This window comes from Nicotiana tabacum, chromosome 14 (genome assembly GCF_000715075.1).
Source record: "Nicotiana tabacum cultivar K326 chromosome 14, ASM71507v2, whole genome shotgun sequence".
NCBI classification, from domain to species: domain Eukaryota; kingdom Viridiplantae; phylum Streptophyta; class Magnoliopsida; order Solanales; family Solanaceae; genus Nicotiana; species Nicotiana tabacum.
This window is the reverse complement of record NC_134093.1, coordinates 5,792,342-5,864,430: the sequence shown is the minus strand read 5'-3', so window position 1 is coordinate 5,864,430 and position 72,089 is coordinate 5,792,342. Positions and strand designations below refer to the sequence as shown.

Genomic DNA, 72,089 nt, shown 5'->3' with positions numbered 1-72,089 from the left:
ATTGGAATCATCAAAATTAAATTCCGAGGTCGTTTACACATAAGTCGACATCCAGTCACTATTTTAACTTAAGCTTTAAACCTTAGAACTAAGTGTTCCAATTCATTCCAAAACCTCACCGGACCCAAACCAATTGCCCCGGCAATTCACACAACAACTGTAAAGTACAATTTGAGCAGTAAATGGGGAAACGAGGTTGTAATACTCAAAATGACCGGCCGGGTCATTACATTCTCCCCTACTTAAACATACGTTCGTCCTCGAACGTGCCAAGAGTTGTTTCCAAGCCATCAAATCATTGTTCCATCTTACCACACACGTACCCAGGGGTAAACCCACGTCACCCTATTCCACATAGGCTTGACTACACAATACAACTGAAAATCATTAATTTAACCTTAGCCCATAACCTTGGAGTTTAATTTCCTACCTTTAGAATTTCTTTTAAGATACAAATCTTACATTTACACACTGTATAAGTCCGAACAAGTTGCATCGAGATATAACTATAACCCCGAATATAATCAACCAACATATTACACAACTCTCATGCTCGTAGCACCATTCCTGATCGCAGTGACTACTCCAAAACCAACCACATACTAGTATTAAACCCATATCGAACCAAACCTCATCCCAAACCCTTCGTACACTGTTGATGATAAGAGAAACACACAGAATCTCATAACCCCTTATCAAACCAACAAGTCATAGAGATCTCTCGCTCCAACCGGAACCATAATCTCTTTTTGATCCGACTTTCAATATTATACTTCCGAATATACCAAAATTAAACCTGATAGTACCCATTTCAGGTCCAATGACCTTATATTACTAAACATAACTGTTCCACAGACATACTGTACCAATATAACTCGGTGCTACAACCCGTGCCATCTGTGCACCAATACACAACATTCAAATGTACCCAGTCATGGAAAATGACTCAAATGAGAGAACAGTCCCACCAAATTAACAAGTACCACCACAACGAAACGCTGAAAATTCATCATACACCGTAGAACCATCACCCGATTCTAACACGAGGTTCATATTATATACTCCGAGCCACCCTGCTCCAAATTAATAATGACGGTGAGGCAAATGACAAAAATACCACACAAAACCTGAAAGGACATAACCATTATGCTATCGATCATGCAATACCTAAATACTCATCACACTCAAATTCCGCTATAAAGCTCAAATAGAACTGCACCATCTGTGCACATAACCAATGAATCACAACTCCTCGTAGCATAAAGGAGTAACTCACAGATCATTTGAGAACATGAATAAGTTCAACATCAACCAAATGACACATCCCTCAATAATAGCAGTATGGAGCCAACCATTCCGGCTCGGTGTAAAATAAACATCTTAATTGGGCCTACCTATGGACCCCTAAATCAACTCAGGTTATCCATAAATAGATAAAAATCCCTACGATAATCCATAATGACTGAATCATAATATTTTATCATCTGGCTAGCTCCGGCCACAACTTCACAGTCCACAAACATGAAACAATCTGCTCCTAGGAACTCCCAATCTCCAAGTCCATAGAACACGCGAATCACCATATTTGATTCCATCTCCACCGCCTGAATGCCTAACACCTCTCTCATACACGATCATCCCACGAGAAATACTTTTAAAGTTCTTCCGTGCCACTTGACAAAATTTGAATATCAGCAGTCTATCAACCATGCGAGTATCGCAATACTAATTTATACATCCGTAAGTCAAAATACAATGCGCCTTCTGAAGTCCGCCCCTTTCTCATACAATACCAAGTAGTAATAGTATTCATCTAGTTATTTGAAACCGTCCATGTTGTCCAACATTCATTACCTTCTCCTCAAGACTGTACTGCCACCTTGTACATGAAAATCTAGCTTTCGTACAACATATAACATCTATCTTGCCATCATGTGAAAAGCACAAGAATCTTATTATCAACTTTGTGTCACCAATAATTTATATACCATTTTAGTTAGAAACCTTTCTCTTGCTTTTTTCCAGGAGGAAATCACAATACACAACACGTTCTCCACACCGATAGAAACCATCAAGAATACTTTGGAATCCATTTGCACATAATCAAGCCCTTTAAACTAAATTCCTCTAACTCGACCAAGACACACAGGTCACCAAGTCCAGGTGTATTGCCATAAAGCACCTTTAAAAAAACCCCACATCATAAGCACCCAAAGAACCGATCATATCCATTACCATATTGATACAACCTACTACCCAGTTGTCTTATTTTCTCCGAGTCCCTTCCGAATTTGTCTTCAGATTGATCCTTCTTCTTGCTAAAATACCATGATCTTTAACCACAACTCACCCTACAAACCTTAGCATAGAACCATAAAGCCCTACGGCCCATAAGCAACTGTATTCTTTTTAAGTACCTTCAAAAATACCACAACTATAACACTCACTTTGAGAATATCGTATGTGAATTTGAAATTGTTCTTCTTACCTTCCTTACACAAAAATGTAGAATCCATAGTCATACAGAATTTTCGCAAGTCCAGGCACCATCAAACGCAAATCTCGGATTTTATCCATACACAAGTCCAGAAACATTCTCAATTGCTATATATAATTCTCAAACCCACTGAAATTTTCTCGGGAGTCACCCATTTTGCTCACATCTAATTGCACCACCCAAATGGGCCAAAAGACACGTTCCCCATTACCACCACAACACTCAAAGAAGTAACTCTACTTTAACACCACATATCAAATTCATACTCTGTGCGCACTACATCATTCACCAATAACAACTCACTCATCCCACAATTTTTCATATACACATCCGTGCAATATAATCCATAACCAGGAAGTATCCTTATTCGAGTCATTTTCAAACTCAACCTCTGCAAGTCATCACTGATTCCCAAGTATACTTTAGACCCAAACAAAATTTTGACACATACCCATGAATTGATTTGTCTATAGCAGGCTCCCCCACTTGGCTCAAAGTCATAGATTAAAACACTCCATAATTCCCAATACCCATACCCTATTACTGTCATAATACCATAGTTAGTGCCACAAAATTCTTCTCAAGCTCATGCAATGCCAACCATAAAAATACCCCAAATCATCCGCTAAGATCACAATCATTCTCTTGATAATCTAGTCGACTTTCTCAGCCAAATTCGAATTCAAATCTCCACACATATGCCCCACTGGCAGAAAAGAAACCCTCCACTCATATTACAAGGAACACACCTACGTAGGTTACTCTCCAGGAGATAACCCACCTCCCTAGCCTCAAATTGGCATCTTGTTATATCTTTTCGCAGCCACAATTTCCACGCAATCACTAAATCTTTCTGAGTCCAAACTCATTAACCAGACTTGAGAGTTTAATTTGTCCTAGAATTTAAACACGTGAAAGATCTTTCAAAACATTCACACTCGAGACTGTACGTCACATCAAATCAAAAATCAAGCATCCAATGGCCTCCTTTACATATGAAGAAAACACTTCTCGTTATGTTCAAATCGCCTTAACACATCCCGCGGTCACATCATACTGCCATTTCACCACTCATCGAGCCACAAATTTCACTGTAGGGTCATCACCGGACATATGAGTCCAATTGTACAAATTACAACTAAAGCTACCGAGCTTAAGCTGCAATCTAAACTTGGCCTCAAGTCCCCCAGACTTGCCCATCACCAAAATATAGAATACTCATCTCGAACTTCATTCATGGAATCACAAGCCAGCGATGCACAGCTGATACTGAGCGCTCATGTGCGCATACGAATACGTGGAAGGAATTCAAAGAGTTTATGTCTCAAGTTGAATCAATCTCGCACGGTAAGGAAAGAAAAATAGGAAGTATATATCCTAAATGCCCTATAGCCTCTCGAAGATAAGTATGGACGTCATCATACCGATCCGCACGACTTTACTAGACACTTGCTCATGACTTGTAGAACCTATGAACCTAGAGCTCTGATACCAACTTGTCACGACCCAAAATCCAACTAGTCGCGATGGCACCTAACCTAACCCGCTAGATAAGCCAACTTTCAATTATCCAATTCCAATAATAGTTATTAAAGCAATTTAAGTGAATAAAGATCTTAATCTTATACAATCCCCAAGAACTGGTAGTACAAATCATGAGCTTCTAAGAATAGAGTATACAAAGCGAAAATGAAATAAATACATAGTTTGTTTGAATAATACATAAACAAAGCTTTTATAAATCTAAGGCTACCCTGAACAAGAGGCAGCTACAACAGGAACACAGGTACTTCTTCAAATCTCGGAACCATCGAGCATAACAATAACAGTAGCCAACATGTGCACGAAATGTGCAGAAGTGTAGTATCAATACAACCGACCCCATGTACTGAGTAAGTAACAAACCTAGCCATAGGTGGAAAGTAGTGACGAGCTTCCACCAAGGTCGGGTCCAAAACCAATAGTCCACAACAATCCATAACAACATAAAGCAAATAATACCAGAAGTAACTCAGGGATAAAATACTCAGCCAAATAATGATTTCAAAAGTAGTAGTTCTTTCTTTCAAATACATCAGTGAAAACCCAAATCGTTTACCGAAGTTGCCAATAATATGAATAGTTTGAAAACAATAAATTTCTCCAAAAATCTTTTCAATAATAAATAATATGTTTCATTTTCCTTCCGGATAACCCATGTAAAATAAATGCATCAATATTCCCATATGTCAAAATGTGTGAGAAATCATGAATGATGTGATATTGTACAGCATGAGGAAAAATACATCTCTATACCTGTATATCATGTGTGCATGCCAATGCGATGCAACTCAGTGATAAAATCATAAACAGCCCCTCGGGCAGAACACCACTCATATACAGCCCCTCGGGCAAACCTTACAGTCACTCGTGCCACTCGGGCATACCTCACAATAACTCTTGCCACTCGGGCATACCTCACAATCACTCATGCCTCCCAGTCACTCAGCACCCGCACTCAGTAGGTACCTGCGCTCACTAGGGGTATGTACACACTCCGGAGGGGCTCCTACAGCCCAAGCATTATAATCTGCACGGAAAACTCACGGGCTGCACGGACAACTCACGTGCTATAATATCATATCAGAATCCGCACGAACAACTCACGTACCATAATAAGCTAATAAGGCCTGCTGCAGGCGGGCAACCCCGATCCATATATTAGTAATAATATATATAAAGCCAACAAGGCATGCTGCAACGTGCAGCCCAATCCCAAAATATCCTCACAATCAGGCCCTCGGCCTCCCTCAGTCATCATTCTCTCTAGTCTCTCTCTCATGGGCTCACAATGTCATGAGAATAGCTCAAAAATGATGATATGATACATCAATAAATAACAACAGAGAGTGAGATATGATATGCAATGAAATGAATATGACTGAGTATGAATTTTTAATTTAAACAAACAATTCACAGCAATATGACCTCTGTGGGTCCCAATAATACTGGCACATAGCCTCAACATGATTTTTAATATGCTTTTCAGCTCAATTTCTTTAACTCATAAAACGCATGGAAAATGCCAAGATCATTTAACTACAAAATTTTACAGAAATAATTATGTCACAATTTCTATAGTGCATGCCCACACGCCAGTCACCTAACATGTGTGTCACCTCCCAACAATTCACGAAATACTTATATTCAGGGTTCATACCCTCAACTCCAAGATTAGAAGAGTTACTTACCTCGAACAAGCCAAATCCAATGCCGAGCAAGCTAAACAATGCTCCAGAAATCCCATTATGCGCGTATCAACTCCCGAATGGTTCGAATCTACCACAATTAATTTGATTCAGTCCATATAATTTATAAGAATTAATTCCATATCAAAATACTAATATTTTCCAAAAATCTGAAATTGCGCTCCAAAAATCACCTATGGGGCCCACATTTCGAAATCTGACGAAACTCACAAAATACGACAACCCATCCAATTACAAGTTCAACCATACTAATTTCACTCAAATCCGACTCCAAATCGGTATTCAAACTTGAAAAATTCATTTTGTGACATTATAAATATTTTCTTCTATTTCTCTTGAAGATTCAATAATCTTACACCAAAAATGAAGATTAATTCATGGAATATAATCACAAGGGAGTTAAGAACACTTAACCCAAGTTGTGTGGAAAATTTTCTCTCCAAAATCGCCCAACCAAAGCTCCAAAATCTGAAAAATGGGTGAAAATGTCGAGCCCTCGAATTTAAGGTTCTGCCCCAGCGATTTCTGCATCTGCGGACAAAATTTGCGCACCTGCGCCTCCGCTTGTGTGAGCAAAACGTCGCATTTGCGGACTCCACTCACCTGCCCAGTTTTCGCTTCTACGCAAATCCCTCCGCATATGCGCTAACGCAGGTGCCGAATATTCCCTCGCACCTGCGATCAATGCCTCACAGCCCTCTGCCCGCATCTGCGCTCCTTCTCGCGCAGGTGCGATTGCGCAACTGCGAAGCTCCTTCCGCACCTGTGCGCCTCGCTTCAGCGCACCCCTGCTCGCACTTCCGAGCTCGCACCAGAAGGCTTCAGTTCCAGCAGTCTTCCAAATTCAAAAATCAATCTATTAACCATCCGAAACTCACCCGAGGCCCCCGTGACCTCAACCAACTATATCAACAAGTCCCATAACATAACACGCACCTACTCAAGGCCTCAAATCATACCTAACAACCTCAAAAATACAAACTACACACGGATTCAAGCCTAATAAATTTTCAAATTTCTAAATTCTACAAACGACGCCGAAACCTATCAAATCACGTGCGATTGACCTTAAATTTTACACACAGGTCATATTTCACATTACGGACCTATTCAAATTTCCAGAATCAGATTTCGACCTCGATATCAAAAAGTCAACCTCCCGGTCAAACTTCCCAAAAGTTCATCTTTCGGTATTTCAAGCCTAATTCCACTACGGACCTCCAAATAATTTTTCCGGACACGCTCCTAAGTCCAAAATCACCATATAGAGCTATTGGAATCATCAAAATTAAATTCCGAGGTCGTTTACACATAAATCAATATCCGGTCACTATTTTAACTTAAGCTTTAAACATTGGAACTAAGTATTCCAATTCATTCCAAAACCTCACCGGACCCGAACTAATTGCCCCGGCAATTCACACAATAATTGTAAAGTACAATTTGAGCAGTAAATGGAGAAACGTGGTTGTAATACTCAAAACGACCGGCTGGGTCGTTACACATTGACTTGCTCGGATTTCAGGTATTTAGAGGAGACTTGAGGTATAACTGCACAGCGTCCGCAGTTCTGAAGTCTCCATCTACTTAATTTTAGCTGTGTGTTTATTTTCGGAAAGCTTTATTTTATTCAAACCTTTATTTGTATTATTCTAGAAACTCGTGTACTTGTGACACCAAATTCTGAGATGGTATTTAGACACCGTATTTTTATGGATTATTCACTACATTTTAGACTTTACTTCCGCATTGGTTCCTTTGTTGTTAATTATTTAAAATTATTTTAAAATGGCTAATATTATTCTAATGTTGGCTTGCCTAGTAAGTGAAATGTTACGCGCCATCACGGTCCCGAAGGTGGGAATTTCGGGTCGTGACATTCAGTCTAAACAAGCTGAAGTTTTTTAGTTTATTTGCTAAAACGTCAGCCTAAACATGCTTAAATTTTTGTCCTGTAGTTTGTCAATAGTCTTTTATTAAAGAAAGGTAAAAATCGTCTTTTTAAAACGCTTTTAATAAAAAAATGGGTACGAATGCAAACGAAAAAATAAAACAGGTATAAGTTAAACAGAGGCGACCAAATAGGGCTCCCATGCAATATTTGCATAATAGATACTACTAAACAGTCCAAAACATTAAGCCCAATAGTCGTTTTGTTTTACCCTTTCACAATAAAAGTCCAAATAGACGTTATGTTTCCTCTTACCTCACGTTCTGAGCAACTCTTCCTTCAAAGGTCAGAGCTTCATCCAAGGTAAAATTTCCAACCTTTCTTCAGTTCATGGCATGGTATAGCCGTTTGATTTTTCCAACTATCTTCTCCTAATAATTCTCCATTCATCCTCATAATTTCTAATTATAATGATATTTAATGTGTATTAATTTCTAATTATTAAATTGATTATTAATCTTGTGCCTATTGATACTCTATTTTGATGGACTATATATAGATGATGATGAATGTTGTTCATACTGTAACTTGCTTGCTTTCTCTTGTTTTTCATTATTTTCTTAGAATGACATACTCTTTTCTTTCAGAGTTGGGTCTTTAGAGGGATGATTGGTTGATAAAGGTTAGAATTTGTAGAATGTGGGATTCTTTTAATCCCAAGAAAAATGGAGAGTTAATTGGCTTGGATATGATATTTATTGACGAAAAGGTACCTATATGATTCTTAATATTTTATATGTATATTCTCTTTGTAGCTTTTAATCTCAAAATACTTACCTCTTTTCTTTTATCAAAAAAATTTGATGCATGCTACAATCAACAAGAAACTATATAATAAGTTTAAGGATATAATTGACTGGAGGTTCTTTGTCTGTTATCAAGAACTTCAAAGTTATTGAAAGAAGTGGTGGATAGGCCTATGGAAAGTAATTTTAAAATTAATTTCTTACTTAAAACTACTGTCAAGAGTCTAGAGGAAGATATTGTTAGTATTCCTGTAAATGGATTTTAGTTTATCACATCAGATATGATTGACTCAAGGGTGAAAATAACAGTGTTATCAGGTATATTTGTTATAATTTTTTGCTATCGTTTTTTTTTTAAAATATCCATGTAATTCTGAAATAACTACTTTATGCTCTTCATGTGTAGATGTGGTGGGTTGTTTGTGCGGAGTTGGAGATATGGAGACTGCTGGATCGAGGTGGGAAAAAAGGAACATTTAAATTGTTACTGATTAGTGAGTTGCTTTTCATTTTATGTTCCTTTAATTTGTAAATCCACCAAAACTTTCATTTCCTATTATGTTTCAATGCCTTTTCCTCAATCCATCTTTCTGTTGTAGTTCTGTCAATGCAAAAATTACTTTATGGGAAGAATTTGGTGAGAAATTCGATCCTTATTTGTACAAAAAGGATTCTGGCCCGTACATCGTGATAGTAACCGCTACAACAGTTATAGAATTCCGTGATAATTATTTTAGATTTAATGATTAAAGTTATATATTCTATTACTTTGAATATTAGAATAAAACTATTCATTATTCTATTCATTGTCAATAGGTGAGGTTAGCTTTGCCACCAGATACGTAAGCAAAATATATGTATATCTCAATGTGGACTACATAACTTTTTTGATCCAAAAGTTTGCAACCGTGTCTGCTGGAGTATAAACTATTGAACACTCTAATGTTAATAGCATTACGATTGAGGAAGAGATGTTTTTGAACCAGATGACCATCAAAGAGTTGTTGGATTGTGACTGGAGTCCTGAATTAGAGGTTCTTTCCCTATTTTGCTTCTTGAGTTTTCCGTTTCTCAAAATTGCAAGATGCTTCTAATACCTAATTTTTTAAATGGTAGGAGTACATTGTTACCATGAGGGAAGAGATTACAAAAATAGACAACTATTTTGGTTGGTACTATATTTCATACAATGCGTGCTCAAAGAAGATCGAACCTGCAAATGGTGTCTATAATTGCCATTTGCAACAAAAAATGCAAGTTTCCTTTGGTGAAGTAAGGAACCAATATGTAATAGAATTTGATTCATGTTGCTACTTAAACTAACTTATTATGTAAAACAAGGTATAAGATACACCTAAAAGTCAAAGACAAAAATTGGGGAGAGCAGTGTTATCCTATTTAATGTTGTTGCAGAGAAACTACTTGATAAATCAGCTCATAAGTTGTTAAACAGGTTGTCATCTGATAACAATGATGTACCTACCCAAATTCAAAGCCTTTGCAAAAAAGAATTTATTTTCAAGCTAAAATTAAACAATTGTAATTTGCAAGAGGGGTTTGAAATTTTTACCGTATCAAAGATTTTCGTTCCAGTGGAGAAGGTATTGTATATATGAAACTTTTAATCCATAATTATATTGGACTTATATATATCTATAAATAAGCTTTATTTTTGTTATTTTTGCGTGGAAAAAGTTTATTGGGGGATGAAAATGAACCAAAGGAGCAGAAGACAAAAAGATTAATAAAAAAAAAAAAGGTAAGCTGATTTACAATTTATTAGGTATGTGAATAAACTATCTTTTTCAGATGTAAAATTGGACATGTTTAATATATATGTGAACTTTTCTTTTTCAAAACCAAACAGGCTGCTGATGTCTCATTCGATAACTTGGAAGACTCTGATGAAGACCAACATGTCAATGATGGTGTTAACAGTAGAAAGAGAAGAAACATAATCATAGACAACGATGAATTTAGTGATGAAGACACCAATAAATGCAAATAGTAGAGTCTTTAGCATGTCCTGTCATTTTCATGGTCTGACGTTACATATTCATCAATGACTCATTTATTATCATTTAAGCGGGGTTTGATCTTAGGATCTTGTTTCCTTAGGTATAGCTATAAATAGCAGGCTCAGTAGCCATTGTAAGATATGAAATTTTTGGCAAAAATTATGATGTATTCCATTCTCACTCTCAATTAAACAACTTTATTTGCTCTTTTATATTGCTCTCATTTCTGTCCTCGGAGACATTGCTCTCGGAACTAGACTTGTCGTCTTCTTCAATTTCAGTTGGTAAATCTTATTTTTAATCTCATTGATTTACTATTTTTGGATCAAATCAATTCGCTTGTCTATAAACTACGTAACAAATTCAACTGATTTTTGGGTAAACAATCAATATGCCAAACTTTATAATTTCATAGGCGGATTTTTACAACTTTAGTCGCGTATGTCTGAAATTAATGCTGAAATTACTAAAAACTTCGACTATGCCTTGAACTTCATATATGACACGTATTATGGTTATACTTTGCCTCATGTTTCAGCTTCTTATATGAACAACTTTACACTTTTCTTAGCGATTACTTATGTAAAGGGAAATATCGAAATCGTAAATAATTTAATTAAAGAAAAACAAAATAAAATTTTATAGTACAAAGAGACTACTACCAAAACTGGAGTTTGTTTGTAGCTTTTTATAAGTGAATTAGTGGATTTATCCGTGCTTCGCGTGGTCTTTAGAAACATCAATATATTTAGAAAAAAAATAGTAAATACTTATAAATGACTTGCATTTCGGTTAGTTTATAATCTTGGTTTATTTATACCAAATACTTATATGTGATGTATAGTACTATATATTACCAATATAAATTAAGTTTTATCTAACCAAAAAGTTCAGTAATAAAAACTAAAACTAAGTTGGAAGTTGGAACTACGCAAAGTTCATCTTTTTTTGGTAATTACAATAATTTTATTACCAGTTAAGAATATGTAAAGCTTAAGAGGAAAAGGAAGAAAAAAAAACACCTCTAAAACTGGCAACACCCAGATTTTAGAGCCAAACAAAAGAACATCTATACCACCATCATCCCTAGAACACTAATTTTGGCTTTGAAGTACCTCTGAATATGTGATGACCCAAAAGGTTATCTTTAAATTTAATAATTATTTCTGTATTCTGAGATCTCAAATAGCACTATTCATCATTTCTCGACTTATGTGCGCAGTCCGTATAATTTTTCGAAAAGTTTTTATATGAAAAATTGATTAAAATGTAAAACATAGCCTTAAAACTCAACTGAGTTGTCTTTGGTCAACATTTTGAGCAAACGACCCGAATTAGTATTTTAACAGTTTTGGTAGATCCGTATTGTGATTTGGGACTTGGGCGTATGCTCGGAATTTAATTTGGATGTCCCTAACTCAAGTTATGGCCATTTAACGGAAACTAAAAATTTAAAGGCTAAAGATTTCCAAAGTTTGACCACGGATTTGACTTTTTGATATTGGGGTCGGAATCTAATTTTGGAAGTTGAAATAGCTCTGTTATATCATTTATGACTTGTGTGCCAAATTTGAAGTCATTCCGGATTCGTTTAATATATTTTGGCACGGGTTTTGCAAATTGAAATGTTTGAAACTCAAAAGTTCGAATTGAGGTGTGAATTGTAAATTCGATGTTGTGTGATGTGATTTGAGATCGCGAGTAAGTCCGTGTTATGTTACGGGACCGGTTGGTATAATTGGACGAGGTCCCGAGTGGCTCGGGTGAGTTTCGGACACGTTTCGAATCATTTTTGTAAATATATGCAGGTCTGGTTCTGGTGTTTCGCACCTGCGAAGAAGGAGCCGCAGGTGCGCAGCCGCTTCTGCGAGAAGCTGGTCGCTTCTGTGACCTGGGCACTGTCCAGCTCCTTCGTTCTGCGAAGAAATGAAGCGCAGATGCGCGACCGCTTCTACGAAGGTCCATGCGCTTCTGCGGAAGTGGCCGCTTCTGCGGTCATTTCGTCGCTTCTGCGATGTCGCAGGTACGACACTCCTTGCGCAGGTGCGGCCACTCGCCTGGCAGCTTGGCTTCGTAAATGCGGCCCTTGTCTCGCAAATGCGAGGCCGCATATGCGATATTTTTGCTCGCAGATGCGAGATTGGGCAGAACCTTAAGGGGTCGAAAATCGCCATTTTTCTTCATTTCGTTTGGGCTTTAAAACCTTGGTTTTTAGGCGATTTGAAGGAGTTTTTTACGACTTTGAATTAGGTAAGTGTTCTATAACTAAAAGTGATTATATTTCATAAATCCATGTCTATATTCATCCTTTATTTCGGATTTAGATGGAAGAAATTGAAATTTTTATAAAACTTTTCAAAAATGAAAATTTAAGATTTGAAGGTCTTTTTGACATCCGAATTTGATAATTTTTGTATGGTTGGACTCGTCTCAGAACGGGTGTTCGAATTTCGTAATTTTTTCCGAGATTCGAGACGTGGGCCCCACTGATAATTTTTTAGATGAATTTCGGATTTTAACCCGGAAAATTTATAAATTTATATAGAATTAATTCCTACGATTTGTATTGTGTATATTGAATTATTTATGACTAGATTTGAGGATTTCAGACACGAATTCGCGAGGCAAAGGTTTATTGGATTCTTCAATTTGGTTGCAAAGCGGGGTAAGTGTCGTCTTTAATCATGACTTGAGGGAGTAAGACTTATTTGTCTATTTGCTACGTGCTTTAATATGCGGGTACAATGTATATGTGAGGTGACGAGTACTTATGTGTTGTGGTTGAGTCAAAGCATGCGGGTGGAATTTGTTTATTGTGAATATTTGTCTATTTAATTAAGATATTCATGCTTAAGTTTATTATTGATTAGTTGATCATTATTCGTGAAATTATTATTCATTTAATTATTGTTGAATATTTTGGAAGGTGAAGTCGGTATTCTGGTATTGAATTGATTGATAAGTGTATATCCCCGCATTTAAATACTCTTCCGAATTTATATTATTATTTTCATAGTAAGGAAGAGTGTAAAAGCATAAAGGGTGATGCCGTGCCATTTTTATTATTTATAATATCATTGTCATGGTAAGGAAGAGTGTAAAAACATGAAGGGTGTTGTCGTGCTATTTGTGAGTGTAAAAGCATGAAGGATAATGCCGTGTCATTTTCAGATAGTGTAAAAGCACGAAAGGTGATGCCGTGCCAAATGAGAGTAAAAGCACGAAGGGTGGTGCCGTGCCATTTTCATATCACCAGTTGCTCATTATATTGTTGAGGAATTATTTGGCTGCTAAGTGATAATTTTCCTGCTGAAATTATTATATCAACCCCTTTCGCATGTTCCCTCCCAAATTTATAAAGTGTTATTTATTATTTTATTGTTGCTTCGTATTTGTATATACTTGTACAGGTTGTTTACGTACGTGTTTTATCATAGCCTCGTCACTACTTCGTCGAGGTTAGGCTCGATACTTACGGAGTACATGGGGTCGGTTGTACTCATACTATACTCTGCACTTCTTGTGCAGATTTTAGAGTTGGTCCTAGTAGCGTACCATAGACGTGCTTGGATTCAGCTACTCAGAGGAGACTTGAGGTATAAGTGCTCAACGTTCGTAGTTCTGAAGTCCCCTTCTATCTTATCTCAGTTGTGTTTTATCTTTCAAATAGCTTGAATTTTATTCAGACCTTTATTTGTATTATTCTAGTAGATCGTGTACTTGTGACATCAGATTCGGGGATGTATTTTGATAATTCGGTATTTATGATCTTCCGCACTTTATTTCAGTAATTGACTTCTATTTAATTAAATTTTCTTTAAAATAGTTAATATTATTTTAACGTTGGCTTGCCTAGCAAGTGAAATGTTAGGCGCCATCACGATCCTGAAGGTGGGAATTTCGGGTCGTGACAATTGGTATCAAAGCACTAGGTTACTTAGGTCTCACAAGTCACGAGCAAGCTTAGTAGAGTCTGAAGGATCGGTACGGAGACGTCTGTACTTATCTTTCAGAGGCTATGAAGTTTAGGAACAATATCACTTCTTTCTTAATTTGTCATGCGATCTTATTCAATCATCGATGATTGAATCATTTTATTCTTATTCTCTCGCAGATGGTGAGAACACGTAATACATCTACCGATGGACAGGGACCAAAGCCCCCGATGGCAACTACGACCAGGGGTAGAGGTCGAGGCCGAGGTCGTGCTAGAGGCCCAGGCAGAGGTAGAGCTCAGCCTAGAGCTCGAGCAACAGCACCTGTTGTAGAACCTCAGGTGTATCTTCAGGAGGAGGTTCTAGTTCAGACTGTGTCAGTTGGACCAGTTCAGGTCCCGAAAGGATTCATAGCTACTCCAGTGCTTCAGGACGCTCTAGTCTGTTTGGTGAGTCTTATGGAGGGTGTGGCCCAGAATGGTACATTTCCAGTGGAACCAGCCGTCTCACAGGTTGGGGGAGGAGCACAAACTCCCACTACTCCCGCTCCGGAGCAGATGGCTCCCCAGTATCAGGCTCCAGCAGCCCCACCAATTGGGGTAGTTCAGCCAGTTATTGCGGCACATGTCGGTGATAGGGGCGCCATGTCTTCTGAGGCCTTATTGAGACTGGATAAATTTACTAAGCTCTTTCCAGTTCACTTCAGTGGTACACCTTCTGAGTACCCACAGGATTATCTTGACCGCTGCCATGAGGTGCTGCGGAACATGGGTATAGTTGAGACCAATGGGTTCCGCCAAGAGGTGGTGGAGAGATTTTATGCTGACTTGACTAGCTGGGTCGCCTACACTGACTTGGCAGTAGTTCTCACAGCTATTTCTAGAGAAGTTCCTCCCTATCACATTGAGAGAGGATTTTCGCAGAAAGTTTGAGCGTCTCCAGCAGGGCAGTATGACTGTTACTCAGTACGAGACCCATTTCGTGGATCTAGCCTGTCATGCTCTCCTTTTAATTCCTACTGAGGGAGAGAGAGTGAGGAGGTTTATTGAGGGACTTACTCACCTTATCAGGCTTCGTATGGCCAAGGAGACCGGAAGTGAGATTTCCTTTCAGGCGGTTGCTAATGTTGCTAAGAGGATCGAGATAGTTCTTGCACAGAAAGAGGGCAGGGGTATGATAAGAGGCCTCGTCAGTTCGGCGGGTTCAGTGGTTCCTCGTCTGGAGGCAGGGGTAATTTTGGTAGGGGTCATCCTCCCAGGCCAATTCATTCAACGGTCCAAGCATCCTACAGTACACCACTAGCTCCTATTAGTGCACCTCCGATCTAGGGTTTCCAAGGTGGTTAATCAGGTCGACATGGACTATTTCAGGGTCAATAGTCATAGCAGCCGAGGTCCTATTATACTTATGGTGATCCGAGGCACATAGCTAGATTCTGCCCCAAGTATCAGGGCAGCATGCTGCAGCAGGGTTCTCGTGCTATGATTCCAGCACCGTTTGTTTCACTGCCTGCTCAGCCAGCTAGAGGTAGGGGTCAGGCAGCTAGAGGTGGAGGTCAGGCCGTTAGAGGTGGAGGCCAGCCAGTTAGAGGCCTTCCCAGGGACGCAGTTTAGAGTGGTGGGGCCCAGCCCCGATTTTATGCTTTTCCAGCTAGGCCTGAGGCCGAATCATCTGATGCCGTGATTACAAGTATTGTTCCAGTTTGCCATAGAGATGCTTTAGTTCTTTTTGATCCAGGATCTACTTATTCCTATGTGTCTTCTTATTTTGCTTCATATCTGGTGATGCCTCGTGATTCTCTGAGTGCTCCTATGTGTGTGTCCACTCTGGTGGGAGATTCTATCGTGGTAGATCATGTCTATCGTTTGTGTGTGGTTACTATTGGGAGTCTTGAGACTAGTGTGGATCTTCTACTTAGATTTTGATATCATCTTGGGTATAGATTGGCTGTCACCTTATCGTGCTATATTGGATTGTCATGCCAAGATGGTGACCCTAGCCATGTCGTGGTTACCTCGATTAGATTGGAAAGGAATTCATGGTCATTCTACCAGCAGGATTATTTCTTAGATGAAGGCTCGATGTATGATCGAGAAAGGGTGTCTAGCCTATTTGGCTTATATTCGCGATTCCAATGCAGATGTTCCTTCTATGGACTCAGTACCAGTTGTTCGTGAATTTTCAGAAGTATTTCCTACAGATTTGCCGGGGATGCCACCCGACAGAGATATAGACTTTTGTATTGATTTAGCTCCGGGCACTCAGCCCATTTCTATTCCACCATACCGTATGGCCCTGCTAGAACAGAAAGAACTGAAGGAGCAGTTACAAGACTTGCTTGATTAGGGATTTATTAGACCTAGTGTCTCGCTCTAGGGTGCACCAGTGTTATTTGTAAAGAAGAAGGATGGTTCAATGCGAATGTGTATAGATTATCGGCAGTTGAACAAGGCTACTATCAAGAACAAGTATCCACTGCAAGGAATTGATGACTTATTCGATCAACTTCAGGGTGCCAAGGTGTTTTCAAAGATCGACTTGAGGTTTGGTTACCATCAGTTGAATATTAGGGCATCTGATGTCCCTAAGATAGCTTTTCAGACTCGGTACGGGCATTACGAATTCCTAGTGATGCCATTTGGGCTGACAAATGCCCTAGAATCATTTATGGATTTGATGAATAGGGTGTTCAAGCCCTATTTGGATTCCTTTGTGATTGTGTTCATTGAAGATATCTTGATTTACTCCAGCAGTCGAGAGGAGCATGAGCAGCATCTTCGGAGTGTGCTTCAGACTTTGAAAAATAATCACTTATATGCCAAATTTTCAAAATGTGAATTTTGGTTAGACTCAGTTGCCTTTTGGGGGCATGTTGTATCGGCAGAAGGTATAAAGGTGGATCCTAAGAAGATTGAGGCTGTTCAGAATTAGCCTAGACCTACTTCAGTTACAGAGATTCGGAGTTTCTTGGGTTTGGTAGGTTATTATCGTTGGTTCGTGGAGGGGTTTCATCTATAGCAAGCCCATTGACCAGACTGACCTAGAAAGGTGTTCCATTCGGATGGTCAGACGAATGTGAGTTGAGCTTTCAGAAGCTCAAGACTGCTTTGACTACGGCTCCAGTATTGGTATTACCCACAGGTTCAGGATCTTATACGGTATATTGTGATGCATCTCGTGTGGGCTTGTTGCAATATTGATGCAAGATGACAGGATGATTGCATATCTGTCGCGGTAGTTGAAAATTCACGAGAAGAATTATCATAACCATGATTTAGAATTGGCAGCCATTGTTCCTGCGCTGAAGATTTGGAGGCATTACGTGTACGGTGTCTTATGTAAGGTATTTACTGATCATCGTAGCTTACAATATCTATTCAAACAAAAGGATCTCAATTTGAGGCAGAGAAGATGGTTGGAGTTGTTGAAGGACTATGATATCACTATTTTGTATCACCCCGAAAAGGCCAATGTGGTGGCTGATGCTTTGAGTAGAAAGGCTGTGAGTATGGGCAGTCTTGCGTATATCTCGGTTGGTGAGAGACCGTTAGCGGCAGCTGTTCAGACCTTGGCTAATCAGTTCATGAGGTTAGATTTTTTGAATCCAGTCGGGTTCTAGATTACATAGTTGCTCGGTCTTCTTTATATGAGCGCATCAGAGAGCGGCAATATGATGATCCTTATTTACTTATCCTAAAGGACATGGTGCGACACGGTGATTCCAAACAGGTTGCTGTGGGGGTAAGATGGAATTCTGCAAATGCAGGGTCGTATTTGTGTGTCTAATGTGGATGGGCTTCGTGAATTAATTCTGGAAGAAGCCCACAGTTCCAGGTATTCTATTCATCCGGGTGCCGCCAAAATCTATCAAGATTTGCAGCAACATTATTGGTGTAGGAGAATGAAGAAGGATATAGTTGCATATGTAGCTCGGTGTCTGAATTGTCAGCAAGTTAAGTACGAGCATCAGAGACCTGGTGGTTTTCTTCAGAAGTAAGAAATTCCTGAGTGGAAGTGGGAGTGTATCACTATGGATGTTGTTGTTGGGCTTCCACAGACTCAGAGAAAATTTGACGCAATTTGGATCATTGTGGATAGGTTGACCAAGTCAGCACATTTCATTCCAGTGGAAGTTACCTATTCTTGAGAGCGGTTAGCTGAAATTTACATTCGTGAGATTGTCCGCCTTCACGGTGTGCCCGTGTCTATCATTTCTGATCGAGGTACGCAGTTCACTTCACACTTCTGGAGGGTTGTACAATGTGAGTTATGCACGCGGGTTGGTATTTCATCCACAGACAGACGGACAGTCAGAACGCATTATTCAGATATTAGAAGATATGCTTCGCGCTTGAGTTATAGACTTTGGAGGTTCTTGGGATCAATTCTTGCCATTTGCGAAGTTTGCCTATAATAATAGCTACCAGTCGAGCATTCAGATGGCTCCGTATGAGGCATTATCCGAGAGGCGATGTCGTTTGCCAGTTGGCTGGTTTGAACCGGGAGAGGCTCTGTTGTTGGGTACTGAATTGGTACAGGATGCCTTGGATAAGGTCAAAATTATTCAGGATCGACTTCGCACAACACAAAATCTGTGTTTTTTCTAGACTAGACCTTCGAGATTTTTTTAAGGTTCATACATGCATTGATCCAGTCTCCCGGGGAAAAGGAATTACACTAGATCTTGGAAATGGCACTCCAACAAGCTCGACAGGGAGAGAAAGAAGAGAAGGAGAAAAAGAGCTCTTGCATCGTTAGTCGCTTTTCAGCATTTCCTGCCTAAGTTTTTGACCATCACCTGACCTCACACGAGAGGCCCCGCGCCAAGTGATTCTCACCCAAAAAACTCTACATGAGATGTTTCGAAAATAGAAACATGTGATTTAGTAAATTAGAACCCATTGTGGCTCAGTCTAAGCAAAAGAGTTATGCCGACCTTAAGGTTCATGATATTGCATTCATGGTTGGAGAAATAGTATTGCTCGAGGTTTTACATATGAAAGGTGTAATGAGGTTTGGAAAGAAGGGCAAGTTGAGCCCTAGGTATATAGGACCCTTCGAAATTCTTGAAAGGGTGGGTAAAGTACCCTACAGGCTTGCATTACCACCTAGTTTATCAGTGGTTCATCCGGTGTTTCATGTGTATATACCCCGAAAATATCATGGTGATCCGTCCCATGTGTTAGATTTCAGCTCAGTCCAATTGGACAAGGATTTGACTTACGAAGAGGAACCGGTAGCTATTCTATCCCGGCAGGTCCGACAGTTGAGGTCTAAGAGTTATCCTTCAGTTCGGGTGCAATGGAGAGGTCAATCAATAGAGACAACTACCTGGGAGTCCGAGTCGGACATACAGAGTAAATATCCACACATGTTTACCAGCTCAGGTACTTTTCTAATTCCGTTTGAGGACGAACGCTTGTTTTAGAGGTGGAGAATGTGATGACCCAAAAGGTCATATTTAAATTAATTAATTATTTCTGTGTTCTAAGACCTCAAATAAAACTATTCATCATTCTTCGACTTATGTGCGCAGTTCGTATAATTTTTCGAAAAGTTTTTATATGAAAAATTGATTAAAATGTGAAATAGAGCCTTAAAACTCAATTGAGTTGATTTTGGTCAACATTTTGAGCAAACGGACCCGGATAAGTATTTTGACAGTTTCAGCAGGTCCGTATCATGATTTGGAACCTAGGCGTATGCCCGAAATTTAATTTGAAGGTCCTTAGCTCAAGTTATGGCCATTTAACGGAAACTAGAAATTTAAAGGCTAAAGATTTCTAAAGGTTGACCACGGATTTGAGTTTTTGATATCGGGGTCAGAATCTGATTCTTGAAGTTGGAATAGCCCCTTTATATTATTTATGACTTGTGTGCCGAATTTGAAGTCATTCCGGATTCGTTTAATATATTTTGGCATGAGTTTTGTAAATTGAAAAGTTTGAATCGAGGTGTAAATTGTAAATTCGATGTTGTGTGATGTTATTTGAGACCTCGAGTAAGTCTGCGTTATGTTACGGGGCCGGTTGGTATAATTGGACGAGGTCCCGAGTGGCTCGGGTAAGCTTCGGACATGTTTCGGATCATTTTTGTAAAAATATGCAGGTCTGGTTCTGGTGTTTCGCACCTGCGAAGAAGGAGCCGCAGGTGCGCAGCCGCTTCTGCGACCTGAGCACTGGCCAGCTCTTTCGCTTCTGTGAAGAAATGAAGCGCATATGCGCCACCGCTAATGCGAAGGTCCATGCGCTTTAGCGAAAGTGACCGCTTCTGTGGTCGTTTCGTCGCTTCTGCGATGTCGCAAGTGCGACACTCCTTGTGCAGGTGCGGCCATTGATGTTGGGCATATTTTGATATATGTTGATATTACTTTACCCATGTTTTAACCACGTTTTGATGCTATTTGAGCTTTAAAATACCCAGCATGGTTTAATTATTGGTTTTATGACTAATTGAGTTGTGTGTGATGATTTAGGGTGTTTGGAGTGCAAAAATATGAAGAAAAGGTGCTCTAGGTAAAGGAAGAGGGGTTGGATGCGTCGCATCCAATCTAAAAAAAATCAGATTTTGTGCACCCTTAGCAGTGAAGTCGGCCCATAGCATCCGCCTTAGCATCCGCACCTGGCAAAGCTGGAAAGTCGAGGACGAGGTGGATGCGACGCATCCCCAGCATCAATCCCTGAAGCTGATTTGGATTAGGAATAGGAGAACTTTGGCCCACGACTTTTGTACGCAATATATAAGCTAAAAACACCTCTTTTAGGGCATATAACATATCGGGAGGAGGAGAAAAGCCACGAAAAAGCTGGAAAACCACTGAATTCATCTTGAGTTCTTATTTTTCCTTCTTTTATTGATTCTTATGCACTCTTGTAAATTTTTTGATGATTGCATGAACATGAGTGGCTAAGAACCCTATTGTTCTAGGGTCATGGGTATACATAAATATTGATGTTCGAAGTTTAATTTGGCAAAGTTGATTTTATCAGATTGGGTTATTTATTTAATTCTGTTTTAAATTAATTTACTGAGTAGCTAATAGTAAATTACTATCTACGAATCTAGAGTTGAACTCGAAAGTGGGAAGTCTATATTGCATATAGAATTAAATAGAGCAAGTTCGTAAACCCGGGCATCGGGGAACGGATTCGCAATTAGGATAGAAATATACCTAATTGTCTTGTTCGGTTGAAATACAGGAAGTGTAAATGCATTCTTGTTAATATTAATTCCATAGATATATAGGCATTAAGTTAGCTTGAATAGGCGAGTAAGAACTCGACAGATTCTTATGAGTAATATCAACCCTGTCAATCAACAATCCAGATAAATTAATTAGTTATTTTAAGCTAAGAATGCAACATGATTGTTAGATAACCCGTGATCCTGGAATATTATCTCCCATTTATTGTTATTTAAAACTATTTAAGTATTGTGTTGAACTCTAGTATTCCAATAATTGATAGTTTTTAGGTAGTAAATTAGACAAATATCTATTTTATGAGAAATCGCTGGAATCAATAAGCTATTTGAGTTTAAATTAGTCAAAAGTTAATCATAAGTCTTCGTGGGAACGATACTTTATTCACTACTCTATTACTTGACGACCACGTATACTTGCGTGAGTGTGTTTGGTCGCAACAAGTAGTTCGGTATTAGCTATACATCGAGGCTTATGATTCCATGGATAAGGTGCGAGATGTGTTTTATGTGTTTTGGTTTGGGGCTAGTCTGGAGGACTTGAGGCCGGGTTTTTATGGAAGCTTGGGCTTGGTGATTTTAGTTGTGAAAGTATGTGCTTTTGGACTTCTATGTCTGGTAGTATCCCTAGCAGTGGGATTTAGGGCTCGGTGATTGGTTGGATAGCTATATGATGAGTATGATATGGCTGCGGGATGTGTTCAGACGGCTTTGATGTTATGAGAATGGTTGCTTGGGATGTAAAAAGGACTATTGGATGCTTGATTTCTGTCTTGATGTATTGTACGGTCTCGAGTTATGATCGTGTTGAGGGATCTTTCATGTTGTTTATTTGTGGAACAAAGTAGATTCTCGCCTTAGATCTGACATAATTCTTCACAGTGTTCTTCTTGGTCCCTCTTTCAAATTCAATTTAATTTCCATTTACCATCCCCTTTTACAGTTTAACTGTTATACAGTTCTCACCATTTCTAAATATTTTTTACAGGGTCCTTCTCTGAAGAGGCCACTGGAAATTGGTAGAGCTGATAATGGGCTCTATTTCTTCCATCTTGCTGATGATATTCAATCTCTTTCTTGTGTTTTACCTTCACCATCTAATGTTTCTAATTCTACTGTTTTTACATGTTCTAGTTCTACTTCTGTTAATGATCCCATTCCCCCCAGTCCCTCTTGTAATCCACACACTCACATCAATAAAATAGACTATTTTTGGCATCAAATAATGGGTCACATGCCTTATAATATGATGAAATACATTTCTTTCATTTCTGATAAAATCTCTTCCAAACAGCCTTTCATATGTTCTGTTTGTCCTATGGCTAGACAACAAAGACTCCCCTTCCCTGACAGTACCATTCATTCTTCAGCCCCTTTTCAGTTAGTTTACATTGATATTTGGAGCCCCTATCATACCCCAACTTACAATGGTTTCAAATATTTTCTAACTCTAGTAGATGATTACACTAGGGTAACTTGGACACACCTACTCTCTTCTAAAAGCAATGCACTTTTTGTTCTAAAAGCTTTCACCTCTATGGTTCAAACTCAATTTCACACTTCAGTCCAATCTTTCGAGTCTGATAATGCTTTTGAACTAGGAACTAGTTTTGAGTCCAAATCTTTCTTTACTGCTCAAGGTATACTACACCAAACTACCATTCCACACACTCCTCAACAGAATGGTGTTGTAGAAAGAAAGCACAAACACCTCTTAGAAACTTCTAGAGCTTTTCTTTTCCAATCACATTTACCTACCAAGTATTGGGGTGAATGTGTTCTCACAGCTATATACCTCATCAATAGATTTCCCTCCAATGTTCTCAACAACATATTCCTCTATGAAAAATTGCAAGGTCATCCTCCTCACTATAATCATCTTAGATCTTTTGGATGCTTATGTATGCCACCACACCCAAATCTGGAAGAGACAAGTTTCAGACAAGAGCACTGCCTTGTATCTTTCTTGGCTATCCCTGTGGCAAGAAAGGTTACAAGTTGCTAACTCTTTCCACCCATGCTATCCTCTATTCTAGGGATGTTGTATTTCATGAGCATGTATTTACTTATTCACCTCCTTCTTCACAAATTTTTCCTTCTTCTCCTACTCCTTTTGTAGATTTACCTAACAATCCTCCTCCTTCCATTTTTCCTCCTCCTGTTTTTCCTCATTCTCCTCCCTTTACCACTGATCTTCCTTCTCCTTCTCCACCTCTTATCCCCCTTGCTCCTCTTGTTTCTCTCCCTATCAGACAATCTTCCAGGATCAATAATCTTCCACCCCATTTAAGGGATTATGTTTGTCCATCTCTTGCTCTTAAGGCTCATGCTTCTCTAGCTTTAAGGTCTCTTCCTCTGTTTTGCACATGCATGAGCCCCAGTTTTATCAACAGGCTATATATCACCCTGCTTGGAATGAAGCCATGCTAAAGGAATTCCAAGTTTTAGATGCAAATCACACTTGGGATATTGTTCCTCCTCCCCCTCACAAGAAACTTATACCTTATAAATGGGTCTACAAGATGAAACAAAGGTCTGATAGTTCCACTGAAAGGTACAAGGCCAGATTAGTGATAAGGGGTGACACTCAAAAAGAAGGCACTGATTACAATGAGACCTTTTCCCCTGTGGTCAAATTCACCACCATTAAGTGCCTTCTTACCATTGTTGCTTTAAGGAATTGGACTGTTTATCAACTAGATGTCAACAATGCCTTTTTACTTGGTGATCTCCATGAAGAAATTTATATAAAGATCTCTCCTGGTTTGCACCTTTCCTCTACATCTTCCTCTTCATCTTCTCCATTGGTATGCAAGCTAAGAAAGTCTATATGGCCTCAAGCAGGCCTCTAGATAGTAGTTTTCTAAGTTGTCTGGGGCTTTGCTCAGTAGAAGCTACAATCCTAGTAAAAATGACTATTCTTTATTCCTCAAGTCCACTGGCAGTTCCCTCACAGTCCTAGCTATTTATGTTGATGACATCTTTCTAGCTGGTGATGATGTTTCTGAGCTGGATAATGTCAAGGCTTTCCTTGATGCTCAGTTCAAAATCAAGGACCTTGGATCTATTCACTATTTTTTGGGCTTGGAAGTCACTAAAGTTGATACTGGTTTTCTTATGACTCAACACAAATTTACATCTGATTTACTTTCAGAGTTTCATTGCCAGAATGTTTCCTCTGTGGTCACTCCTCTCAATGGTTCTGTCAAACTCTCAACTGATATGGGGGAGCCACTATCTGATCCTAGTACTTATAGGAAAATAGTTGGCAAACTTAATTTTCTACAACACACAAGACCTGACATTGCTTTCTCAGTACAACATCTGAGTCAATTCCTCCAAGCTCCTCAAGTCCCTCACATGCTTACTGCTATCCATGTTCTACGATACTTATCTGCTGCCCCAGCTATGGGTATTCTCCTCTCCCCTGGTGCTGACTTTACTCTCAAGGCTTATTCTGATTCAGACTCGGCAGCTTGTGCCATGTCCATGAAGTCTGTCTCTGGTTATTTTATCACTTTTGGTGGCTGCCCTATTTCCTGGAAGAGAAAGAAGCAGCAAACTATATCACTATCCTCTGCTGAGGCTGAATATAGAGCCCTTCAACAAGCAGTTGCAGAGGTGTCATGGTTAATCAGGTTACTTGCTGATTTTGGTGTTTCTATTACTCATCTTGTTCCTATTTTTTGTGACAACCAGGCTGCTCTACACATTGCTAAGAATTCAGTCTTTCATGAGTGCACAAAACACATCGAGATTGACTGCCATTATGTGCATGACAGTGTTACTTCTGGTTTGGTCTCCCTTCATTATGTTGCAAGTGCTGATCAACTGGCTGATATCATGACCAAGCCCCTTACAGGCCTCTCTCACCATCATCTACTAGGCAAGCTTGGAGTGTTATCACCCCCAAGCTTGGGGGGTGTTGAGCAGTTGGGCCTTAAGTCTGGACTCCCTCAGACCAGGCCCACTGATATCCCAACGGCCCACATCATAACACACAGATATAGCAACTTAGCTCTTCTATTCTTTAGCCATCTTTAGCTTTGTAAATATAGCCACATTGTAACACAAGTATAAATACTTGTATTGCTGGAATAAGAGGTCATGGATTATGAATGAAACATTTCATTTTATACGAAAGTCTCCTTTTCCCTTTTCTCTTTACTGTATAGCTAGGGTTTCCTCCATTGAAACCTTTTGTATGAGCTCAGTGTGAGCTTCTAACAGCTCTCCCTTATGTTAAAAGGATTGCCTCCTTTCTTTTCCTCTTGAGTTGTGATGGTATTAAAGTCTCCACAAACTGCCCATGGAACTACTCATGAAACACCAAAATTTCTCATTTCATCCCATAAGAACTCTTCCCTCTCATTGATAGTAGATTTAGCATATACAATAGAAATGTACATGGGTGAATCAATAGTATTATGCATAATCTTGCAATTGACAATTTATTCATCATTCTTCAAAATTTCACAATTGATATCACTATTCCAGAAGAGCCAAATCTTGTTATTTGTATTGGAAAAGCAATCTGCCATGCCAAAACCCCCTGATGTAGTGATTGATGTTGGATTCTCCCACAAATGGTTCTTGAATAGCTAATAATGAGATTTTGTGTCTTTGAATAAGTGAAGTGACTCTCTCAGTAGCAGCTTGGGATTTCATCCCTCTAATATTCCAATTTAGGACACTGATCGTCGATACTTCTTTTTTTAGGCTCTTTTGGGATCTTTTTGGAAGATCTTTGATTTTGGTTGTATTCTTATTTTTGAAACTTCTTGGTTATCAATTCCCTCGTTGAACAACTTTGTTCATTTCTTTTTGAACTTCCTGATCATGCCTTTACTTTTGGTTGTCGATAACAGTGGAGGAATTTCTTCTGCGAATTTTCATAATGATATACTTGCATTGCTCAATAAGCACCAAATTTATTTTGAAAGATGTTAACGCGTGGAATACGAAAAGCCATAGATGCTAATTAACATTAACATTAGAGATAACAGTGAATGTTTTAACATGATAAATGTTAAAGCTGAGATTCGAAGTAAAACTGAAGAATCCATGGCTAGGGTTGAGAAGGTTCAGAGAAAGAGAATTTGGATCTTTCTTATTGTGTACTTATCAAGTGTGAATGAAAATGTATATACCCCCTTCTCTAATACATGTGGGCCATCTATGTACAGATGACCCAAAACACTACAAGACTGCTGAATCAAAGAATGAATTAATTACTACTACTATCTACTGAATATACTAAAATACTACTAACCATTTTCACTAATCTCAACACCCCCCGGCAAGTTGGAGGGTGAGATAATCCCCAACTTGCGAAGGTGAACATGATGAACAGCCCCTGTCAAGGGCTTAGTGAACATATCAGCAAACTGGTTTGCACTGGAGATATGAAGCAATTGAATCAGTCCTTCAGTGAGCTTGCTTCTGATGAAATGACAATCAAGTTCGATATGTTTAGTGCGCTCGTGAAAAACTGGGTTCTTAGCAATATGTATAGCTGCTTGATTATAATAGAAAAGTGGAATTGGACGAGGAACTTGAATACCAATATCAGAAAGGAGCCGAGAAACCCATGTAATTTCAGCAGTAGCTTTGCTCATTGACCTGTATTCTGCTTCTACAGAAGATAAAGAAACTACAGACTGCTTCTTTGATTTTCACCCTACTAAACTTCCTCCCAACAACATACAAAATCTAGATACAGACTTCCTACTATCTGGACAGGCCCCCCAATCACTGTCACAGTAAGCATTTAAAGAAAAATCAGGAGAATCATTGAGGAATATACCAAAATCAGAGGTATCTTTAAGATAACGCAGCAGATGTAGAGCTGCCTGCATATGAGGGAGGCAGGGCTGCTGCATAAACTGACTTAGATGTTGTACTACAAATGGGATGTCAGGCCTGGTGTGAGTGAGGAAATTCAACTTCCCAATCAGACATTTGTAACTCTTAGGGTTAGGCAACACATCACCTTCAGTGGCCTTTAGCTTTTCATGCATCTCAAGAGGGCAAACCACAGAGGAACAGTCAAAAGAATGAAATTCCTTGAGAAGGTCACGAACGAACTTCCTTTGATGAAGTAAAACCTCAAACTCAGTGTGCAGCACCTCAATCCCCAAGAAGTAACTAAGGTTGCCTAAGTCCTTAATCTTAAACTGATCATGGAGAAAAGCTTTCACAGTAGAGATCTCAGCTAAATCAGTCCCAGTGATGATTATGTCATCCACATACACAACCAAAATGACAAAAGACTCTCCAAAACCCCAAGTAAACAAAGAATAATCATTCAAAGAATGCACATATCCTCTAGAATTCAAAGCAGTTGACAACTTGGTATACCACTGTCTAGAAGCTTGCCTTAGCCCATATAAGGACTTTTTGAGTTTGTAAACTAGAGGAGCTGAAGAAGAAGAGGAAGAAACAGACAAGCCAGGTGGAAGTTTCATGAAGACTTCCTCATCCAAATCTCCATGTAGAAAGGCATTGTTGACATCTAATTGAAACAAAGGCCATTTCTTTTTAACAGCCACAGCAATTAAAGTTTTAACAGTGGACATCTTTACAATAGGTGAAAAAGTTTCATGAAAATCTATCCCTTCAACTTGAGTGTCCCTCCTAACTAGAAGTCTAGCCTTGTATCTCTCTATAGTCCCATCAGCTTTGTATTTGATCTTATACACCCATTTACAACCAATGGGCTTCTTACCTAAAGGAAGTTCAACAATGTCCCAAGTCTCATTGGCCTCTAAGGCCTCAAATTCCTTTTTCATGGCATTCTGTCACTCAAGATTGGATACTGCTTGTGAGTAAATATTAGGCTCAAAATTATTATGCTTATCAAGAGCAGAGACAGAGGTGGAGTTAGCAAATTTGAGGCTTTGGGAAGTAAGATGGCATACATAGTTTTGGAGATAGGAAGGAGGGTTATGAGGCCTGGAGGACCTTCTAACCACAGAAACTGTTTCACTGGAAATAGAGAAAGAGATGGTCTCAGGTGGCAAGGAGGGAGAAAGAGAAGGCAGGGGATTAATGGTGAAAACTATTGGAGAGGAATCAATAGGGAATGAAGTTGTTGGCAAACTGGGGGAAGGATGGTATAATGGAGTAGGCTCAGAAAGGTCAGATTGATGAGAATGGTTGAAACAGGCAGAAAGAGGCATGTTACACAGGGGAGAATGCTTTGATGTTGTTTGAATGAAAGGGAATATATGTTCATGAAAGGTAACATCCCTGGAAACAAAACAAGTATGGTGCTTCAAATCATACAATTTGTATCCTTTCTTTGCAAAGGGATATCCTAAAAACACACAGGGGGTAGCCCTTGGTTGAAGTTTGTCTCTATGAGGTTTTGGCACAGTAGAGTAGCATAGACATCCAAAGGCTCTAAGATTGGAATAAACAGGAAGTTTGTTATAGAGTATTTCATAGGAACTTTTATCTTTTAACAAACTGGAAGGGAACCTATTTATCAAATAGGTGGCAGTGAGAATGCAATCTCCCCAGAATCTAATGGGAAGTCCAGACTGAAAGAGAAGGGCCCTAGCAGTTTCTAAGAGATGTCTGTGTTTTCTTTCTACAACTCCATTCTGTTGTGGAGTGTGAGGACATAATGTTTGATGTATGATCCCTTTCTCAGAGAAGTATGCAGAACCAACAGTGCTTGATCCTAATTCTAGGGCATTATTGCTTCTTACAGTTTGAACTTTTAACTGGAAATGTATTTCAGTCATGGCTATGAAAGCCTTTAAGAGGTCAAAGGCATTACTTTTGGCACCCATTAGGTGGGTCCAAGTGGCTCTAGAGAAATCATCTACAATGGTCAAAAAATACTTTGAGCCATTATAAGTGGGAGAATTATAAGGACCCCAAGTGTCAATGTATATTAACTGAAAAGGCTTTGTCGTTTGTATACTGCTATCAGGGAATGGGAGTCTGGTTTGCCTTGCTAGGGGACAAACTGGGCAAGAAAATGACTGTTTGGGAGAAAAATATAGAGCAAGAGCAGGAATATGTTTCATTCTAGAAAAAGGAATGTGCCCAAGTCTATAGTGCCAAACAACATCCATTTTATTAAAACTGTTCATGTTTGCATCAGCATGTACATGTCTCTTATTAGAACAAGCACTAGTTACATTTGCACTAATCTCAGAAGAAAAAACACAGACATCAGGCATAAGAGAAGAAGCAACAAAAGAAGTGGGAATGACAGAAGAATTAACAGATGTGTTAGAAGCAACAGGGGGTAGAATAAGCTTGTAGAGATTGTGATCCAGTTTACCAAACACCAGAGGCATCTTCGGTGAAAGGGCCTGTATAGCACAAAGAGTTATGGTAAACAGGACAATCCTATTGAATTGATCTAACAACTTATGTACAGAAATTAAATTGTATTGGAAGGAAGGAACATATAGGACATGGTGAATTATAAAGTTAGGAAATAAAGTCAATGATCCTACAAGGTGAACTTTGACCTTATAACCATTAGGTAAGGAGACAAGGCAGGGAATTGGTAAAGGTTGTAAATTGAAAAGCAAATCTTTATGGGATGTCATGTGATCGGAGGCTCCAGAATATATGATCCAAATAAAACTATCTACTTGAGAAAGCATACAAGATTTGAGCAAAACACTCTCAGATATCAGCTTACCAGCAAAATTGGCAGAAGCCATGATATTCGGAGTTGAGGATAAATCAAAGATATGAGTGTGTTGAAGAAGCATCATCAGTTGTGAATATTGATCCTTAGTGAGACCAGGCACCATTGAGTCAAAAACACTTTCAGAAGAGATATCAGATTGAGACCTTCCACCAGGAACCACAGCATTGGAAGAGGAATCTTGCTCCAACTCAACATGAGCAGCAGTTTTCCTTAGAGGAGGCCCTTTAGTAAACTTGAAGTTGGGAGGATACCCATGCAACTTGTAATATTTGTCAATGGTATGTCCTGATTTCTTGCAATACTTACAGATTGCAGACTTGGAAGAATCAAAATTGACTCTGGAAGGGTAGACTTGCTTGGATACACCAGCATTGAATGAAGCAGAACTAGGGAGAAACTGAGGAGAAGTAGAAACTTGTCTCTGTTTTTCATCTGACAGTAAGATGCTGTAAACTGTGCTAACAGAAGGAAAAGGTTTAATCATGAAGATGTTGCTCCTAGTCTGTATGTATGTATCATTTAAACCCATCAGAAATTGGTAAACCTTTTGGACATCCTCATCCTTCTGATAATCAGACTTAGCACCATAATTACTACATGTCCTGACTCTAGTGACTGATAAGGCAGCAATCTCATCCCAGAGTTGCTTGATTTTATTGAAATAGGATGCAATATCAAGAGACCGTTGGGAGATATGGGCTAATTCCTTTTTGAGTTCAAAAATTCTAGCAGCATTAGCCTGACCATATCTCTGTTCCAATTTTCCCCAAATGTCTTTGGCAAGCTCAGAATACTCAACACTACGAGCTATGTCCTTGGACAAAGAGTTGGTTAACCACAAAACCACTAGATCATTACATCTCTGCCACTATCTCGCTAGAGGAGAGGCATCAGGGGTTTTAACAGAGACTCCATTGACGAAGTCAAGTTTGTTTCTGACAGAGAGAGCCACTAGAATGGTGCGTCTCCAGCTCCCATAACCAGTGCCATCAAATGGCACTGAAGCTAAAGAAGCTCCTAGCACATCAGAAGGATGCACATACAGGGGGTGACAAGGATGTGTATAGTCATCCTCATGGAAAGCAAAACGAGAAGATGCAGGTCTACAGGTAAAAAAGTTTACCAAAATCCTTCGCGAAGCGGAAGCGACAACACGAACATCAAACCCTAATTTTGGCTTGAATTTGATGAAACTGAGAAAATCAACAGAGGAAATCCAAAGCTTTCGATGAGATGAAGTAGAATATAAAAGGAATGAGCATCAAAAATGCAAAACTTTGACGAAAAACTGGAAATTTCGTCAAAATTGCTCAGCCTCAGCGAAGAGAATCGGAAACGAAAAATTCCAACGAAAAACCTCAAGGGTAAGATTGGATGAAAGGAAATCACGAGCTCTAACTGGATCTTAGCTCTGATACTATGTTAAAGCTGAGATTCGAAGTAAAAGTGAAGAATCCATGGCTAGGGTTGAGAAGGTTCAGAGAGAGAATTTGGATCTTTCTTATTGTGTACTTATCAAGTGTGAATGAAAACGTACTTACCCCCGTCTCTAATACATGTGGGTCATCTATGTACAGATGGCCCAAAACACTACAAGACTGCTGAATAATTACAAAGTGGGCTTCAAGGCCCAAGACAAAGAATCAAAGAATGAATTAATTACTACTACTATCTAATGAATATACTAAAATACTACTAACCATTTGCACTAATCTCAACAATAAATGCACTATAAACAGGCACTTACATTTTTTCTTTAAGGAGGTGACTTTTGGATTATTTAATATAGGACATAAATCTAAAAATACGTAAAGAAAGCCAAAAAATACACGAAAAACTAATTAAAATTAGAGATAACTATTGAAAGTTAAAATGATGAATGAATGCACTATAAACGGGCAGTTACATCTTTTCCTTTTGAGCAGTTATATATTTTCTTTAAGGAGGTGACTTTTGAATTATTTAACACAGGATATAAATAAAATAAAAAAATAGGTAAAGAAAATCAAAAAATTGAGAAAAAAAATAAATAAGAACCCTAAATTGTGAGAGATGCCATGTCAGATTTTTCTTCCCTATATATATATATATATATATATATATATATATATATATATATATATATATATATATATATACTATTAAATTTGCTCGCTAAATTTATAAAAAGAAAAGCATGCTTATAATGGTAGGAGAAAATTATAAATAATTAACATATATTTGGGTTATTTCATATATTTATTTCGATTAGAACGTATACTTCTATATAACTTTTAGTTATTTATCTATTACTAATGAAGCTTATTCACGTTCTATGTATTTAAGAAAGATTCAAGGAATAGCAAAACATTGTTGCTCTTGGACCCGATTCTTTTTACTTTCATGTTTTGTGTTTTTTTGAATGTCAAGCTACTCAAGTCACACCTTTTATAATATAATATTCTAGTTTCTCAAATTATCTCAAAATTATCTTGTAATATGACATAGCTAAATAACAGTTGTTGCTTTTATTTTATTACTATTCTTATTACTTTTGAGTTCGTCACTTTACTCCCCTTGACTTGGGATATATGCAAATATTTTCTTTTGCCAAATGCACATATAAGTTAAATGATGAATATTTACTTATTCATATCTTGATGCATATAAACTGTATTAGTTCTTTCTCTTCCTCCTCTTGTTCCTTTTCCATTGTCTTTTTGTTCACCTTTTTTTGGTCCTGATGATCTCAATTACCGTAAAAAATACAAGTCGTATATATAGGTGCTATTTTATTTTCTTTTTGTTGTGACAGTCAATGAACTTTGACACAATGCAAAAAGAAGAATAATACTATCACAATCAATTTAAGGACAACGAAACATACAAGGAATATTAAAACAACAAATAACAGTTAAAGAATATGTACATATTGTATGTAGATGTTTCATATATTCCTAAGACATTTTAGATTCTTCTGCAATATAAATGAATTATCTTTTGAAGCAGAGAACAGTATTTGGCAATGTACTCCCAAAATGAGAAGCAACCTGTGATCTCAATTCAAGAGCACTTAAGCTGTAAGTAATCCAGTAGGTCAGGCTTCATATTTCAATCTTACAACCCCTAATGAAGCAGTGGCATCCAACAGGTAATGCAACTCACCCTATTATTGAAAACTATAAGATATAAACCCATAATGTTCATCTAATAAGTATCATAATTTACTGTATCAAAGTACAGATCAACTGAAAATGTGCAGATTAATAATTTCTTTTTTATATTAATCAATCTTCTCTTTTTTCCATTGCTCTACTTGCCTTTATATCTCTTCATCAATAGTATTAAGTACTTGTCCTGAGCTAATAGTCATACTCGTTATATTTGAAAATAAGTCAAGAGGCATTAAAAATATATTGACTTGCTTTGGCTTCTAGCAAATAGTAATCAGGTTCACAATAATCTCTAATTACATAGGAGTATACAGAAGAAAAGTGAAATATAACAGTTAAGTAAAGGATACAAACAATAAGCATTGAACAAAGAAAATTTACATTTTTATTGTCACAAGCAATCATATCTCCAATAGATACCTGAAGGATAAATTAGCAACTTCACAAGGGAGCAAGAGCAAGACAAGTTATTGCAATGATATGATGATCTATAATCAAGCATCAATGGTTTAGAACATAAAAGTAAAGTAAGATATCAATATTTTAAGTCATTAATAGTCATATCATTTAAGGAGTATTATATAAATTGAGAACACATCGATCATATAGCCGGCAGAAGGATACATAACAAAAGCCAACAAAATCACTTTAACAGTATTGATTTAATGAAAAGACATGTGCGAAAGAAGAGAAGACAATAAATTATGTTCTGTTTTCTGTAAAAGCTTTTGTTCAACGCAAAAAAGAGACAAAAAAATATAACATTACTCCACTAAAATCCAAAGACGGTTAAAACTCATGGACCACTCATTATACTGAGAACTTGTAAAATAATAGAAAGAAAATTTGAATTTATCAATCACGCTTTCTTTTTTCAGTATGCTCTTGGGCAAAAGATATTTATGCATATACGGAATATAGCTTTATCTTTGATAATGCTGCATCAATAGTCCCAGATATGTCCCTACTACTACTACTACTATCAAAATCAACTTAAATCACCTTACAGGAAATAGATCAAACTCTATAATTGACATCCATAATTTATAATTTTATACTCACCTGGGCATATAGACATTAGAAGTAAGATTGGATCTTCCACCGCACCATATTTCCGAACCCAATTGAAGTAAGTTGTTGATGTTTTACATATATTGACTAATTTCTATCAAAGAGCTGAAGACAAAATAGTAAATTGAAACTCAAAATAAACACAAGAAGTGAAGAACAGAAGGATGGTAAACATTTGCCTGTTGTCGTAGGTCGTAGGAATGTATTCAATCTGAAATCACCCTAATCTGCCTTTGAATTTTGATAACCAAATCTTCCATTATCCTGCCGCAAACGATTCGCCCTATGAGGCTGAAATCTTCAACTAACAAAAAAAAAAAATCAACTATTCGTGGTAATTTAGAATAGAGGAGAAGGCTCTGAAAGGGCGTTGTATAGAAGGGCGAAAGGCATCTGCGACAGGAGCGAGAGAGTTGAATAGCAAAGGCGTTGAAAGCAATTTCAGTTACAAAAAGGATTGAAGAGAAGAACGCGACGTTTGAGTTTTTTCTTTTTTCATAAAAGAACATAAATAGGAGAAAATAGGGGAAAACGTAAATAAACAGGGAAAAGAAAAAATATCAATCCTCTTCTCTTCTGTGGAAGATCCCACGGCAGCTATACTATTCCCTCAATTATATAGATACTAGGTAATTTGCCCGCGCTTTCCGCGTTCATGAATGACGTCATTAATTCTCACTCTTTTCACTACATTATCATACAATCTAATCAAAATATAGAGACTCGTGTCAAACATTGGACATGTAAAAATTAATTTGAATATAAGTACTTTTAGAAGTAGGACCACACATGAAAACAAACTAAAAGATAAGAATTGTGTTAGAACTTGAGCAATTAATCAATGAACCTATTGGATAATTGTATACCAATTATACTTTCTGTGAATTCTTCCAATTCATTACAGTAAATACAAAAAAATTTAGCACAACAATAGAGCAATTTCTATATCAACACAATATCTATTGTCTACATACTGAAAAGCACAAAGGGACGCAATTATTTTGTTTAACGTTACACAACATTAAAAGTTCCAAAACCAACACATAAACACTCTACTTTTTGCTTCTTCCTTTTTTTGTGTCTTGATCGCTAACTTCATCGTATTAGGTTCCTTCCCTTCCTAATCTTTCTTGATGAAGTTTTTTTCTTCCTATAGTTAACACCATCATTGACATGTAGATCTTCCTGAGAGTGTCTTCAAAGTTGTCCAAAGAGACATTAGTAGGTTCCTAAATAGTTTCTAGAAGAATAATATTATTTACATATCTTTTCAATATGTTAATATTGTCAGTAGTAGGAAGTTTGCTAAATAAAACACTATAGAAAATTACCTTCCCTTCAATAAGTCCTTCTGTTTCAATGTTATCCTGCACTTTGCTTTTCCCCTGTAGAAGCAATAAAAACAAAGCATATTTACAGTGTATACGTAAATCTGGATTACCATTTGAAACAATCTATATCACAATACCTTTTGTTCTTTCCTTTTTCTATATTGCAATTCCAGATTTCTCATCTGGAATCAACAAATTTGATACCGTATAATTTTCAAGCCCCTCTTTAAGATTAAAATTGTTTAATCTTAGCTTGAAAATAAATTCTTTGTCGCAAAGGCTTTGAATTTGTGGCGGTACATTATTGCTATCCGACGACAACCTATTGAATAACTTGTGAGCGGATGTATCAATAAACTTCTCCACAACAACATTAAATAAAATCACAGTAGTCTCCCCAGCTTTGTCTCTTATATTTACGTGTATTTAGTACCTATAGTTGTACAATCAGTTAGAATAAATGAGAATATAAATCATTACATTATTACTTGCTTCCTTACTTCACCAAAGGAAACTTGCATTCTTTAGCACAAATGTGGCATGTATAAACATCGCTTGCGGATACAATCTTCTTGGAACAGGAGTTGCATGAAATATCTACCAATCAAAATAGTTGTCCATTTCGGTAATGTTGCCCCTCACTGTAACAATATATTTCTAACATTAAAAAACTCTATTTAGTAGAAGCATCTTGAAGAATTGTGTTTTTAAAAGCGAAGAAGCAGAAATAGAAAAATACTAACATGTATTTTCGGCATTCCGGTCAGACTCCAACAACTCAGTAATGTTCATCATGTTCAGAAATATCTCTTCCTCAATGGGAATGCTATTGACATTGGAGCTGCCGATAGTTTGTACCCCAAAAAACATGGTACTAAACTTTTGAATCAAAGTTGTTATGTAATCTATTTCAAGATTTACATATATTTTGCTTGCAAATGTGGATAGGGAAAGTAACCTCACATGTTAACAGTGAATGCAATTTAAAAATCAACTTTAATATATCTTCAGAATATCAGTAGTAAATTACATACCAATAAACATTAAACATAAAATAATTACCACGGAATTATTTTACAGTTATAGAAGTTACTATCATAATGTACGGATCAGAGTCGTTGTATAACATGGTCCTTATTGATGAAGAGGTAATACATGTGTCTTGATCTTTTTCAATATGCAATTTGTAATTATTAATTTTGAAAACACTTACTGTTTTTCCTCTACCAGAAAACTTTAATACATGCTACAATAATAAAGAATTTAGTTAATAAGTACAAGAATTTGCGGGTGAAGATTCAGCCTATGTTATTAAGAACTTCAAAGTTATTGAGACTGCTGGTGAATTTAGACCAATGACAAGTACTTTTAAAATTTCTTTCTTTCTTCCTGACAACTGCGCTCCAGAAACAACGAGAAGATATTAACAATACTCCTATAAACTAATTGTATAGACTATACCTATACAATTAGATTAGGGTTCTTACAAGTTTGTAAGAGTCAAATATATAAGAATAAGGCATAAATGATAAATATTGTTTCGTAAAGGTTACAGACCGGCTATTATGAAGTGAATACCATTTTTTTCTGAAGTCGTGGGCTAGGATGATTTTCTTCAGTGGCGTCGAAGTTAGCATATATATGGTGTGGGAAAATATAGAGAGTAGCAGTGTGAGCAAACTATTTTTTTTTTCCAGTTTCCCAAATTAGTGAATAGCTCAGAGAAGGTTAGATATAGGAATTAACAAAGTGAGAGTTATGGGGGAAATTTAGCAGGGAAAATGGAGATAGGTATGAGGAAGAGAGAGTAAAGTAGGTTTTTGTGATGTAAAGAAGCGGTGCGGGAAAAAGCAGTTGGGTGTGTGAAGCGTTTCGATGGTGTAGTTTCAGGTTCAAATTGTAAAAAGCCTAGAGCCTAGAAAAATCAAATGCGGCTAAATGAGAAGGCCACGTAACCGACGTAAGGCCCTTATATATATATATTATATTATGGATATTCATTTAGTACTCCATTGTAAATAAGCTTTCTCAAGAAGCTTATCCATATAAGACTCCGCCGTAAATATGTTTATCTATTTAGTACTCTATTGGAAATAAGCCTCCTGAAAAAGCTTATTCTTTCGGTACTCCGTTATGGATAAATATTACCCATGGTAGAAGATTATTTATATCTGGTACAATAGCAACTTACAAGCAGTTTACACAGCAGCTTAGAATAGCAGCTTACAAGCAACTTACACAACAGCTTCCTTTCTTCTATAAATAGAGGAGAATTCGGTTCATTATGTACATAAGTTTGAAGTTTAAATAATATATCAGTTTCTCTCTATACTTGTCTTTACTTTACAGTCTTTATTTTATAACACGTTATCAACACGAGACTATGCCATCTCGAGCAAATACATTGAACGTATCAGAGATACGAACTTTCTTTTTCTAAATAATGTCAAATCTTTCTAAACTTAAATTTGTATCCCTGGATATATCGGGCAAAAGCTACATGTCTTGGGTGCTTGATGCCGAAATTCATCTTGATGCGATGGGTCTGGCAGACACCATCAAGAATAAAAATCAGGCATCAAATCAAGACAGTGCCAAAGCAATGATATTTCTACGCCATCACCTTGATGAGGGCCTGAAAATGGAATATCTTACTGTTAAAGATCCAATAATACTGTGGGATAATTTGAAAGGGAGATATGACCACCTGAAGATGGTCGTTCTTCCACAGGCACGTTATGATTGGACTCATCTAAGGGTACAAGATTTTTAATCTATCAGTGAGTATAATTCTGCTATGTTCAGAATTATTTCCCAATTGAAACTATGTGGTGATAATATTACTGATCATGATATGTTGGAGAAAACTTTCACCACTTTTCATGCCTCGAATATGCTCCTACAACAGCAATATCGAGAAATGGGATTCAAAAGGTATTCTAAACTTATGTCACATCTTCTTGTAGCCGAGCAACATAATGGGCTATTAATGAAAAACCATGAAAGCGGACCTACTGGTTCTTGTCCATTCCCTGAAGTGAATGAGGCAAACTTCCATCAAGCTAAGCATGGAAGAACACGTGGCCCCAGTCATGTTCATGGACGTGGTCGGGGAAGAAACACTAATCATGGTAATAATAATGCACCAAAGAACCCTCCTCACCACCAGCAGTAGAAAAGGAAGGAACAAAAGCATGAAGTGGTGCAAGCAGCAAAGCCAGAAAATGCATGCTATAGATGTGGAGAAAAAGGGTACTGGTCACGTACATGTCGTACGTCAAAGCACCTGGTTGAGCTGTATCAAGCCTCCCTGAAGAAGACTGAGAAAAATGCTGGAGCAAATTTTATTTCTGAAGATAATTTAGACTTCATGCATTTGGATGTAGCTGATTACTTTGCACTCCCGAAAGGAGAAATAAGTCATATGATCGGTGATGAATCTGTAGAGATATAAATATTTTAATTTTTGTTGTTTGTAGTATATAGTATGGTTATGTAGTTGTTGTACATAAATAAAAGTTATGCTTTGATAATGATGTTTACTATCATATTTATTTTATTTATCTCATTTTGAAGAATATGGATAATCCTCAAATTATGTTTGGATCCCCAATCATGAAGATATTTGTGTAATTAATAGTGGAACAACTCATGCCATATTCAAAGATCATAAATACTTTTCTTATTTGCACAAGGAAAAAGCAAATGTTTCTACAATTTCTGGTAATATAAGTTTGATTGAAGGCTCCGAAAGAGCTACTGTATTTCTTTCTAAGGGAACAAAACTTATAATATACAATGCATTATTCTCCTCCAAGTCCCGAAGAAACTTGTTGAGTTTTATAGATATCCGCCGAAATAGGTATCATGCTGAGATGATAGATAAAATGAATATGGAATATTTTTGTATTACAAATAATATTTCTGGCCAGAAGTGCGTTGTAAAAAAGGTACCAACTTTATCTTCTAGCTTATACTATTCAAAGATTAGTACTGTTGAAGCACACTCTATCATAAACCAGAAGTTTACTGATTCAAATATTTTTGTGCTTTGGCATGGCTGTTTGGGCCATCCTGGATCAATAATAATGAGACGAATTACTGAAATTCGAGTGGGCATCCATTAAAGAATCTGAAGATTCTTACAAATAATGAATTTTCTTGTGATGCTTGTTATCAAGGCAAAATAATCACTAGACCATCACCAATGAAGGTTGGCATTGAATCCCCTGCCTTTTCAGAACGTATACATGGGGATATATGTGGACCTATTCACCCACCAAGTGGGCTGTTTAGATATTTTATGGTTCTAATAGATGCATCTTCAAGATGGTCTCATGTGTGCCTACTATCATCTCGCAACCTAGCATTTGCAAAGCTATTAGCCCAAATAATTCGATTAAGGACACAATTCCCAAATTATCCCATAAAGGTTGTTCGCCTTGAATGCTAGAGAATTCTCATCTCAAGTTTTTGATGATCATTGTCTATCAGTTAGGATAAAAGTTGAACATCCTGTAGCTTATGTTCATACTCAAAATGGCCTTGCCGAGTCACTTATTAAACGCCTGCAATTGATATCAAGGCCACTACTTATGAAAATAAAATTGCACACCACTATTTGGGGCCATGCTATCTTGTATGCAGCATCACTTATCCGTCTCAGACCGATACATTATAATAAATATTACTCCGTCACAATTAGTTTTTGGTCAGGAACCAAATATTGCTCATTTATAAAAAAAAATTTGGATGTGATGTATATGTGTCAGTAGTACCACCACAACGCAGTAAGATGGGCCCACAGAGAAGGTTAGAAATATATGTTGGGTTTGAATCACCTTCTATTATTCGCTATCTTGAACCATTGACGGGAGATATATTTACTGCTCGATTTATAGATTGCCGGTTTGATGAAAAAAATTTCCCACAATTAGGGGGACAGAAAAAGAAAATCAAAAGAGAAATTATGTGAAAAGTTTCATCATTATCTCACTTTGATCCACGTACCCCTATATGTAATCAGGAGGTCCAGAAGATCATCCATTTATAGAATATAGCAAATCAGATGCCAGACGCATTTACTGATTTAAAAAGGATAACTAAGTCACATATCCCTGCAGAGAATGTGCCTATCCGAATTGATGTCCCAGCAGGACCATCTACTAGCATGGGAGCTAGTGAACCTAAAGCACGCCTGAAGCATGGTAGGCCTTTGGGTTCTAAGGATCGAAATCCTAGAAAAAGAAAACCGATAAATGATCAAAATGATATTATAAAGGGATCTCCTGAAAAGACCCAAGATCTGATTAGTTCTGAGATTCCTGAAGAAATCACTGAACCCGAGACTCAAGTGAGCGAGGAACTTTTAATAAGTTCTACTGGTGATGGGATTAATGTAAATCGATCTGAAATAGTGGTGGATAATATTTTTGCTTATAATCTTGTACTTAACATTATGCAAGATAGTGAGGATTTTGAACCACGATCTGTCGAAGAATGTCGACAAAGATCTGATTGGCCAAAATGGCAAGGGACAATTCAATCAGAATTGAATGCACTTTCTAAAAGAGAGGTCTTTGGATCAGTAATCCAAACACCTGCTGATATAAAATTAGTTGGTCATAAATGGGTTTTTGTGGGAAAAAGGAACCACAATAATGAAGTTGAAAGGTACAAGGCTCGCCTTGTCGCACAACGATTCTCACAATGACCTGGAGTCTATTATGAAGAAACATATTCACCCGTTATGGATGCCATAACATTTCGATATCCCATCAGCTTAGCCTTACGTGAAAAGCTTGAAATACATATGATGGATGTAGTTACAGCTTATCTGTACGGGTCACTTGATAATGAGATTTACATAAAAATACCTGAAGCATATTCAAATTCTCGGGAAATGTACTCAATCAGATTACAAAGATCTTTGTACAATTAAAAGCAATCTGGACGCATGTGGTATAATCGCCTCAGTAAATATTTGCTGAAAGAGGGTTACATAAATGATGTTATTTGTCCATGTATTTTTATAAAGAAAATGACTTCAGAATTTATTATACTTGCTGTTTATGTTGATGACATAAATCTTGTTGGAACTCCAGAAAAGCTCCAAAAGGCAATTAAATATCTTAAGAAATAATTTGAGATGAAAGACCTTAGAAAGACAAAACTTTGTCTTGGACTGCAAATTGAATATTTAGCAGACGGGATCTTTATACATCAATCTGCCTATACAAAAAGGGTCTTAAAATACTTTTACATGGATAAAGCGCACCCATTGAGTACACCAATGATTGTTCGATCACTTGAAGTGAATAAGTACCCGTTCCGACCTCCAGAAGAGGATGAGGAACTCCTTGGTCCTGAAACACCCTATCTCGGTACAATTGGTGCACTTATGTATCTTGCTAATTCTACAAGGCCTGACATAGTATTTTCTGTTAATTTACTAACAAGATATAGTTCTTATCCTACACAGAGACATTGGAACGGGATTAAGCATATATTGCGATATTTAAAGGGAACTCTTGATATGTGTTTGTTTTATGCTAACAAAGATAGTGCAGATCTTGTTGGCTATGCAGATGCAGGTTATTTATCTGATCCCCATAAAGCTAGATCTCAAACCGGGTACGTGTTTACATGTAGAGGTACTATCATATCATGGCGCTCCACAAAGCAACCTATTGTTGCTACTTCTTCAAATCATGCTGAAATAATAGTTATTCATGAAGCAAGTAGGGAATGCTTATGGTTGAAAACAATAATTTATTTTATTCGAGAAAAATATAGTTTGGAATGTTAGAAAAGACCCACAATTTTATACGAAAACAATGTTGTATGCATAGCCCAATTGAAGGGAGGATTTATAAAAGGAGATAGAACGAAGCACATTTTCCCAAAATTATTCTACACACATGATCTTCAGAAAAATGGTGACATCGATATGTAACAAATCCATTCAAGTGACAATCCAGCAGACTTGTTCACTAAATCTTTACCAACTTCAACTTTTGAGAAGATGGTATACAAGATTGGAATGCGGAGGCTCAAATATTTGAAATAAGATTTTCATCAGGGGGAGTAAAATATGCGATGTACTCTTTTTTTCTTACTAAGGTTTTTTCCCACATGGTTTTCCTTATAAGGTTTTTAATGAGGCAGCTAGCAATGCGTATTACTAAATATGTGTACTCTTTTTCCTTTACTAGAATTTTTTTCCACGGGGTTTTTTCCTAGTAAGGTTTTAATGAGGCACATTATCTTTTAATGAACATCCAAGGGGGAGTGTTATAAATATATTATATTATGAATATTCATTTAGTACTCCGTTATAAATAAACTTTCTAAAGAAGCTTATCCATATGAGACTCCGCCGTAAATATGTTTATCTATTTAGTACTCTATTGGAAATAAGCCTCCTGAAGAAGCTTATCCTTTCGGTACTCCGTTATAGATAAATATTACACATGGTAGAAGGTTATCTATATCTGGTACAGTAGCAGCTTACACAGCAGCTTAGAGTAGCAGCTTACATAGCATCTTGCAGCAGCAGCTTGCAGTAGCAGCTTATACAACAACTTCCTTTCTTCTATAAATAGAGGATAATTCAATTTATTATGTACATAAGTTTGAAGTTTGAATAATATATCAGTTTCTCTCTATACTTGTCTTTACTTTACGGTCTTTATTTTATAACATATATATATATATAGATGTGAGTATAATGTAGTAGAGAAAAACAAGCCCCCCAAAAAAACACGAAGAAACTGTAATTCAACCAAGATAGTGAGGCATTCGGCCAATTATAGGTAACCTAGAGATGATATTAGAAACATTTTTGGAACTTCCACGTTATATTGATTGTATAAAAATTATTCATATTATCGGTAAAAACAATATAACCATGAAAGCAGAGAGTAAGTATTTATCCGCATCATCAATAATGAGTCGAAAAGCATTTGGATTCCTTTGCTTTATCTTTTCAGAGTCTAAATAGTCGTTCATATATAATGTATGTATAATTCATATATAATATATGTATAATCATATATAATTAGTCTATAATCTCTGTATAACAATTATAAAGAGTAAACAGTGAATTCGGATAACTATTTGTATAAAAATCCCATCTTGTTGTACGCCATATGGGCTTCATCATATGTGTCTAGAGTCTAGACAGAGTACTGTAACAACCCGACTTATTATTTTAAGAATTTACGCCCCGCTCAGCGACATAAAGTCTCGAGCAACTTCGTAATATGTATTATGACTTGCGTGTATTGTCGAGTTCGGTTTTCGAAAGATTCGGAATTAAATTGAAAGAACAATTTTTATTTTAGAAGCTAAAATGAAAAGAGTTGACCGGAGAGTTGACTTTTGAGCAAACGGCTTTGGAATAGAATTTTGATGATGTCAATAGTTTCGTATGGTAATTTTGGACTTAGGCGTATCTCCGAAATTTGATTTGAAAGTCCGTAGGACAATTCGGCACATTTCGGCGAAAAGTTGAAAAATAAAGTTTTTGAAATATTCATAAATTTGGCCGTAAGTCGATTGTTGGATAACGAGGCCGGATTACAATTCCGTAAATTGAAACAGATCCATTATATCATTTATGACTCGTGTACAAAATTTAAAGTCATTCCGGATTGATTTGATACGTTTCGGCGCAAAATATAGAAGTTGGAAGATTTGAAAATTCATAATTCGATTCGATGCGCGATTCGTTATTTCGGCATTGTTTGACGTAGTTTGAAGCCTCGACTAATTTGGTATTGTATTTTGAGATATGTTGGTAAAATTGATTGAGGTCCCGAGGGCCTCGGGTGGATTTCGGGTAGTTAACGGATCCATTTGGACTTGAAGAAAGCTGCTGAAATTTCTGGGCAGCAGCTGGTGTTTTAGCTTCTGCGAAAGCTTCATCGCAGAAGCGAGGTTGAGCTCGCAAAAGCGACTGGGAAGAGGTACTAGACAGACGTCGCAGGTGCGATGCATTTTGTGCACCTGCGTGATCGCAGAAGCGACCACTGGAACGCAGAAGCGGAATGAGGCTGTTGGACATGGCTTCGCAGAAGCGATCATTTTGTCGCAGAAGCGACATCCCAGATGCACATTTTCTTCTGCAGAGGTGAGCTCCTGTTGGGCAGTGGACATTGGGACTTCGCAGATGCGCATTTTGGCTCGCAAAAGCAAGGCCGCAGATGCGCAAATCTGTCCGCAGAAACGGAACTAGGCAGAAACATAAAGGACCAAAAATGGTCATTTCGCCATTTTCGATTGGATTTTTTGAGTTCGGTTTTGGGGCTATTTTTGAGGAGTTCTTCACGATTTCGACTTGGGTAAGTATTATATATCTGAAAGTAATTATATTTCATAAACTCATGATTATATTCATCATTTAATTCGAATTTAAATGGAAGAAATTGGAATTTTTGCAAAATCTCTTCAAGAACGAAAATTTAAGATTTGGAGGTCGAGTTGTTATCGGAATTTGATAAAATTGGTATGGTTGAACTCGTATCGGAATGGGTGTTAGGATTTCGTAAAAATTCTGTCGGGTTCTGAAAGGCGGGCCCCGTGTTGACTTTGGTTGATGTTTTAATGTGAAATTTTAAGTCGACGTTTTATTATCCAGAATTGGTTCCGATGAATTTTAATGAAGTTATACAATTAATTTGAATAGATTTGACTGTCCGGAGGATATATTCAAGCAAGACGGCTATTTTAAAATATCGGCATAACTTCACAAAGGTATGTATCTTGCCTAACCTTTAGTGGGGAAATTACCCCTTAGGCATCGAGTCTTATGTGCCATTTGTGAAATGTGAAAAGCCATGTACGCGAGGGACGAGTACGTACTCGGGCTTATATGTGCAAAATTTATTGGGTTAAAGTCTTAGGCATTTTTGTGTAGTAAATTGGATAATTGTTGGTATTTATTAAATCCTCTATTTGCCATGCCTCGATCCTTGTTTGTCAAATATTTTTTTATATGATAATTTGGTGTGATTGTCACTTGAATTTTTATGTGAATTTCGTGAGTTTGTTGATTTAATATTTCTTGAAAATAATTATATTATGGATTTTCCATCTGCAAATAATTAATTAAATAAGTTTAAATTGAGGCATTAATATAATTATCAAGAATTTGGATTAATGAAGGCGTTGCCCTATGCTGAGTTATTTTTCCATCTCAGTTGTTATTTTTTGAGGTTTTGTGTACATTATGTGGAGCCTTGGTCTACTTGTTATGAATTTAAGTGAATTTATTGTGTCCTTAGAATTGGTTGTGGCCTACGGGCAAATTGTGATATGAATTGTTGTATTGTGTTGTCGTGATAATATCCCATGTAAATTGTTGTGTGAATTGAGTTATTATTATGAGGATATAAGGGTGGCATTCCACTGTTGATATTATATGGGTATAAGGGTGATATTTTACCGTGGTTATGTGTGTTGGGATATTATCTGGGCGGAGTGATAAGGGTGACTATTAATAAGAGCGATAAAGGTGGCTATAGGAGCGATATTGTCAGGACGGAGGGATAAGGGTGGCTATTATTATGGAGTGATATGGGTGGCTATAGGAGAGATAAAGGTGGCTATTGTCAGGGATGATACATGATGATGTGTGATTATTTTGTTGGTGATTTTTATATGATGTTGTGATTTTTCTCGGTATTTATTTTTATCTCTTGTGGAACTTGTCTTGTTGTTGGTAACTTGATAATAGTCTGATTCATGTGTGAAATTGTGAGCCTGTGGCTATTGCCGGACAGATTATGTTATTGGCACGTGAACTGTCCGTGCAGATGTGATATGAAATGTGGGCACGAGGTGCCAGAGAAATATAATGATTTTTATTATTGGCACGTGAGTTGTCCGTGCGGTATTGACAGAAATATGGACACGAAGTGCAGTGAAAATATGAAAGTGGGCTGAGACCCGTATTTTATGATTATGAAACGAGGTGTCACATAGTGACTTTCATTCGAAGGAATTATATTCAAAAGATATTTATTTGAAAGAAGTAATTCGAAAGATATTTATTTGAAAGAGTTTTATACTCAAAAGATATTTATTGGAAAGGAATACATTTGCAAGATTTCTATCCGAAAGAGTTTTATATTCAAATGATATTTATTCGAAAGAAATATATTCGGAAGGTATTTATTCGAAAGAATTATATGTGAAAGATTTATATTTGAAGGACTTGTTTAATTGGTTGTACTTGTGTTTCTTATTCGTTTGAGTAATAATTATGATGTTCTTGCTGCCTTGTTGTTTACATCACTAGTTGATTATTGTTGCTATCACTGTCATTTATTTTCCATTATTTTTGTATACTAGACTAGTGAGTGTCTTGACTGTACCTCGTCACTACTACACCGAGGTTAGTCTTGATACTTTTACTGGGTATCGACTGTGGTGTACTCATACTACACTTCTGCACATTTTTGTGCAGAGTCGGGTATTGGATATATCAGACTCGGACAAACTTAGAGTGTGATCGCAAGGACTTAGGGTAGAGTTGCTTGGTCGTCGCAGTCCTTTGGAGTCTTTTCATTTTATTGTACTGTTAATTTCTCATTCGAGCAGTATTGTATATTCAGTCCTCAAGATCAATCTATGTATTCAGTTAGAGTTCGTGATTCAGTATTACCAGTATTGGGAGGTTGTTATATTTGTTTCTGCTTTTGGTTTCGACACTTGTGTTAAGTTCTATAAAATAAAAAATAAAATAAAAAATAGCTTGAAATAAAATTATAATCGGCTTACCTAGTCTTAGAGATTAAGTGTCATCACGACGCCTAAGTTGAGATTTTAGATCGTGACATGTACAGAGGAATTGGGTTCGTATTATAGCTCAATATTCAATTTCACGTGAAAGCCTAAACAATAAATGAAAGGGAACATTTTTTAAAAACATTTCAACACCCAAAAAATATTTATCTTTCTTTAAACAGTGGATACAAGGATTAATGAATCTGTTATTTACATAGCATTTTTATTAGAGTGATTAGGGAAGGAAAACAAGGGGAAAAACTAGAGGAAAAGTTGAGGTGCAAAGATGAATTGGAAAAAACAAGGAAAAGTAGTGTCTTGGTGCTCACTAGCGGAAGTCCTAAAGCACCAATCTTTATCTTGTTTCTTGAGTCACTGTGGATGAAATTCGACTTTGAAAAACTTATCGCATGTCCTTTGTGGATGGATCAGAGTTGCAACGCTAGCATTTGGATTTATATGATACTTTTTTCTTATTAACTCGTTCAAAAAAGTATGACACATTTCTATATTTTGTAGTGCCAGAAATTTGGAACACTAGCGTTCGAGTGGACGCCAATGAAGAAGGTATCATTGAAAGAGACGAGTTCGAACGGTGTATAAAGATCGTGATGGAAGAAGGAGAGCAAAGGGAGGAGCTCAGAAAGAATGCCAAGAAATGGAAGAAATTGGCTAATTATTGTAATTGTTTTTGTCTAGTCTTTCACAATCCTGGTATAAATACTAGTCTCTTCGATCTATTTTATGTAACATTGATCAGCGTATGATGAGTAAATTAATTAATTTTTGGTATTAATTCAGACATAAAATGTTTAAATTTTTGAAAGAAAATTTAGAACGAAGTAAAATATAACAATTTAGAAAATTTCAAAAATATTCAAAAAACCGTGATAAAAAAAACTCGTTTGACTCTCCAAATTAATAATAAGTGTATCATGTACAACCTTTTCATGGCTATCATTGTCTAAAAGGCAAACTGTTGTGACATATTTCCTGGCAACTTCTTGTTGTTTCTACAAGAATTATTATCCTATATGAATTGGTGGCTACATTTCTTCGAAAATATCGAAGAAAATGATTTGTATAAAATTCATGTTGTCACCGCAAACGTCATTAGTCTTTCTCCATTTCAAGATTTTTCTCTTATATAAACTCTCATTAAAACCTTAGACAAATGCAAACAATTCTACTAGAAATTAAAATTCTATCTTACACCAAAACAAATATGGAAAATTTGAAGAATGAATGCCATGTTCTTCTTGTAACATTTCCAGGACAAGGTCATATAAATCCATCTCTTCAATTTTCTAAACGTTTAGTTAACTTAGGAGTGAAAGTCACTTTTTCCACAAGCCTAACAGCTTTCAATCGCATAAACAATCTCCCAACTATAGAAGGATTAACCTTTGCTCCTTTCTCTGATGGCTATGATGGAAAATTTAAAGGATCAGTAGATGAGTTGCATTCATTTTATTCTTCTTTGATTAGTCACGGATCCGAATTCGTGACCAGACTCGTTACATTCAGGACGGCCGAGGGCCGCCCTTTCACGCGTATTATTTACACGACCCTTATGGCTTGGGTAGGTTTAGTGGCCAAGAACATTAATGTCCCGTCCACACTTTTTTGGATCCAACCAGCTACAGTTTTCGATATTTATTATTATTGTTTCACCGATTATAATAACAACATACCCAGTATATTTTTACAAGTGGGATCTAATTATGTTGATTATTTCAAGAATTGTTCTCAAGATCAAGTTGTAGAGCTTCCAGGATTGCCTCAGCTTAGTCGTCGCGATTTTCCTTCGTTTGTGTTCATTGACGTGAATTCTAGTTATGGTTGGGGAGTTAAATCTATCATAGATCAAATTGAGCTATTGAATAATGAAGAAAATCCAAGAATACTTGTGAATACTTTTGATGCTTTGGAACCTAATGCTTTGAGGGTTTTGAAAAATTTAACAATGGTTGGAATTGGCCCTTCAATTCCTTCGGCTTTTCTTGATGGAAAAGATCCGTCTGATAATTCATTTGGAGCTGATTTGAGACGAAGTTCGGAAAATTACATGGAGTGGTTGGATACAAGGACTAAAGAGTCAGTTATTTACATAGCATTTGGTAGCTATTCTGAGATATCAAGTCAATTGATGGAAGAAATAGCTCAAGGATTAGTAAAATGTGGAAGACCATTTTTGTGGGTGATTAGGGAAGGAAAAGAAGGGGAAAATCTAGGGGGGAAATTGAGTTGTAAAGAGGAATTGGAAAAGAAGGGGAAAATAGTGTCTTGGTGTTCACAAGTGGAAGTTTTACAACACCCTTCTTTGGGTTGTTTCTTGACACATTGTGGATGGAATTCGACTTTAGAAAGCTTATCTTCTGGAATCCCAGTCGTGGCATGTCCGTTGTGGACAGATCAAGGTTGTAACGCTAAGCTCATTCAAGATGTTTGGAAGACTGGCGTCAGAGTGAATGCCAATGAAGAAGGTCTCGTCGAAAGAGATGAGTTTAAGCGGTGTATAGAAATCGTGATGGAAGGAGAGAAAAGGGAGGAGCTTAGAGGGAATGCCAAGAAATGGAAGGATTTAGCTAAGGAAGCTATGAATGAAAATGGTTCATCTAATGTAAATCTCAAGGCTTATGTTAATGAGATTTTACTCGGTCATTGTTAAAATTAAAAATAATAATTGAGAGCCGTTATTGTAATCCTCCGCCTATGTTATAGTACATGTTATGCATACTTGAATGTTGATTCTTGACTATGTTTAATTGCATGGAATGTTGTCTTGGATGGACTAAATAATATTAAGAATGTCGTCTTCCCCTCCCAAAATAGGAGTAAGGCTACGTATATTTTACCGTCTCCAAGCACTACTTGTGGGAATTAATTAAATTTTTTATTGCTATTGTTGTTGTTATTGTTAATGTCAGTCTTGATTCCAATTCAGAAGAGGGAAAAATAGAGACCTAACGTGAACCTAGGTATAGTTTTCATGTAGAGAGAGTGAAGTTATGTAACTCAGCCGATGACCTGAGTGTAAATCACTCAATTGATGACCTTAATAAAATAGCTAATTAATTGAAGTTTTTGTGTCTGTTGTTGGTGGAACATCCTTTTGTTGTTTAGGGAGTAATAGCATGGCATATACAAAGAATTTCCCATGGTTTATATTAATATCTAATTCATATGGTCATACCTACTGTCTTGTGTGTTGCAGGGTATCTCAATGTCTATTTTTTATTCTTTAATATGTTTAATCACGTGGAATTTTGTCTTGCATTTGGATTAATTAAATCGAAGTTGTTTTTGGAGTTAAACCATGGGAAAGCTCAATGTGGGTTGCTCTAATAGTAAGCACCCTTCACTTCCAACTAAAAGGTTGTGAGTTCGAGTCACCCCAAGAGCAAGGTGGGGAGTTCTTGGAGGGAAGGATGCCGAGGGTTATTTGGAAACAGCCTCTCTACCCCAGGGTAGGGGTAAGGTCTGCGTACACACTACCCTCCCCACACCCCACTAGTGGGATTATACTGGATTGTTGTTGTTGTTGTTGTTGTTGTTGTTGTTGTTTTTGGAGTTAAAAAAAAAAAACAATGTTGCACCCATCATTATTATGATGAGATAGTCAGCATAACACTATACTCCACTCATGAAGTTATACTGAATTTGTTATTATTATTTAGACAGTATCGCACTAGGCAACCTTTATGGAAGAGAGCAAAATAGTGACCTAATTTGAACCTAGACACTATCACACTGGGCTTAGTTTTGGCCACTATATGCAGGACCTCGGCGTCTCTAACTATGGGCGAAGACAGAAATCAAGCTACGGGCCGCACCCAATAACTTTTGTTCAAATAGTCTATTTTGTGCTAGTCATTGAAATAGTCTGTTCAAAAAGGGGCTCGCCTAGGAAGTTGTTGAGTTATTTCATGACAAAGAAGAGGATAGAATTCTGATATGAGACAGATTTAGGATTTTTAGAACATGAGTGCATCATTAAAGAAAGAGAGATAAATATATTAAGTAAAAATTGATCCATGTTTCTTTGGGTAAATAAATCAGTATTCAACCAAGTGAATCTTTGAGTCTTTTTGTAGCGTGAGTACCAGTAAATAATATTAGATCAATTTTAGAAAATACATACATAAAATACATAGTTTGGCGAAAAAATCACAATTTCACGTGCCCATTATTTAGTTTATAAATCCGCCCCAGATCCTGATCAATAATGGCTATATCTGCAAAGCGGATCACCACACTGAATAGATTTATCTGCAAAGAATAAAGCATCATATTACTGTTAGATAAAGTTAAGGTTTTGTTTTTATTTGAAATCTTAGAACTTAGAGAAAAATAGACACATTATTATAGATGTAGAAATGTGCGGGAAATTTATATAACATCGTGGTGGATGTTTTACACGCTTCTGATCCTCTACAAAAGTACCAAAAAAAAGGAAAAAATTTGGTTGGATTTACTGTTTATATTTTCTAGCCAGTATATATCGATTGTATATGATTATTCATAGAATATATTATACATTCGCCAGCTATTTTTAGTTTAAATGCTTAAGTTTAGACATCTTTATTAATATTGGTTAACTTTCACTGTACCTACTATTTCGTCTGGATTCGTAAAAACTTTCTCGTGACAATAGTTGTTAAATTCCCTTTTTATTTTCACTGAAATCTGCTAGATTCTCAAATTACAGCTTTAATACCTCTTCAAACAAATTAAAAAAAGGGCATGAATTCACTGTATTATTTGATTGTTTCTGTACTCTTTCTGCAGATTCTTGGTTTAAAATCAGGTGCTATATATTAATATACTTTCTCGCTCTTACTTTTGCTAAAAATGTTTCTTTTTAAATTTAGAGGTTGATCATACAAACTGTCCATGGCTATATCGATCAACTTTTTAAAAGTAATATTAAAAGAAATTCAGATATGACAGGAAAACGGCTAGATAACCTTTTTGTTTTTTCCTGCAGCAGTGGCACAAGTACTGTCATCCAATAATGTTTGGGCGTTTGGACATAAGATTCGTAAAATTTCAGAAAAAGTAAAGAAATAATCCAAATAAAAATGTTATTTAAAAATTAGAGTTGTGTTTGGATATGAATATAATTTGCGGAGCTGTTTTAAATTTTTATGACTGATTTGAAGTGAAAATTATGAAAAACAGTTTTTTGAAGTTTTTTTCAAATTTTCACAAAAATCCTGAAATTCAAATTCAAGTGAAATTTGAAAATTTTATGACCAAATATTGATTTCAGAAAAAAATAAAAAAATTCAGAAAAAAAGTGAACCTTTTTTTATAGCCAAACGGGCCCTTATTATATATGTGTGTATATTAAAAAAACAATGTGCATATACAATAGGCTGGCATAGTCTAAAAATCAAGTTTTTTAAAATAAATTTGAAAATTTATGATCAAACGCTAGCTAAATATATAGTATCAAACACATATTAATTTGTGACAAGAAGTACCCAAGCGTAAGCGTATATTTTTCAATGTGAAATTTTTTTGGAAGTTGAGAATGAACACAGATCATTCCGCCCCTCTTCTTAAACAAAATTGTGTACGATTTGAATTACAATAAAAGATGATAATACTTGCCAAAATTGTGCGTACGCTATTGCCTATCTGAAATCTGAATGCTTATCCTATTTGAATTGATGGCTACGCTTTTACAAAGTAAGAAAAAGTACTCCCTCCCTTATACTTTGCTTGACACTATTTTCTTATTAGAACGTTAAAGAAATTAAAATATTTTTACATAAATATTATATAATTTACTTAAGATCACAAGTTTCAAATGATTTATAATCATATTATGATATAATTTAGGGATACTAAAATACACAAAGACATTAAAATTTGGAGGTTGAGAATAAATGTAAAATGTTAGGTAGTCGAGCGTTGTCCTTGTTTGAAACAGTAGCTTTGATACATCACTTAGTATCTTTTGTGTATTTTTTTATCAGTATACTTATGTTATCACTTGTTGCTGCCTTTGTTTCGATTTTCTAATTGCATTACCTAGTGTTAGTTTTGTATTTTTGCTTAAGTTGTCATATTGATTTGTTGTTATTGCCCTTTCCCTTAATCTTTTCTGAACCGAGGGTCTACCGAAAACAGTCTATCTGCCTTCTTAAAGGTAAGGATAAGATCTGCGTACACTTTACGCTACTTAGACCCTATTTATGTAACTACACTAAATATATTATTATTATATTTAAGATCACAAATTTTAAAATTTTCCATATTTGTTAAACTTTTTGTCAAGTAAACCTATAAACTTAAGCAAATGAAGTACATGAATTGAATTAATAACATGTATGGTGTCAGCACAGACGTCATCAGCCACTATATGTTCCAAAATTGTCTTATATATAAGCTCTAAAACCATACATACCAATGCAAACACTTTAATTAGCCACTAGACAATTCTATCTTTCCCAATCCACCAAATGGAAAACTTGAAGAATGATTGCCATGTTCTTATTGCAATATTTCCTGGCCAAGGTCACATTAATCCATCCTTTCAATTTTCCAAAAAATTAATCAACTTAGGTGTGAAAGTCACCTTATCTTGTAGCCTAACAGCTTTCAATCGCATTAAAAATCTCCCAAAAATAGAAGGATTAACCTTTGCTCCTTTCTCTGATGGCTATGATGGAAATTTCAAAGGTTCATTTGATGATTACCATTTGCTCAATTCTGCAATAAAAACTCATGGTTCAGAATTTATTGCCAATTTAATCAAATCCAATGCAGAAAATGGTTGCCCCTTTACACGTGTTATTTACACTATTCTTATGGATTGGGCTGGTTCAGTTGCCAAAAAATTTAATATCCCCTCTACATTATTTTGGATACAACCAGCTACAGTTTTTGATATTTATTATTATCGGTTTACTAATTTTGCTAATTATTTCAAGAATTTTGATTCTCAGGATCAAATTATTGAGCTTCCAGGTTTGCCTTCACTTAGTTCAAGTGAATTTCCTTCATTTGTGTTTGATGATGTGAAGTCTAATGATTGGGCAGTTGAGTCAATTAAAAGGCAAATTGAGATATTAAATAGTGAAGAAAATCCAAGAATACTTGTGAATACTTTTGATGCATTGGAACTTAATGCTTTGAGGGTTTTGAAAAATGTAACAATGGTTGGAATTGGGCCTTCAATTCCTTCATCTTTTCTTGATGAGAAAGATCGAAAAGATAATTTTTTCACGGCTGATATGATCGAAAATGAAAATAATTACATGGAGTGGTTGGATGCAAGGGCGAATGAATCAGTTATTTACATAGCTTTTGGTAGCTATGCTGAGATATCAAGTCAATGGATGGAAGAGATTAGTCAAGGATTGTTGAAATGTGGAAAGCCATTTTTGTGGGTGATTAGAGAAACCCTAAATGGGGAAAAATCCGAGGAAAAGTTGACTTGTAAAGATGAATTGGCAAAGACAGGGATAATAGTGCGTTGGTGCTCGCAAATGGAAGTCCTGAAACATCCGTCTGTAGGTTGTTTCTTGACTCATTGCGGATGGAATTCGACTTTAGAGAGCTTAGCTTCTGGTGTGCCAATCGTGGCATGCCCAATTTGGAATGATCAAGTTTGCAACGCGAAGCTTATTCAAGATGTTTGGAAGATTGGTGTGAGAGTGAATGCTAATGAAGAAGGTACCGTTAAAAGAGACGAGTTTCGGAGGTGTATTGAGATCGTAACGGGAAATAACGAGGAAGGTGTGGAATTGAGAAAGAATGTCCAGAAATGGAAGGATTTGGCTAAGGAAGCTATGAAGGAAAACGGTTCATCTAATGTAAATCTTAAGGTTTATGTTAATGAGTTTTTACTAGGTCATTGTTAAAGAAAAAAGATTAAAGTGTAGTGCTATCATAGCTAAGAAGCTTTTTCTTTTTTCTTAGTATATTATCTTAGTTAATGTAGAAATAGTGAATTTATGTCACTGATCAGCTGATGACCTTGAGTATCAATCACTCAATTGATGGCCTTAATAACATAGCTAATTTAATTGAAGCTTGTGTGTGTGTTTGTTGTTGGTGGAACATCGATGTCCAAATATAACACTTTTAATCAATATTCGTGTTTGTTTTGGTATTTTTTTTATTAAAAAAAAAAAGAAGACGAAATACATAGATGCTCTTTTAAATTGTCTTTAACTATTAGGTAAATACCTCAATTTAGCTCATTTTCAGTTAGACACTTCAAGTGACTATCAGTAAATACTCGACCTAGTCATGATACACATTCGAATTTACTCGACCTAGTCATGATACACATTCGAAAATAATTTAGTCCAGACGATAACTAAATTATACAATTATTTGCCTCGTTGACAGATTAAATTGGGTTTTGACATAATTTTAACGGTGCTTTTTTAAGTGCCCATTATGGATACTATCGGTGTCGTTGGCAGCCCATTACATGGCTGCCAACGACATCGAGCAGAACAAGAGGAGCTTCACTACCAATTGCTAAAAGATAATTTGATTGGACCATCGAAGATTTCAAATTGTAGCCTCAAAAGGTAATTGGAGAAGGCCAATTGGTGAAAATGGGATTAAATTTGTGCGTAGTCAGTGAAATTATTATAGTGCGGTGGCTGTTATTGATTAATTTTTTTCAAAATTATAGGAGAAAAGGTATATTAATAGCGGAAGGTGGCTACTGATATTGGCCCGGTTAGGTTAAGAAAATTGGGGGGGGGGGGGAGGGGATGAATTATTTTGGGAATAAAATGGAATTAATGTGGGAAAATTTAAAAAGGTAGTGGGACCCACATAAAAATTACGGTGGAGATGAATTAATTAATGTGGGAAAATTTAAAAAGGTAGTGGGACCCACATAAAAATTACGGTGGAGATGAATTTTTCTGTGAAGAGAGTGAAAATAACGTGGGAAAAAATAAAAATTATAGTGGGACCTACATAAAAATTAAATTTAATCTGAAAAAAATGAGAGAACATAAAAACATAATAAGTTCGCGCGCTCAAATTTAGGTGAGCCGCTACCAGACACACTTTTACCGAGCAGAGGTGTCTAACCGGAAATGAGCTCAGTTAAGATTTTTTTATTTTTGCTTAAAAAAAATTATATTTGACTGATGAACGAAAAGTATGAGAAAAATTTATTTAAAAATAGATATTAACAAAATAGGAGGGTATTTTGACGAATGTTTTGAGTACTACATATTAATAAATATATCTAAGTGATAATCCAAGTGATTAATACATATAAAGTTAAAAAATTAGGAGAGCTGTAAGGAAAATGATTTCCGTTCATAAGTGAGAAAAGCATTTTTGTTCTTGAAAATATTTTATGTAACCAAATACAAGAAAAAGTAATAGCATATATAAATCTTTTGTTTCCTAAATCTATTAACTATCATGTTCCCACCACTCGCCAGAATTTGAGGAGGAGAAAGGGCACCCAATTATCTACTTGAACATAAATATTTTGTTGTTTGGTACAATCTCCTATATACGTCAAGCCTTTTGAGTTTATAAACATCAATAATAATCAAGTAGTTAAATTAATTAATCACATATAAAACTCTTACCATACATTTTGAAGATTAAAAAGTGATCTTTTAGACGGTCCTCTTCCTTTTCTCATGGCCTTTGTCCACTCCACTCGAAAAAGTTACAATAAAACAAAAAGAGATGACTCACCACCAATATCAATTGGTCCACACTGACATGTACATATTTTTCCTAAATACAAGACTAATAGTATGTTTGGCAAAGCCAGAGAAATCAGCTTATTTTGATAAGTATTTTTTTTAAAAGTGCTTTTGAAAATATTATTTTGGGAGAAAAACAGTTTGTGTTTGGTTAATCACTCTGAAAAGCACTTTTGAGCAATAATTTGTGTTTGGCCAAGCTTTTTAGAAAGTGCTTTGAAGTATCAAATTACGAATAAGGACATGAATAGATTTACTTAATAGTTAATATTATATCTAAATAAATAATTTTAAAAATTTATTATTATACGCAATAATTAAATTTTTTTATTTTATTTAAGTAAAATATGAAAATAAAATTTAAAAGTACTTAATTCTTTTAATATAAGTTGAATATATTAAAAATCATTCAATAAATATAAAAACATTCACCCCTAAAGTCACTTATATTAGAAATCTATCCTAAAAATAATAAGAAATATTTATACATTAATATCCTAAGTAGTAGATTTAACGGTTATTTTGGTATATACTATATTTTGTTAAGTGTATTTTTTGTAAGAAGAAAAGTCAAAACTGCTTATGCTTCTGCTTTTGGGAAGAAGCTATTTTTTTCTGCTTCTCAGAAACTGCTTCTCTTTCTTCCCAAAAGCATTTTTTTCCCCAAAAAAGCTTGGCCAAACACCTCAAGTTAGGGGAAAAAAGTGCTTTTGAGAAGAAATAAAAAATATTTTTGGCCTCTTGAGAAACTTGGCCAAAAAGGCTATAAGAGGATGTTTGATTTGGCTTTTAAACTGGTCAAATCAGCTTTAAAACTCTTTTTAACTTTTTTCAGTTTTTGATAAATTCAAAAAGTACTTACAATAATTAAAAATTGCTTAACGCAAGTCAAAAACAATAAGTTTGGCAACCCCAACTTATTGATTTTTGGCTTAAAAGCTATTTCTGCTGAAAACTCATTTTTTAAAGTCAATCCAAACGGACACTAAGTTTAGCGGTCAGATGCGTATTCGAATTCAAGAGCATGGATACACCAAGAACGTCAGAGACCCGAGTTTCTTAGAGGGTGTTTGAGAGATGTATTTTTGCTTTAAAAATTTTAAAAATTAAAACAAAGACTAAAGAAAGAGAAGAAAAAAATATAAAATAAAAAATCTAACGCATAAAAAAACGATAAAAAAAAAAAAGAAACAAAAAAGTGGTGTATAAATAGAAAAAGCGACAAGGGCACACGGATTTAACCATATTTATTAATTAAAATATTATTAGAGTCTTGGTCTTTTCTTTTCTTTTTTTTGAGAAAGTGAGTCTTGGTTAATTAAACCATGTTCCGAGTTATCCACATATTTAGATGCTCACAAAAATCTCAGAAAGAAAAAAGGGAAAAATAACCGATAAATGGGAAACGTTTCCCTTTCGTATAGTGTAAATGTATAGGTTGATATATGGTCCTTCAAATAATATTGTCTTTGTTAAAAATTCATCGCTCTTTATGAGAATTGCTTGTCCCATAAAGGGGTTAAGGTTGGTTATTGAAGTAATTCAACGAAGGAAAACAGTTTAATTAGGATACTTACAGGTTTTTTTATGGATGCAAATTCTTTGCAACCACGACTTGAATTACTAATATATATATAGAGAGAGACTATTGCACTGCCTCGTCGTCACACCTATTAATTTTTCGCAATTCCAGCGACGACGAGGCTTGCCCGAGCCCAAATCTCGGACAGCCATCAGTGGGAAAACGTTTGGGGCCTCACAGAAATCATGAGATACCATCAAAAAGCACCTTTGGCAGAAAGTCAGCAGACCAAGAGATAAACAGCCGAAAGTGTGAGAGCATTTTTGACATTCTGGGCCATGGTTGACAACAGGATCCCTCTAGGCTGCCTTTCCAGCTTTGCCATGCTGGAATGCACCAGGCAGCTTGCCATGCTGGAATGTACCAAGCTGCTGGACAGCCTTGCCATCACTGCCAACCACCCCCTTTGTATAGCCATTTGATTTCTATAAATAGACACTAGGCTAATTCTTTGTAATCAGCAGATATTTGATAATACAACAGAAAATGGCACTTGCCTTCCAAATCCTGGTCTCTTTCTTTCATAGTTTTCTTACTTGTTTCGTGTGATTGCCATCGCTTCAGCACGATTGTACTGTTTATTGTTTAGGGATGAAGCTAAGTAGCAGTCAAACTAACTTTGTTGCCCTCACAGAACCCTCAGAAAAACGGTTCCGTGACAATTGGTACCAGAGCTTAGGTTCTTTCATGGCTAAGAACTAACATCACAACATAGAAGAAACCCGTGTTGAAGATAAACCAGAAGTACAGAGAGGTATGGGCCGAAAGCGCGACAAAAGTAGGGCCAGAGACGCATCTCCACCTGATAGCGAGTTGCTACCCTACGTGGAACCCGAAATTTTCGAAATCAGAACTCTTGATGAGAGAGTTGACATGGTAGAAAAGGGTCTGACGGCCTTTCACCGTCGTATTGCCGCCGTTGAAAACAATATCTATTCCCTTGAGTCAGTTGCCCTTGATGGACTTGGCGAAGTCAAAGGGAACGTTCAGGAGCAAGACGAAGGGCTAACCAACCTTGAACTCAAGCTCACTGAGGCTTTGTCTGCCTTACATGCAGAAGTTGAAGTTTGAAAACTGCGTCTAGAGGAGCCAGCAGGAGCCAGCGGGCAAGGTCCCATCACTATCCGAGAAACACGTATTAAGGCTCCTAAATCCAAAGATTTTCGGGGTGAAAGAAGCGCTCAAGACGTGGAAAACTTCTTATGGCAATTAGATGCTTATTTCGAACATATGAGCATAGCCAATGATGCTGCCAAGATCTGAATGACAACCATGTATTTGACGGAAACTGCCATACTTTGGTGGCGCGGGAAGAAGGCAGATATGGAGAAAGGAACATGCTCCATTGACACATGGAAGCAGTTCAAAGAGGAGCTAAAATGACAGTTTCACCCTCAAAACATTGTGTATGAGGCTCGCCGAAAGATGAGGGAGCTCAGGCAAACATCCTCCATCTATGAGTACATGAAGGAGTTCACCACACTCACCCTTCCGATCCCCAACTTGACCAGTGAGGATCTATTGTTCAGTTTCTTGGATGGCTTGCAGAATTGGGCCAAACAAGAATTGCAAAGGCGACATATCGACACCGTCGATGAGGCTATTGTAATAGCCGAATCATTGTCAGATTTCCGGACCGAAGCGTCTAAGGGAAATAACAACCAGAGCCAAACTGCTGCTTCTCCAAAGACGGACACCCACCGAGGCAAAGGCAAATTTGTTCCCAACCGGAACAACGATAACAGAGGCAACCGCAACCACTCTTCCCACGTCCGCAAGAATTATGATGAGAAGAGGAAAGGAGGCGCGCAACGGGATACTCAACGGGATGTTTGCTACCTTTGCGGAGACTCTTCTCATGCTGCTCGATTTTTCCCTACACTGAACAAACTAGGAGCAATTGTTGCAGCCCACCAGCAAGAAAGACAAACAGTTGCGCCAACCGGCAAGCAACCCGAGGAGCGTGGAGCACCTGCTGATGGTGCAGGACAAGGGAAGACCAAGGTTGTAGGCTTGTTCAATCATATGGCCTTATTCAACCACATGACCCTTGCCGTTATTGCTGCCCAACCGCCTCGTGTAAGGCCCCGTGAATCATTATTTGTCGATGTCAAATTAAACGGCAAAGACGTGCGCATCATGGTAGACACATGTGCGACACATAATTTTGTGACAGAGGAACGAGCTAGGGATCTTGGACTTGTCTTTGTATCCAGCGACACACTGATGAAGACCGTCAATGCCCTTCCCACTACTGTTCATGGCTTTGCTCCTAACGTGCACATTGTTTTAGGAGGCTAGCAGGGATTGACGGACTTCACCGTTGCCCCCATGGACATCTTTGACATCATATTGGGACTGGATTTTTGGTACGAGATCAACGCACTTATCGCGCCGCGTATCAACCAGCTTCACATAAGCGATCCCGGAGGCTCGCGCATTGTGCCCCTTGTTCAGGTGCCACAAAATGGAATGCATCTGTCCGCGATGCAACTTGTGAAAGGTTTCAAGAAAGGGGAACCAACATTTCTTGCAACCTTGACGGGAATCGTTGAGAATTAGCTTGAGGCAGTAACATTGCCTCCCTGCATTGAACAAGTCCTTGAAGATAATAAGGACGTGATGCCGGAAGAACTTTCCAAACAATTGCCACCACGAAGGGAAGTTGATCATCAGATCGAGCTTGTTCCAGGGGAAAAGCCACCTGCCATGTCGCCTTATCGCATGGCACCCCCGGAAACTAGAGGAATTGAGGAAGCAACTCAAGGAGTTGCTAGATGCTGGCCACATCCGTCCATCCAAGTCACCTTACAGAGATCCTGTTTTATTTCAGAAGAAGGAGGAGGGTACCTGTCACGACCTAATTTTACCTATAGATCGTGATGGCGCCCAACACTACAGCTAGGCAATCCTACTAGTAATTTAAACTCATATTCAATTCTTTTAAAATTAATCGAGTAATTAAACTCTTCTTACTTGCAAGAATTAAAATAATATGAAATGATATGGTAAATTAAAATAACCAAGAAAATAATCAAATCAAAACATTATACTAGTGTGTGTGCCAAGACCTGATGTCACAAGTGTATGAGCATCTAATAGATTATACAAAAATTATAAATATTATCTGGAATGAAATAGACAGAATAAAATTCAGGAAGAGGCAATAGTTGCTGCAGACCGCCTCAGAAAGCAGCTCACCACTAAGCCTCCGGATAACGCGGGTGCGTACGGATAGGTTCAACGATAGCAACAGTCTCATCCTGCACAAAAAGTGCAGCAAGTGTAGCATGAGTACGTAAACAACGTGTACCCAGTAAGTATCAAGTCTAATCTCGAAGAGGTAGAGACGAGATGGCCGACTTTGACACTCACTATAGTCAATAATAATAATTAAAATAAAACTAGAATATCTAAATCAACATGATTCACAGAGTTAACAATAATTTTATTTAACCAGCAGAAATAATTAAATTCCTTCAAATGCAATAATTTCTAATTTATTAATTAAATTCCCAAGCTGCCATTGAAATGTCAGGTATCGTATAATTATTATTATTATTATTATTTGGCACGATTTCTGTCGAGGTCGTACGACCCGATCCAGAGTGTCGTGTACACTGCCGAGGGACGTGCGGCGCGATCCATAGATGCATCTATACTGCCTGTCACTCCCCTTTTATACCCCCCAAAAAGATATGTATTATGGATTATTATGGGTTAAAGAGTTTTTCCAATTAAAGTGACAAATTTGAGTAGAGATTATTTTATTTACAGAGTCGTCACTTGGAATTGATTTTTTAGGTGTTCCAAGTCACCTTTTATTTGAATCCCTAGTCAAAGGAAGGTTTGACTCTATTATTATTGGTCTGCGAAAATAAAGTTCGGGTAAGAAATTCTGTTGACTGGGGAGAAGGTGTAAGGCATTCACCGAGTCCCGTGGTTCTAGCACGGTCGCTTTATTGACTACAACTTGGCTTCAATTAATTTTAGATAAACAGTGATTTATTGATTTCCATGTTTTATATATCCGTTTTTATATTAAAATATAGAATTATCTTTGAAACGAATCACGTGTGTGAATCCGTTTTGTTTATTATGCCAAAATCATGTCACGTGTACGTGCACGCAATTAATAGTATTTTTATTATATTAATATTATTTTAACCAAAGTTGCGCGAACACATACTTCAGTTTTAATTTTGAAAATCACAATTATGCCACACGAACGTATACATAATCGCGATAAACTAATTAAAAGTGTGCCTAATGCACTCTAACGATGTTCATTATTCTTCCTAAACTTTGAGATTATTGTGAGGTCGTGAATTATGGAATTACTTGTGGAAGAAGTGTATGATTTTAGATATTTGAATAAATAAACTATCATATACCAATACTCTATAACCCAACAATTGAAGCCCAAACTTATTAGGGTCCAAATCTTCCCAACTTTAAAGCAAGTTTGAATACCATATTTTCAGAAACATAATTAAGCATATAGCTTTTAAGGACTAATGTGTCACGACCCAAACCGATGGGCTACGACAGGCACCCGGTACCTTACTCAATCGAGTACCAACGTAATGTATCTTTTGTATCATACTATCATAGGTAATTAAGCCGGAGAGGCTGTCGTGAGATAAGTAGAATAAAACATAAGGAAATACCCAATATAGGGTGACCCAACTTGATATACTGACTTATACATATGACGTACTGGCCTATAAGGCCATACTAGTATCCGTATATATGACATCTGTCTACAAGCCTCTAAGAGTACATAAATATCATAAAGGTCGGGACATAGCCCCGTCATACCAAACAATACATATTCAAATCATACTGACCAAATAGGCAACTTCGGAGTAAGTGGAGTGCACAAACACCTTCTGCTGAGCTGATAGCCTACTAGGAGAACTCTCAACCTGTCTATCGGGACCTGCGGGCATGAAACACAGCGTCCCCAGGCAAAAGGGACTTCAGTACAAATAAAGTACCAAGTATGTAAGGCATGGCAGTCGTATATAAAAGACGTGAAAGAAACATGGAGTAAAGAACTCAACCTGTAATTCTGAATAGCTTTGTGAATCATAAAAAATTTATAATGTCATGCATGTGCGTATAAATGTCATACCATGCATAGGTATATGCGTACATAAGATCATCAAGCCTCTAAGAGCATCCCATCATATCATCTCAGCCACTGTGGGCAAAATCATCAACGTATACCAGTTGATCATGTGGTGGTGCGTATATAATGCCTTAACCTTTTCCCATATCCCATATACATATAATATACGCGTATATAATGCCTTCTGGTCATGGGTCAATGTACATGTATAAATGCATAAGAAATGCGTTAATAAGATTTCTCGAATATCATAAAATTAATATTCCTTTCGGACAAACTTTATCAAATACATATTTTTCTGGAACCTATGAACAGATGATATAATAATAATAATTCACATGGGGAATTAAGAATATAGACACCCCTAGTATTTCTATGAATAGAGTCATTTATGAAAGTTGCATATTTTGCTCATTTTGTTTGTATCATTTGGATCATGCCAAAAAGAAAGAAGGGATAGCCTTAACATACCTGGATTAGGAAAAAATCCGTCTGATGTTCATGGAAAAGATTGCACTGTACTCCTTTAGAACCGCAAAATTTTACATTGCTATAATTTCAATAATTCTCGTTGGATTTTTTTGTGTGTAGGAATTTGAAGAATCACGTTGCTAGTGTAAGGTTTAGAATCTGATTTGAAGTATTTTTGAGAATGAAATTTGTTGAAAACTTGCTAAGTGTAGTGTCTGTTTGAAATGCTTAAATTAGGAAGATGTTATAAGATTTCTTACAGAAAACTTGCTAGATTGAGTGTTCTGTTTGAAATGGTTGAATTAGGAGAAAATGTTATAAGATCTCTTACTTTGTTTCTTTAAGTCTAATGAAGCCAAATACTAAATGACTTACACGTACTCACTTATGATGCCACCTTTCAATTAAGAAATCATTATCAGATTACTACTTGAATATCTAATGTCCAAAGAAGCCAAAATGCCCATTTCTTTATTTAATGACTATGACTCATGCTCTTTAAGTCTTTCCACATAATCGTAGTGACTTATGAGTCACAATCCTTAGATGGGTTTGCTGCCACGTTATGGAGTTCAAACTTTATCCAAAATTATTATTAATCAACCATTAATCCTTAATTAATTGGATAATATCTTATTACCCAATAATTAACCAATTACCCACATAATTAAAAATTATCTCAAATTACTTAAAATACTACTCACTTTTAACACACTTTATACACCTTACTATCATGGCGATGTGGTACCTTGTATGGTACTAGTTCATAAATACCGGGTATTTTAGCTCGGGCCATATTTTATCCCAAAATGTCAAATTTCGACGAAATGTATTTTCTTCGATTTGCTTATCTTCTCACCTTCACCAATTTACCCATCACTTGTTTAAAATAGCATAATACTTATAATCACAAAATAAATTTTATTCCTGAACTTGCGTCGATTAACTTACGACGAAACTTTAATATTTGAAAATACGGGATGTAACATCTCATTATGGCATACTTTAATGTACGAAAACATGGGGTATAACATCATCCCCTCACCCCCCCCCCCCGGAACATTCGTCCTCGAATGTTGACTGATGCACTTATCATTCTCATAACCTCTAGCTCTTGCGAGTACTTTAATAGTGTTCTTGCCATTTAGGAAACTGTTCTGTAAATAATTCCAAAGGCCAGGGCATTCCCCCCTTTAGGCCTCTTTCTCACATCACGACTTGTGGTAGGAATCCTTCCAATCTCGTAACGGTTGCTTCCTTTTATCCCGCAGCCTGTATGACTTTTTCCTTGTATGCGCGCCTATGCGACTCTTCTCTCCTCTTTCCTCCAGCTTTTATTCAATCTCTGGGCCTTATTTCGCAAACGTATACAGAGATTAATAAGATTTCCCTCTGGGCATCTAAAGGTATACTGAATTTGTCGAACTTACGATTATTGTTATATCTTATTTCATAGACCTAGTTATCCATCCGTATGACTTTAGTGCATCAAGGTAGGTCATATTATACTATAACTCTTACTTCGTTTTATCGTTACTGAGGTCTGCTACCAAACTCCAAGCTACTTTTGTTACTTATCCCATATGTATAAATGTAAGTCTTTTAATGCTTCCTCATTACTTGATCGTCTTAAGAATGACAGCCTAATCTCACCTTATACTTTGTGACTTTTGTTCCTCCACTGTTGATTCACCTTAATGTTGATCTATCATCTGCCACTGATAACTTGATCTCTTATGTAACACTGCCGCTAGGACTCACGTCTCATCAGGGACATCTTGAGTAATTAGATTGATCCACCTAGGGGCGATACTATACTTCCATAACCTGTATTTTATAGCATGCCAATATGACTCACCTTACATGGGTATTTTAATCCTGTACAATTCATGAAATCCTCTTCAAGTCATTACTCCATCGAAGGCCCAACACCATCCTTTATCTATCACAATCACACCCTCATTCCACTCTAGATGCTATTAGTCTTAGACTCCTTTGAGTTCATTCAGGCTATACTGAGCTTTCTATAACTTAGAGAAACCATCAGCTCTCTTATTTTCATGAGCTTAATCTCGAGGATTTATCCATTCTCGTCACCTTCTTTCTTGTCCTTTCTCATCCTTACTCCTGTCATAAAACTTCGTCGCTTTACTATACTTTAGCTTGCGACCTCTACGATCTATTTATACTATTTGCAACCTTCTTTCAACTTGCTTGTACCATAGATTTCCTTATGTTATTTCGGAACATCAAGTGAGACATCACATTGTCTCAAACTCTTCTTTACTCTTTTAGCTAGACCTCTCGATATTTAAAAACCACGGGTTTGAAGATATGCCACTAACGACGCCGCTATCATTCCCGGATACTGAATCCTAGTGCTTCTAGCCTTCTATCAAAAGCATGGACTATTCTCAACCTTCTGCTTTTGAGTATCTCGTAGGTTGTTCACCTTTACCTTACTTACCTTAAAATCTCACATCACATATTCTATCTCTTTCATGACCTCCCTTCCACAGAGGTATGATTCACATCCATAACTTGAACCTCTATTATAATACTTGCACCTCTTTACATAATTCGGTGAGAGCTTCATATTGACTTCTTATGAGGCTGGTACTCTTCTAACTGGCTTTATCATAGATCCGTTATAGAATGTGGTTGTTGTACTATCTCTTTTGTACTTGTAATATTACGGGTGATCCTGTAATGTTCTCACTCACGATTTCTATAATTTTCTAGATCCAATAATCAGATTCCTGATTTACTTAGTTGATGTAAATCTTCAGTTTCCTCTTCATTCTGATTAGCCTTTATGTAGGCTTAAGCTATCTTCCGATCTGCGGCTCCTGGTATTAGTTATTATTTTAGCCTTTCATGGGCGCTGAGGGATATCCATGACACAATCCTCTAACAATTCAATCCTTCGTATATGACCTGGGCTCAATTCTTTCTTTTAACGTATACCAGAATCTTCTACGGCTGTATATGCTGCAGGTATAAAACTCCAAACTCTTAAGTGCGTTCATAATGTCACCAACTCGGGATCATTGATCGAATAATTCCTCTCGTTCCTTCTTAGCTTTCTTTAACGTAAGCTATTACTTTTTCTGGTCTTTCTGCCCTCTTGTTGCGTGCATACTTAGCTTATCTTAGTTCCTACGTATGCCAGAGTTTTCGTGCAACTCATATGATCTCGAATATTACTTTTAATTTTACTTCCCGTTCATTAGCCTTGGTAGGTGCCATTTTCCTTTGGAGTTCTTACAATATTGTTGTGAGACTGTTGTTACACGACTATTTCCTCTTTAGGTCATTGTACTTAGGTTGAAGCCTTCTTTCTTATTTCCTCAGCTAGTCTTTCGTTGTAGTACTTAGGGAGGATCCTCTGACTCTTGTAAAACTATGAGCTTATTACATTGTATGCTTGACGGAATTTTTGATGTTCTTCCTCTCCTATTTAATGGTCGTAGTTACTTATCTCCACACTCTTATGCTTGTAGGGTTTCTTCTGAGCTTGATATTTTTATTGTCTTCTGAGCGGCATTCTCTTTTATTTCTGTAATACTCAACATACAATACTTTTAACTACCCCGACTCCTATCTGAGTATTTCCCAAGGTTACAATATCATATATGCGAGACTGAATGCTTCATGTTGGGGTTCACTATTTTTATCTTGCACGATCTATTGATTTGTCTGTATCTTCTTGTCTAGCCATAACTAGGCTTCTCCTAAATCAACTACTGACTACTCGTTGGCCCATTCTCATATCAATATTCCGCATAATCTTTCTTGGGCTGTTTCCTTTGTCTTAACTTACGTCTCGCACTGACTCCTCGTCTATCAATAACATCTTGGGCAGGGACCCTTACTTTCTTTCCTTGACGCCGTGTTTGCATAATATTCTGGAATCGTAGTATATCTGTAGGCTTTGAATTAGTGCACTCTCGTCCCTTTTTCATTCTTATCACATTATTCCTTTACCATTTCCATAGTTACTAGAACCACTTAATTCTGACCTAATGTCACATCACACCATATTTCCCCCTTTAGGGGAGCACTAAGATTTAGTGCTACGATGATCTACGTATAGATGTTTCACCCTCTCATCTTTGGCGTCTTTTCACATCATCGATGATCCTTACTCGCCTCGTGGTAATCCTTCAGTACCAAGAATAACAAAATTCCTTACTCACGAGGGTGACACTTAGTGTAATGGCACACACAGTCCCTTACGCTTAACCTTACTCACCTTGCTTGCTTTAGGGAATCGTCTTCTTGAATGACGTTTCTCTGAATTTCTTATGAATCATCTTCTGTTGTCCATTCTATTATTGCTGGAACGCAAATATGAAATTCTCATGATGCCGACCATTATCAAATCACTCAGTCCTTAATTCATGTTTAGTTTATCTTGTTCACCAGTCCATATTGATTTCTATTACTTAGAGGTCTAATTTTTTTTTCTTCTGGTAATCACGTTAGCATCACGAACGTATTTCTCGAAATGAGGATACGACTTTATGGCCTATACTCTTTTGTCATCTCAAGGCCTGTCATCTCTCGTCCTTTCCTTCACTTGACTATAGACTCTGTAATACTGTCATCTTTTTTGATCTACCATTGTCATCCATGTATCATAACTTACTCATAATGCTTCATTAATTCTCTTCTTATTTCCCGCTTATATTTATGTCTATCACTTTATTCTGAAAACTTCAAAAAGATATTCTTTTGATTTTAGCTCCCCTTGCTCCATCCACTGGCTCTTCGGGTTGCCTAACATTCTCTCTCTACTAGGGATGGGAGTCACACTAAGATAATATTTATTCTTTCCAGGCTTCCAGTGCTTATCTTTGTAGTATTCATATCTAGCTGTACTATTTTAGGGTGCACCATCGAGGTGTCTCACAAGGAGATCCATTACCACGTTTGCACCATCCTTCGGAAATTGTCAACTAACTCTACCAATCCATCCATTATTTTGGGTTACTCTATCCCCAGCTGGATCCTGATAACCCGTCCTTCTCTTAAACTATGTTTGTTAACTCCCATAGGGCATAACTGAGATCGGTGTGGCCAATTGTACATATATCTATCACTGTTGAAGGTAACTCAAAATGATTATATCTCCCTTCCTGAATAATGATAATCTTTATTAACTAGGTACCTCGTACCTTTCTTCATCTTGTTTCTTTTACTTCTTGAAACTTGTATTTATCTTCTGAATCACTCATTGTCTTTTGCCATAAAGGTGGATAAATATTCTTGTCTTAAGGCTCCTTATCAAGAGGCTTACACGTCTTAGTACAGACATGATTTGCTGAATACCTCATGTTTATCCATCATAAGCATGATGCAAAAATCGAGTCCCTCTGACTCAACTCTTCCACAGCTATATCTCTTACCAACCGTCTTTCTGAATGTCGGCATCGTTGTATTATGGCTAGGATAGAGTTTAGGAAATTGAGTTCTTACAACTGAGCTCTACCACACGATCTAGAGTAAGAAGAAAGATTGACAGTCCTAAATGCCCTATAACCTCTTGCTTATAAGTGTGGTGCACGACACACCCATAAATAAGACTCTACTAGACATGGCTTGTAGACTCCCTAGGACAAAACTGCTCTGATACCACTTTTGTCACGACCCAAACCGATGGGCCATGACGGGCACCCGGTACCTTACTCAACAGAGTACCAATGTAATATATCTTTCGTATCATACTATCATAGGTAATTGAGCCGGAGAGGCTGTCGTGAGATAAGTAGAATAAAACATAAGGAAATACTCAATATAGGGTGACCCAACTTGATATACTGACTTATACATATGACGTACTGGCCTATAAGGCCATACTAGTATCCGTATACATGACATCTGTCTACAAGTCTGTAAGAGTACATAAATATCATAAAGGTCGGGACATAGTCCCGTCATACCAAACAATACATATTCAAATCATACTAACCAAATAGGCAACTCCGGAGCAAGTGGAGTGCACAAACACCTTCTGCTGAGCTGATAGCCTACTAGGAGAACTCTCAACTTGTCTATCGGGACCTGCGGGCATGAAACGCAGCGTCCCCAGGAAAAAGGAACATCAGTACAAATAAAGTACCAAGTATGTAAGACATGGCAATAGTATATAAAAGACGTGAAAGAAACATGGAGTAAAGAACTCAACCTGTAATTCTGAATAGCTCTGTGAATCTTGAAAATTTATAATGTCATGCATGTGCGTATAAATATCATACCATGTATAGGTATATGCGTACATAACATCATCAAGCCTCTGAGGGCATCCCATCATATCATCTCAGCCACTGTGGGCAAAATCATCAACGTATACCAGTTGATCAAGTGGTGGTGCGTATATAACGCCTTAACCTTTTCCCATATCCCATATACATATAATATACGCGTACATAACGCATTCTGGTCATGGGTCAATGTACATGTATAAATGCATGAAATGCATAAGAAATGCGTTAATAAGATTTCTTGAATATCATAAAATTAATATTCCTTTCGGACAAACTTTATCAAATACATATTTTTCTGGAACCTATGATTAGATGATAAAATAATAATAATTCACATGGGGAATTAAGAATATAGACACCCCTAGTACTTCCATAAATAGAGTCATTTATGAAAGATTGCGTATTTTGCTCGTTTCGTTTGTATCATTTGGATCATGCTAAAAAGAAAGAAGGGATAGCCTTAACATACCTAGATTAGGAAAAAGTCCGTATGATGTTCATGGAAAAGGTTGCACCGTACTCCTTTAGAACCGCAAAATTGTACGTTGCTTTAATTTCAATAATTCTCGTTGGAATTTTTTGTGTGCAGGAATTTGAAGAATCACGTTGCTAGTGTAAGGTTTAGAATCTGATTTGAAGTGTTTTTGAGAATGAAATTTGTTGAAAACTTGCTAAGTCTAGTGTCTGTTTGAAATGCTTAAATTAGGAAGATGTTATAAGACTTCTTACAGAAAACTTGCTAGATTGAGTGTTCTGTTTAAAATGGTTGAATTAGGAGAAAATGTTATAAGATCTCTTACTTTGTTTCTTTAAGTCTAATGAAGCCAAATACTAAATGACTTACACGTACTCACTTATGATATCACCTTTCAATTAAGAAATCATTATCAGATTACTACTTGAATATTTAATGTCCAAAGAAGCCAAAATGCCCATTTCTTTATTTAATGACTATGACTCATACTCTTTAAGTCTTTTCACATAATCGTAGTGACTTATGAGTCACAATCCTTAGATGGGTTTGCTGCCACGTTATGGAGTTCAAACTTTATCCAAAATCATTATTAATCAACCATTAATCCTTAATTAATTAGATAATATCTCATTACCCAATTAATTAACCAATTACCCACATAATTAAGAATTATCTCAAATTACTTAAAATACTACTCACTTTTAACACACTTTATACACCTTACTATCATGGCGATGTGGTACCTTGTATAGTACTAGTCCATAAATACCGGGTATTTTAGCTCGGGCCATATTTTATCCCAAAATGTCAAACTTCGACGAAATGT

General features: G+C 36.8%; 2 protein-coding genes and 1 long non-coding RNA gene across 4 annotated transcripts; 1 reads left to right on the top strand and 2 right to left on the bottom strand.

Annotated features, from left to right (window-relative positions):
- Window positions 1–28,395: 28,395 nt before the first annotated feature.
- Window positions 28,396–32,967, bottom strand: LOC107767711 (uncharacterized). The gene is made up of 3 exons (XM_075229931.1): window positions 32,927–32,967; window positions 31,180–31,468; window positions 28,396–31,089 (listed from the first exon to the last, which is right to left on the bottom strand). Exons 1-3 carry the CDS (start codon window positions 32,965–32,967, stop codon window positions 28,396–28,398), a joined length of 3,024 nt encoding a protein of 1,007 aa, XP_075086032.1.
- A 127-nt stretch (window positions 32,968–33,094) lies between these two features.
- On the bottom strand, window positions 33,095–37,714 carry LOC142168670 (uncharacterized). Of its 2 annotated transcripts, XR_012698509.1 has the most exons (4): window positions 36,573–37,714; window positions 35,967–36,470; window positions 35,830–35,883; window positions 33,095–35,693 (listed from the first exon to the last, which is right to left on the bottom strand). It is a non-coding gene; the product is annotated as an uncharacterized LOC142168670 (long non-coding RNA). The 2 variants fall into 2 exon arrangements; XR_012698510.1 differs by lacking the exon at window positions 35,967–36,470 and having other exon boundaries at window positions 37,408–37,714.
- Window positions 37,715–47,854: 10,140 nt separating this feature from the next.
- LOC107759995 (uncharacterized) lies at window positions 47,855–55,666 on the top strand. Its single transcript, XM_075229252.1, has 4 exons — window positions 47,855–48,052; window positions 48,139–48,214; window positions 48,790–50,279; window positions 54,196–55,666. The coding sequence occupies exons 1-4, from the start codon at window positions 48,001–48,003 to the stop codon at window positions 55,494–55,496; spliced, it is 2,919 nt and encodes a 972-aa protein (XP_075085353.1). The 5' UTR covers window positions 47,855–48,000; the 3' UTR covers window positions 55,497–55,666.
- Window positions 55,667–72,089: the final 16,423 nt, after the last annotated feature.

Coding starts and splice junctions, on each gene's coding strand:
- LOC107767711 (XM_075229931.1), bottom strand. CDS start 32,967: ATGGAAAAGGAACAAGAGGAGGAAGAGAAAGAACTAATACA. Junction 31,469..32,926: donor GAAGAGAAAGAACTAATACA/GTTTATATGCAT, acceptor TGATTTTCTCAG/TTTCATCAAATTCAAGCCAA. Junction 31,090..31,179: donor ACTTCGTCAATGGAGTCTCT/GTTAAAACCCCT, acceptor TCTTTGTCCAAG/GACATAGCTCGTAGTGTTGA.
- LOC107759995 (XM_075229252.1), top strand. CDS start 48,001: ATGAAATTCGACTTTGAAAAACTTATCGCATGTCCTTTGTGGATGGAT. Junction 48,215..48,789: donor GAAAGAGACGAGTTCGAACG/GTGTATAAAGAT, acceptor TTAAAACCTTAG/ACAAATGCAAACAATTCTAC. Junction 50,280..54,195: donor TGTTAATGAGATTTTACTCG/GTCATTGTTAAA, acceptor TAATCAACTTAG/GTGTGAAAGTCACCTTATCT.